The following is a 61,205-nucleotide window of genomic DNA, read 5'->3' as shown; positions in this document are numbered from 1 at the left end:
TAATCATAAATTAAAAGCAAAATATGTTTATTTTGGAGATATTAAAATTGCGATATTAAATCATGATATTAAAACCATAAGTTTAAATAATATATTTAGACCCAAATTGTAATATCCTACTTTTTATAACCTTTTATTTCCATAATTTATTCTGGAAAATAAAGAGGATATCTAAAAATTCTGATATATATCACTTAAATCAAAATTTTGAGTTATTTAATCATAATTTTCAATAATTATAATAGGCTGAGTCCGAATAACACTTAATATATCACATACCCTAGATTGTCTGTTGAAATGTTAGGAGTTAATTTGTCATTGCATTTTTAAAAGAAGGGAGGATAAAAAAAATTCAATATTAATGACTTAACCCATTATAAAACATACTATGAGATATAGAGTAATTTATCTACACATAGGAATTGCCAAGTAAGGAGGAGACCACATGTTGGGAAATGAGATCACATGTTATGTAGGGAGATGAGACCACATGTTATATAGGAAGAAACATTAACATTAGCCCAGAAGAGTTAATAATACGACCAATTTACTGTGTTTGTTTCACTTTCGATAATTAAATTTAAATTTTTTATCTTTTAAAATTAAAATGTTAATACTTAACACATCCGTAAACCAAAATAAATATTTATACAAAACTTTAAAATATTCCAACAAATTTTGATTCTTTAGACTAATTATTAGATTAATCTTTAATGCAAATGTTAGTAAGTGATATTTGAAGTTTTTCATTCCTCTTCCTCATGAATCCAAAGATTATTACGTGGGAATAAACCCAATCCTCCCTTATCATTTTCTTTCAACCATAACAAACATTTAAAGGCATAACGTCTTGATCGACAAATGCAATAAAAAGGGAAAATATATTAATTTGATTTTGTTTAGGTCCGTTTCTTCCCTCCCTTCTATCTCTTAACCCATTCATTCATTCTGTATGTGAGTTTTTTTTTTCATGGAATCTCTACATTTCACACCACAGTTCCGTCAACTCCAATTCCATTTCATGAACAAACGATTTCCCAAACTCAAATTCACAATTTCCTCCATTCACTTCAGGGCCTTTTGTGCTTCTTCTTCTTCTACTACTACTACCCTCACCCAAACCCAGAATCTGAGTGACCCTCAAATCATAGTCCCTGGCAAAAAGCGTAGGGTCAAGGCTTCTGATACTCAATTCAAAGAGAATTGGTTGGCTTCACTCTCTAACCCTTTTCCAGAAAAAACACATCTTTTGAATGGAGAGCATGAACCGACCCACCAAAATGACGGCTCCAAATGGGTCCTTGGAATTGACCCAGATGTCTCTGGCGCTGTTGCACTGTTGAAAACACACGGTTCTGTTTGTTCGGCTCAGGTACCATGCTTCTTTTTGTCTCTGTTGGATTAAGTTTTTTCATATTTGTCATTTGTTACATGGTTTGATAGCTAGCGTTAGTTGAGGTTTTAAATTGCTGTTGCGGTCACATTCTTGTTGTGATCCTTGATATTATGGGAAATTATAGACAAATATGGCCAATGTGGCTGCAATTGTGGTTGTGGTGACCCCAAAACTTTGATGTTGAGGCTGGAATTGTGGTCGCAGACCATTTTTAAAACCTTGACTACTTTATCAGTAGTGAGAAACTTTAGGTGAAAAAAAAAATGAAATTTTTGAAGTGCTACATGTGATTGTGATCATGGTTTTGCTGCAATCCTTGATATTGTGGAAAATTGACAACAAATGCGGTCAATGCGGCTGCAATTGTGCCTCAGTGACAACAAAAACCTTGATGTTAGTCATGGACCTTATTTTGAAACCCTGGTGTTACTTTATCAGTAGTGAGAAACTTTAGGTGGGAAAAAAAATGAAATTTGAAGTGATACATGTGTGCTGCACAATGGTTTTTGCCTAAAGAATTTGTTGGGGTTGGATGTGGTTTAGGATGTGCTGAGATGGGTTTTGCATGGTTTTGAATGCATGGATTTTAGTGAGCATGGATGGGCTGTATTTCACGGATGAGGTTAGGCTCTGAATGTGTCTATTTTGGTATAGAAGGATTGTGGCCTGGTCAAATTTGGTTAACTATGGGTATTATGTTTATGTCAGTGAATGGGATGTTGTGGAGTAAAAGGAGTGTTAATGGATATCAATAATGTCATCTATAACCTATATGCAGTGTTTTTCTTGTTGTGCTGGTAGATACTGTAGCATATTGACTAGTAGAGGATTGGATTTAAATGGAATTAGTCTTCTTGTAGATGATTGTGCCTTCATGTTTTTGGTGTTTGTAACATGTGTCTTGTTATGCTATTTACTTGTTTAATTGTATGTTCCATTGAGGAAGGAGATATTCATCTAAAAGGAATAAGTGAGTTCCAATGGGGGTAGTACACTAGATTTTTATTAGCACATTTTAGCTAAAATGTTTGCAGAAGGATCCTAGATGTTTTTTTTTTTTTTTTGCTCTGCAAAAATATATAATATATATTAATTTAGTACCAGAGGTACTTAATTACAAATATTGGGATGCCCAACACAGAATTGGTTCCAAAACTGACTAAAATGGAGTTAGGAGAGGAACCGCAGTTGGCTACCCCAACTAGAACAAACTAGATTAGATACAAACTGTTACATGAACCCTGCAGAAATGTTACTAGACCATTGGTTAAAATGCATAGGAAAATCCTTCTCTAGATTCCTCATCCATGTCCAAAGCAAAAAAACTGCGTCATCCATGACTTTGTTGCTGTCAAAGTCCTCATTGGAGAATATTATCTTATTTCTCTGCTTCCAAATGGTCCATGTGACAGCTATCCACCACCACTTCCATCTTCTGGCCCGCGAACCACTGGTCGTAGTTAGAGCATGTTGTAGGAAATGCATCTTTGGGTCTTTCGGGAAAACATGAGATTGACTCACCCATGACAGTGATTCCCACCATAAGGGGGTAACTTTTCTGCAGTGAAAAAACAAATGGCCTGCATCTTCCACCTCATTCCTACATAGAGGGCAGCTAGTATCCGAGATTGCTACTTGTCTTCTGTGTAAGTTAATTTTGGTAGGTAACCTGTCCCTAATTAGCCTCCAACCAAATATTGCATACTTGAGTGGTACCTTCAGTTTCCACAATTCATGATATGCAGTATCGTGTATCCCTTCGGCTGACGCTTCTCTCAACAACTTGTATGCTGATTGCGCGGTGTAATGGCCACTTGGATCTCCCCTCCACAACCACCCATCTCTTCTGTGCATCTGAATAGGCTGTCTTTCAATATCATTTAGAAAATTGGCAGCCATGAGTACCTCGTTATCGAACAGCGGCCTTCTCCAAGCAAGCTTCCACTCCCATCCCGCTTCCTTGTAGTCTCCCATGTGCTGGATTAACTGATTTTGTTGGCATGAAATTAGTGACAGTCGTGGGTATTTTGCTCCCAATGCTGCCTCTCCTTCAATCCATTCATCCTCCCAGAATTTTATCCTATCCCCACATCCAATTCTCCACTTTATACCCCTTTTTAATTCCTCCCCTTGCTGTGATGTGTGAAAAACTGATTTTAGATCCCTCCACCACAAAGACTGTTTTTTATCATTAGTTGCTACATCCAATCCCCTCCATCCTCCATATTTAGACTCCAGTATTCTTACCCACAGCTGGCCTTCATTGTGAAACATGTTCCATCTCCATTTGCCTAGGAGTGCAAGGTTGAACATGTTTATATCCTTAATACCCAGACCACCTTTTTCTTTTGGAAGGCAAACGGTCTCCCATTTGATCCAAGCAATTTTATTGTTGTCCGATCCTCCTCCCCACAAGAATCTTCTTTGCACACGTACTAATTTATCCATCACCTTCTTTGGAATCCTGAAAAAAGACAAATAATAGATAGGAATAGAGGTTAAAACTGATTGGATTAGGGTCACTCTCCCCCCGAATGAAAGATGTCTTTGCTTCCACTTAGCTAAAGCTCTCTCACACTTGTTGATAATAGGTTCCCACATGTGGTCTCTCCTCGGGTTGGCACCAATAGGAATTCCTAAATAGACAAAAGGGAAGGATAGCTGACTACAATTCAAACATCTAGCTGCCTCGGAAGTCCACCTCTCCGACATGCCAATTGCGCCAAAACAGCTCTTAGCAAAATTAATTTTTAAGCCTGATGCCAGCTCAAAAATCCTCAAAATGGCTTTGATTGCTCTTATGTTCTCCATGGATGCCTCTCCAAATAATATAGTATCATCCACATATTGGAGAATACTAATATCCACATTATTTGAGCCAACAGTGAAACCCCTGTACAAGGATTTGTTGACAGCCTCTCTCACCAAACCATTCAATGCTTCCGCCACAATGTTAAAAAGAAAAGGTGCTAATGGGTCACCTTGCCTGAGGCCTCGCTGTGGTGAGAACTCAAGCGAAGGACTACCATTGATCAACACGGAGATGGATGCAGATTTCAGGCAACCCTCTATCCACTGAATCCATTTGGAGGAAAAACCCAATCTGTTGAGCATATATATCAGGAAGTCCCAGGAGACCGAATCGTAGGCCTTCTCATAATCGACCTTAAAGACAATACATGGCTTCTGACCTCTTCTAGCCTCTTCCACCACTTCATTTGCTATAAGTGCAGATTGAAGCAGATGTCTACCTTCTATGAAAGCTGCTTGTCTCTCGTCTATAACGACTGACATGATTTTCTTCATCCTATTAGCCAATAATTTAGCCACGATCTTGTACATGCATCCAATGAGTGAAATTGGTCTATACTCCTCCAAATGTTGTGGATTTTTCACCTTTGGGATAAGGACTATGAACGAAGCATTGCTGCCCCTCGGGAAAATACCGTTAACATAGAACTCATCCAAAAATCTCAAAATATCCGGTTTTAAAATGGACCAAAAACTTTTGATAAATTTAAAGTTAATACCATCCGGTCCCGGACTTTTCTCACTCCCGCAGCCCCAGACTGCCTCCTTTATTTCATCCTCCTCAAATCTGCCCGTTAGCATGGCATTGTGATGCTGATTGATAGACCGAAAAGGAATGCCATCAAGACGGGGTCTTTGCTGGTTCTCTTCTCAGAATCTGTTATAGAAGTATGATCTAGCAGCCTCCTTCACCTTCTTTGGTTCCTCAATCCATGCTCCATCAATCCAAACACCACTCACTGTGTTATTTTTGCGACTTGCATTGATCAATAGGTGAAAGTATCGAGAATTGCAATCGCCTTCTTTTAACCATCTCACTCTAGCTTTCTGCCTTAGAAGGGATTCGTGATGTTGAGCAGCTAACCACACCTCTTCTTGGAGCTGGTTCCTTTTGAGAACCTCTTGAGGAGAGAGCTGTTTGTTGATTGTGCTTTCTTCAAATTGGTTTAACTCTCCCTCCACCTTCTTGAATTTCTTGAAAGTGTCACCGAATTGCTCTTTGTTCCATTCCTTCAACCGCTGTTTGAGTCTTTTAAGCTTTTCTTTAAGCATAAAACCTCCCCAACCCCCTTGGTTATGTGACTGCCAGCATTCCTGCACTACAGATGCAAATGACTTGTCCAAGAGCCAACAATCGAGGATGCGGAACGGTTTAGGACCCCAATCAACAATCTTTGACCTTAGTACAACCGGGCAATGATCTGAAAAATTTCTATCTAGTGGCTGTTGCAAGCTTCCTGGCCATTTTGCGAGCCATTCTGGGGATATTAGGGATCTATCCAGCTTACTTTTTGCAGTTCCATTGGGCCTGAACCAGGTAAATTTTTTACCTATCCATGGAGCTTCTTCCACTTCTAATTCACCTATCCACTCATTGAATTCTTGTATACTTCCTTCAGCCAATCCTCTCTGGCTGACTCCGACTCTCTCCGAAGGATGTCTAATGTTATTGAAATCCCCCAAAATGCACCATAGCCCGCCTTGGATTGATGATTTCAGCTGTTTAATGGTATTCCACAAGATTCTTTTGTTTTGCACATCACATGGAGAGTATACAGCTACAATATGCACCTGCACTGCTTCCTTTAACCACTGCCCTGTCAGCCAAATGAATCCTTCACCAATGACTTTCCTCTCAAGCTTGAACGATTTTTCGCTCCACATACATAAGATACCCCCCGCTAAGTTATTTGCCGGCTGCATCGCCCATGATACATCAGGATCTCCCCACATTGTCTGACACCACGAATTTTCTATTGTGTTCCTCTTGATTTCCTGTAAACATATCATATCTGCATTTTCTTTTTTAATTAGTCGCCTTATTGCTGCCCACTTGACCCCCCTCCCTAGTCCTCTGACGTTGTATGTGATAATATTCATGATATATAGCTTTGATTCCCCCCTTTCTCTGCTACCTTGCTGTCTCTAACCTCCATGTTCATGAATTTCTCCACCATTTCCTCCTGATTTTTCATTCCAGATACCCCCAGCTGTTTTGCTAACTCCCATAATTCTTTTGCTTCCTGTTGCTTGTTTTCTGCTGACCCTGTCTCCTCCACTGTATGTTGTTCCAGTGAATCTCCTCTGTGGTCATTGTTAAGCTGACCTTGGTCTCCTTCCTCCTCTTGATCCAATTGCCTCTGTTCCCGTGGGCTTGAGATCTGCTGTTGCTGTTGGGTGTTTGGCTGTTGCAGTTGTGGGCCTGAATTTTGGGCTTTGGAATGTTGGCAGCATTCTGTATGGAGCTTTCTGCCCCTTCTCGTACGTGAGAACACCTTCCAAGGAGTAGGTGGACGAGGAAGGGTAATATGTGGGCTTAAAGTGGTGTGTTTAGGTGTTGTGGGAGGGGTGTGGCTAGTAAAGCCCACTGTGTTTGAAATTTGGCTTTCCACAATATCCTCACGTGATGTTTCCTTCAAGATTAAGTCTTTGCATGCTGTCTGTCCAGACTCTGTACCCATGGCATTTTCTCTCTCCTTTTCCTTTTCCGTGCTTAACCTTCTTTCTGGTTCCCCTCTCTCCTTGCTGCCGACTTGTCTCCATTCCGCAAAAGGAATGTCACAAGCTGTTTCATTCGAGAATCCCGCTGCCCGTTCTGCATGCATCACCGCGTCACCTTCCTCTGCGCTACCTTTCAGATTTGACTCCTTTAACTGCCAGATTTTTCTATTATCCGACGGTCCTTGCGCATAGGAGTGACTATCGGGTAACGCCGGTGACCGGACTGCAGCGTCTCCTGCTGCGTCTCCACCTGCTGAGTAGTTGCCGTGCAATCGCAGCTCCCCCACTGGGTTCCGTTCTCCGTTCTCGATCGCCGGCAGTCCTGAGCCCTTGGTGGTTGGTGACGCCGACGACCTTGAGGTCTTTGATGTCGGTGATGCCATAAAGCTGCCGTCAGAATCTATTTCTTCCGACGACGTGGCCTCGCTGCAGCTTTTGCCCAAGCACCTCGCGTCATCGATACCCCTTTCCTCCAATATACGGACCTCAAACATCTCTGTTCCCAGGTAGGCATGTACAGTATGCTGAATGGCGGGTTTCCATGGTGTCTTGATGAGTACCCGCGCTCTGTCCATCCGCCGTCGATTCTCAACATCCTCATCAAACTCCACCAGCTCCCCCATCACCCCCACTATCTTCTTAATAGATGATTGGTCCCATGCAATGATCGGGATTCCCCAACATTGTACCCACATCAACCTGTGTCCCGAGCGTAGGGCCGGCGTCCACTTCTGCAACGAGTAGAACATGGGAGTGTTGTCCTCCCCGTGAACCAACTCGTCAGCTCTGTCAGCATTCAAGCCAAGTACCAGAACCATATCATCCCCTAAATATTTTACTGTGACATCCATTCCGTAATCCCACCTAAGTTCATCTTCGACATTGTGAAATCTCCCTGGGTTCGTCATCCTCCCCACCCACCCCTCTTTCAGCCATTTTTCCATTTCTGTAGATGGCTCGAGATGTACTGACGACAAACCATCTTCATGGGTGTGAGTTCCATTCCTCCTGCCTGCTACTGCCTCCGCATAGGACAAGTGGTATGTTCTTCTATTCCTCTGTGTATGATGGGCTACCTCATGCTTGTTCCAAATGGGGGGATTGTGTGGTTGAGGCTGTAACACCTCCGTAGTCTTCTTTTCTCCCCTCTGTCTCCCGTATCGTGGAAGATTAACATATAGTTTCAGTCCTCCTATAACCATATTGTCCAATTGACTCTCCAGTTTTCGTTCGTCCTCAACTCCCTTGAATCTAACAAAACCATACCTTCTCCCGTTCTTGTTACGTTGTTTTGAGATAAATATCTCCCGGACGTCTCCCCATTTTTTGAAATGTTGCCATAACTCCTTCTCAGTGCATTCGTCGGAGAATCGCGTGAAGTAGAATGACGTTATCTCGGTCCGATCTCGCCAGTTTGTTTGATTGCAGTGTCGCTGATTCCTATCCTTGAGTCTGTTTTGCGTATATTGGTGCCTCTCTCTCAGCCTCACTCTGTCTCTCTCGAAAGCCTTACCTCTCTCTCTCACTCTCTCCCACCCTCTGTTTCTCTCTCCTCTCATTCTCTCTCCTTCTCTATGCATATATAATCCTACTGACTGCAAACTTTGCATGAAGAAATCCTGCACACAAGTGGTGTAGGTATAAAGCATGGATGGGATTAAGGCTTTGTGCTCAAGTATTTGAGGCTTGCACAGTTTTAAGCAATGCACAAGCACCTATGCATATCTGGTAATCTAGATAGCAAGAAGAAATGGAAGTGATATATGGGTATATGAAGAAGGGACAATGCTGATAGTAGTTGAACTGTTGTTTGGTATTAAAATTATGAGAGGTTGCTCTGCATTAAGGTGGTAAGTGCAATAGTGCGTGAAAACTTGTATCCTTTTTTGTGGATGTAAATCATATTTTCACTACCATAGTAGGAGCCAAAACGAGTGATCTTTTGTAATCATCATAATGAAAAAGAATCAGGCAGGAAATTGTAGTCTACCCATTCCTTATAAAAGCATCTTATGAATATGAATTATGGGGAGTAATTGATAAATTACAATGTTGACTGATGACTGATGGCGTATACAGTATTACTCTACTCTTAGGTTTCTTCATAATGAAGAGGCAACAGAATCTGGATGAGGATTGATCTCAACAGTAAATTGTATTCCTTTCCACTTTTGTGAAATGATTCTGCATTAGATCCTCTAGGCCCCTTGATTCTTATTTTAAAATCTGCTACTAGATTATGTTCATAATATTGTCTCAATATTTCAAAATGATGTTATTATATCATTACTCCAACATATGCAGGTATTTGACTCTCCTCATGTCAAAATACTTGTTGGCAAGAACAAGACAACCCGAAGACGCTTAGATGCCAAGTCTGTTGTTGAGTTGGTTTGTGGTTTTCGTGCTCCAATTGGTATACTATATTTCTCTATTTTTATCTCTACATAAATGTGCAGATCTTTTTTCTAAACTTCCTCTTTTGGACTATGTGCTTCAACTAACTATTTGCTTCTATTTATACAAATGGTGGAAAATTAATCATTGTAGAATTTGATTCAATTATCTGTTTTGTCATTTTGTAATACTACCCCGTCCCTAAATATAAGACTCTCTTAACTAATTCATTTCACACTCATTAAGAAAGTTAGTTAATTTAGTTAGTAACATTAAATATGTTAGCAATTTGTGTTATTTTTTCAAAATTATCCTTAAAAGTATTGAGACTCATCATCTCACTCCTTTTCCACTTAATTACTTTCTACCTAATTAATTAATGTGTGCTAGTCTTCTTCTCCAATTCTTATAAGAGAGAGAATGAAATTATCTTATTAATTTATAGTGTTTATTGTAAAGTAACTAAAGTTATTTTAGTAAAAAAAAATAATGCAACAAGTTGAAAATAATCTTATAAAAGGGGACAAACAAATTTAAAGAGAGTCTTATATTTAGGGACAGGGGTAGTAGTTGTTAGTCTTGATGGTAAAGTTATTGATTTCTTATCTTTTCTATTTTCTTATTATTTAAGATTATTATGATATGTTGACTGTTGAGACTTATATTATGATCTCGTACGAATCTTATTATGCTCTGTTGAGATTGTGACTATGATATGCTGAGTCCAGGCTACTGTTAGGCCCATTTCACAAGTATATAGGAGAAATGGAAAGAAAAATACTGAAGGGAGAGTGGGAGAGGAAAATGGGCCCAGAGGCAATGTGGGTTTGATTATGGCAGCTGAGGTGGAGTTTGAAAACCGGAAAGATAGAGTTGTAACAGAATGTACAGATGGCAAGCAAGGAGAGGGGGATCAGGGATGTAGGTGCGGAAATCATGGAAGGAATATAAGTTGGAAATTAACAGAATGCAGGGGAGGAATTGAAGGGTGGTGGGTGTTTGGGTGAGCTGAGGGATAAGTCTCTCTCAGTCTCAAGGTTATTTGGGGTTTTCCTATTTTCAGTCATTTCTCTTTTCAAGGAGCTTAACTCCATTCCATCACGGTTCTTTTCAGATTTCACTCTGGTTTCTATACTTCATTTCGAAAATATATATCAATACACTATTCAGTTTCCTATTCCATTGTTCAATCTTAACAGCTAGTCCGCTACATCCTTGATTTACTGTAAGAATCTTTATCTACTTGTGTGTGTGATTAATATTTTATTGATCAATTTCTATAATGCAAAATGTGGATTTAAAGGAAACTGTGGATGGACAAAATAGTTAATAAATAAAAAAAATTAGGTAAATCAATAGTATTTAGAATTTCTAATCTTAGTGTTCTAAAGCGTTAATGTTGTATTTACTACTCTCCACTTGACTGTCATTAGTTTTGAGAAGAGTTGTTGATGTTGAGATTGAGATTGTGAAAGATTGTTGTAGATTATGTTCTGATTATATTTGTTTGTTATTATGGCTATAAAGATTTATATTTTAGGAAGGATTACTGTATCATAGGAAATCTGATTGATTTCTACTAGATTTAGGATAATCCTTTCCTCTTTCTCCTGTTCCTTATTTATACATGTGTCATTGTTTTGCATCAAGTCAATAACAATCACAGAATATTCAATTTACCTCTCTGTTTTTCTCTAATTTCAAGTAGATCTAATGTAAAAAGTCATAAGTTTATCTTTTACATTTGAAAAGTTAAATTGATATTGCGATTTCTCATGTGTATCATCTGAAAATACTCTTGGATGAAGTATCAATTGATGGTATTTCATTCTCCCTGTCCCCTATCACATTTGTGAATCTTCTGGTTTGTTAGTTAGCATTTCTGAGATAATGATGCTTACTTACTCTTTTCTATCCTTATAGACTCAGTACCAATTCTTCAGTTTGCTACAGTAATTTTGAATTCTTGTTTTGCCCTTTTCATATTTCTTTTGAAGGTTGACACTGTTTATGGCTGACTATTAGCAAATTGATTCTTGATTTCATCAGGAACCACTGCGTATATAGAGCAGTCACTCCCTTATCCACAAGATGGGAAGCAGGTCGGTATGCTTGCTTAAAGTAGAACGTAATTTGTAGTTTTCTAAAGACTTCAATATGTGTTAAAACCCCTTATGTCCTTTTGGCTGTCATAATTGTTATTTAATTATATACTACTATTGCATATTATTAGAGACTACTCTGTCTTTTAGGCTGTCATTACTATTTAATTGGATGTTGCAATTTTATAGAGAAAATCTTAGGAGTTTATTTCCTTTCCTGTTAATCTGCTGTAAATATCTGTAACATCTCCTGAAATTTCTATGCTGTAAAGATCCTGATTAGCTATTTAATGAGGATGGCCCCAGGGGGGCAGAGCAGAACAGTTTTTTTTTTCCAAACAGTATTTCTAATTATTTCTGATATGGTTTTTGTGATTTTCTGACCGACATAATTAACATGATTCTATATCAACTTCTCAGTCCTCACTGTTAGGAAGAAAACTCTGCCTAAAGAGTCTGCAAGTATAAATTGCTTTTCCTTCCGAGCTTGACCAAATCATTTTCCTTGAGTAGCAACAGAATTAATTGCTCAATTTTTCACTGTAATCAATTTAGAATGAGATGCTTGTGTCATTAGGGTGATGTGTACATTCAGTGTATGTTGGGAGTGGTGGGATATTGGCCGTTGTCAAGTATTAGTTGCTGGCACTACCTACTTATTAAGATGAGTAGTCTAATTTCTAATAGTCTATTGTTTTTCTTATAGAAACCCATTTTTAACAGGGAAGGAAGAACAGCCTTTTCCTAGTTAACATATTTGTGGGGACTTCTGAAGTTTAGCACGATTGGTGCTAATCAAGTTTAAGTGAAGTTCATATGCTTGCTAATAATAATGACTGAAAGTGCGATCCGGAAATTGGCAATAGTTTTTAATGTTAAAACTTTCTAGTTTAGCTGATTTTTCTTCAACGAAATGCATGTAGTTTGCTTTGTTCTATTGTCTATTTTTCATTTTTGAGTTTTGATCTTTTGATAATAGTTTTAGTTTTTTTTGTATTAATATTTTGAAAAGTGTGTTTTAATTTTATTTATCTAAAATTAATATTTTGCCCCTCCATCTTTTGCATTCAAGGGCTGGTGGAGTGGAGGATTTGGGTATGGGCTGTGGATTGGCATCTTAGTTGCTTCAGGGTTTTCTGTTATTCCAGTGCCATCTTTTACTTGGAAAGCAAAATTCAAACTCTCTGGAAACGGGACTACAAAGGTTGGTTTGGTCCTAACTGTACAGATTAGAGCGGATGTTAACCAATTATCATGCACAGTTTTTCTTTCAGTTTCAAAGTTTCTTTATTTATTTCTCAAAAATGTGATGTTAGTTTTTCATGAAAAAGAAAAGACAGTTAGCTGAAACTGATAACATTTAAGCTAGTACTTAACATTTTGCATACTATTTTTCTTAGAATTTGGACTTAGGGCATAACTCAAGCCCAAAAATTGGCATGTAAGGTGAGAACTGCTCAAGCCTTAAAAGGACTACATTGGCCAAATCCCTAATCGATATGGGATCTCAACAATCTTTTTGGCATTCCTTTAATTTTAGTCACTAGCCCTGCTGTTTGCAGCTTTTCCATCCACCATTCGCTCACATCTTATCCACCGAGTCATGATCCGATCTGACTTACTATGTAGTCCATGGCCCATCCCTCCAAGTTTCACCTTTCATGGTCATCGGAGTCTTCACAAGCCTACACACACTATTTGCCAGTGGTTGCTCTTGCCAGTGCATGTGCTTCACGCACTGCCTTCTCAATATCTGTTGGGTTGTCTCTGCCTCCGGTCCTGTTGAGTATGCCAGCCTCCCCTGGTCTGTTTTGGATGAAAACTTTTAATTTTTGAGTTCCTTGTTTGATTCATCTCTTGGATAGTTTTTATTACTGTTCTCACTAATGTTGCCTTGATGTCACCTCTTTTGTGCTGCTGGTTTTGTTGTTCGGTTGTGGGCAAATGCTGCTGTTTGGTTCTTATGGGAGCCTTGTTTTTTTGGCAGCATGTCAGAGGTCCTTTGTAGTCATTGTCACAATTTCCTAACTCACTTCTTTGTCCTTTTTAAGATAGGTGAATCTAATATTGAGGGGGAGAAAGGAGGAAGGTGCTAGCCTTGTTTTTTGTCCCATACACCATTTGATCCTAGTCTATCTCAAAGCACTTTTGGCCCATGGCAGTCCCTGTGAATCATCATTGGCCCTGCATTCTAGAGATTCAGACCTGAAGTCCCTGAAAATTGTCTTGGCCCCATTGGTCAGTGTCTCAATCGATCTGACCTCGGCATTTGTTCAAGTTTTTATCTTAGATGTGATCTTGCCCCAACTTTAGTTTGACCCAAATCTCTCTGACGGCTTTGTCTCAAAGCTTCCTTGTCTTTTTGATGGGGTCCATATCATTGGAAAAAAAGAAAAGAAAAGGGGTTTCTTTGTAATAAATAAGCTTAAAACTTAGTAAGCTTTAATTTGAGGGGGAGTGTTAAATCTTATGAAAATATCTTGGAATATCATAGATTATTCTCTAAGATTAGTTTCCCTATTTCCTTATTATGATTTGTTTCTCAAGTTAGCTAGGATTATTTTATTATTAATAATATAAATAAGGGTTGGTGCTCTGGGTTTTATGAACATATCAAAGAATAGATCAACACATCATCATACATCTCAGTTATATAAATTCAATGTTTCATGAGGAGTGCTAGCAACACGTTATCTTTTTTTTTAGCTGAATACTAGCAACACATTCTCTTTTTTCTTTTTTCCTGAATGCTAGCAACACATTCTCTAACACACTTTATTATTGATTAAAAATTACTGAAAACTACACAATCATGAGAGACTCATTGAATAAGAAGTGGGTGGGTCTCACAAAGGTTTATAATTTTCAATAAATTTTAGCAATAGTAGAGACTGTTAAAAAAGAGTGTTAGATTCACATTTCTCATGTTTGATTATCTTTTAATATCCCTTCCTCCCCCTCTACCTAAAACCTAAAAATTTCAACATATACTCCTACCTCCGTTCCTAAATATAAGAAACAAATGAACATTTTTTTGTTCCTAAATATAAAAAACATATGACCACTTTCAAATACATTAATCGCTAATTTCCTTCTATACCCTTATTTATTGTAAAAACTATTAATGAGATAAGTCATGCTCATTGGTGGAGAATGTTATTCTTTAAAGAATGAGTAATGTCATTAAATGCAACCACCACTTAAATCATTTAATTCAATGGGTATTTTTGAAATAAAATTCAAATTTATGATATTATTAATTAAAGTTAACCAAATTAACTACTTTTTTTGGTCTTGATGAATTAGGTATTTGTTTCTTATATATAGGAACGGAGTAGTATCTCTCAACATCCTTAAAGGAACTTTGAGCAACACCATGTTGACATTTATCCATTCACTGTATATTCTGGAATGCTTGTTCTTCATGGATATTTCCTTAATATTGTTGACTCTTCCTTGTTTTTAATGGCTTTTGGATATTTTATACTGCAGGATGATAGCAGGAGACTTGCGTCCACATTATTTCCTTCAATGACTTCCATGTTAAGTAGGAAAAAAGATCATGGTACTTGTCTTATTTTGTCCTATATTTAATTGACTACCATGTTGCTTGATCATAAATTATCTTTAAAATTTATTAGAATGGCAATGCTAACCAAACTAACCAAAATGCTAGAAATCATAAGGTGCTTTTACACATTTTAAGATTTCACTGTTAAAATTTTAAAAATAATACAATTTATCAAAGGACCTTGTCATCCAGTTCTATATGATGTGTTACATCACTAGAAAGGTCTTTCCAGTGTCATGTTATTGTAAGGAATTTCTGGTCCTTTATAGCGAATATGGATCATAGATATTTGTAATCACAATCATTCTTGAGTGGATCATATTGCAGCTCTTGATTGGATTCCTTTTTTTTTTTTTGTGGGGAGGGCATCCACAAATTTATTTTTATAGGTAGATTGTGTTAATCAGGAACCCAGAAAAGCTATAGTTTGTTGTAGAAACTATTAATGTTAGTAGTCACTCCCTGTCCATGAACAAATGACCTTTGATCCTTGCTAGCATTAACTTCTAATTTCTTTTCTACTACAAAGTTGTAAAATTCCCACTTATCCAAAAGCTTAATGGAATGAATGAATGATTTCCGTGCTTGTGCCTGCATATATAGTCATATTCTTCATTTGAGAAATGATAGGAAAACACTTTGACATTTTCTTTTGAACACTATAATAAGCTAACATTTTATGTTGACCCTACTATTAAACAGTGAACCAGCCTGGGTTATTTAGTCCCCAATATGATATGCCACCCAATACTGTAAAGTGTTGAAAGGTGTATCAGAATGTGTTTTAGGCATTTCTCTTATGCATTATTGAACTTAAAGAGTTTTTCTACGCATACTTTACTACCCAATTCAAGGATCCGTTAATCTGTAACCCCTTGATTTCATATAATTTAAGCCAACACATGGTTCTGTTATGTATACAGATTACTCATGGCTTATAAAATTTCAAACATTCTTTGAGCCCTAGTTGTATGTATTTCTATTTCTGAAAATTTGCTGAAAAAGATAGTGTGTTCGTGGTGATTGGTTCCTGTTTGTTGCTATACTCCTTTTGAATGTGCTTTGGTTTTAATGAATTTGTAATGTTTCAGGAAGGGCAGAAGCTTTACTAATTGCAGCATATGGACAAGACCAAAACAAATTCTTGGAACCTTCTTGTTGTGACACTATCCTCGAAAATTTAGAAAATTGAAAAATGGTATATTTAAGAGCTTCAGCCCCTCTTTCTATCTCTCTCTTCTCCCTTCTCTTTCCATGTAATTTGGCTACCATTTGTAATTGTTCTAAATAGTAAATGGTGTTGTAAACTTTATTTTAGTTATTTTTTGGTAAGAGTTAAATTTCGGGTGGGGGAGGTAACATCGTCCAAGGCAAGGGTGTCCGGACTCAGAATGCTCAAGGGTTAATTTATTTCAATGCTAATATTTTTTTCTTCAAAAATTAATTCTATCTCAGAATTAGCTTCCTTGCAATTCAGTCTAACAATAGCAAATATCACAATTAGCAAGGGATAACCAATAATTAAGAGTTCAATACTTAAGAACTGGCTTGAATGAACTTTTTATTTTTATTTTTCTCTTTTATAATTGATTTAATTGAATAGCTAAGGGAAGGGGAAAAAAATGAGAAAGGAGAATAGGGAGATGGAGTTTTCTTCCATTTGATGAAGAGAAAACCCGTGTAAAGAAAATCTGTTGTGGTTTCATGCCATTTTTATTTTTCACCCCTCCCTTGCATGGAAATGCAGTAAAAGAAAACACATTTCTCATTTCACTCCCTGCTTCATGCCTTACCCGTAAGGAAGGTTTTTTTCTCCTCAAATCAATTTTGAAACACCAACCCTACAAAGAAACCAGTTTTTCAGTGTGCATCCCAAGCTGACTAAAGTATAAGCATTTTTAGTGTTGAATTTTGTTTGTTCTACTAAAAGTTTGTTCCTACTGAATCTTGTGTTCTTTGTGGTTTGTGTTTTCGTCAAAAGAAATTAACAATGTGTGCAATGATTTCACCAATTTTCTCTTTCCCCTACGTGGTGCTTGAGGTACAAAGATTGCATCCTATGTTAATTTCATATTGTGTGATGGACCTGTTTTTATTGAAGTATACATATTCACATATGTTGTAAATTTATTTTCGCTTACTATAATTCTTTCTTTGCATTAATACTTTCTCGCACTCTGATCAAATATAATTATTTTATAATATAAAATCACCAAAGTTATAATATAAATCCATTTATTTTATTTAATACAAATATTTAAAAATGAGATAAAATAAAATTATTATTCTAATTTTGATTCTAATTTTTAAGATGATAAATTAAAATATGATAAGTGAATTATTTGAAAATACACTATTTCAAGTTATTGTCAAGTAATTAAACATGCCATTTTTTTCTTCAATCACTTTACACTTAACCCAAAAATATTGGGATAAGAGTAACGCTCACACTTAAGTAATCAAATATTGAGACACATGATCTCATGTTCTCACATGTGAAACATAACGAACTTAACAACTTTTCTCGTCAAATGTATTATAGATTCTCAATCTGTAACAGTCACTGCCCCTGGGAAATCCTCACTGCGATGAAGAGGAAGATGGTGAGAAGGAGTGAGTTGGGACGGCGAGGAGCCTAGTTGCTGGAAGCACGTTGACAAGGCTGAGGTGGTGTGAGAGAGGAAGCTTGTAAGAAGAAGGGTAAAATTGGAATATTAGAAGATCTGGAGGTGCATCAAGCAAAAAATGGGGTTTGCTAAGTAATTGCCTAAATCTTATGGACTTTGTTTTGGTCCATTGATGAAGTTGATAACTGGCAAGGTAAGAGACATATCAAAGAATGAGTTTTTTTTTTTTTTTTTTTATCAGTAGTAATTGAATATATGTATAAAGAGATTTATCATAAATCACGCATTTTACTCAACTAATTGAGTTAAACTCGATTTTGTAGAGAAAAGTTTCTTAAAGTAATAAAGTAGCATTTACAAGATTGTAAAAATATAAATAGCACCGGAAAGTTGTAAAGTGACATGCAAGTGTTAAAAATATGTGGAGGAATTGTTAACATTGGTACAGTAATCTTCACTGGGAAATTATGACAAGTATCACTGTTTTCGAATCTAGAATCCCGAGCTCATATATTAAAGCTAAAACCTCCTAAGGATATGCTGCAACTTGAAGGTGTACGTTTCAAAACCTAATCAACACAATGGGGAATTTTATCTGCTGATGCTATACCTATACGTTACTGCTCATTCATAACAATTATATATACTTGATCACCATGAAGCTTCAGGGATCTTGCCAACTATGCTGTGTTGACCATTAGTAAAAATTCTGTAACATAAACTCCTCAAGAAAAAAAAAGAAAAGAAAAGATAGATGAATTGAAGTTTCTGAGAGTTTTGAGGACAGGCTAAGTGCCCAAAAGTCTTTAATTTGTTGATGCTGTCCTTTATCTAGGGTTTTACTTATATATATATATATATATACCTTTCTCTATGGTTTGAACTTTGAACAATGACAATACTTTTTTTTTTTTTTTGTGTTTAAAAGAGTGACAATATTTATATAGAACTACTTTTCCTGAATTATTATTTAAATTAAGAAACTGAGTCCAAGACCTTTTTTTGCTCCCTTGATCTAGCTATATCCAGGTACCAATGTAATATTCTACTTTTTATTTATTTAGTTAATGAATTTTTTGATATTGAAAATGGAAAGATTGAATATATATACATCAATTTTCTCCTTCCAATTTTATATTGATTAATTCCCTCAATATCTAAATTTCACTTCATGAAATCCTATTATGAAATAAAATAAAGAATTCTTTTTTAGTACTTTTGAGGATTGTGTCTTAATTCAAAATTGAAGAATGATATGGTATAGTGGATTTATATGAATTAATGTAAATAAATATCATCACAAAGTTTCAATTTATTCTTTATAATTTTTTTATAAGAAAGTGTTTTCTTTCTGTAATTTTCCTCTTCTGGAAACCGCACTGCTACATGAATTTTCAACCACAGAAACCCATTTGACATTTTGCTCAAGTTCCAGTTGCACATCGCACACCCTATTCCAAGTTTAAATTGGACAGTCCTGTTCAATCAGGAAAATATTAAGTCTAAAAGTAATTGCCACTGTTTAATTAAGGATTTTTACTTTAGCACCTTCAATTGATCTCCATCACTTTATTTTCTAAGAAATTTTGGCTCAGTTGTGTTGAATATGGAATAATTTATTTACAATGTTAGGTCAGGTTGTGTGTATAAGAATTTATCAAATTGCAGCAACATTAAGAATATTCTCTCCTTTCACACAAAATCAAAGAATAAGGACCCCCTACCATTAGTATTGTGCAGAGGTAATGTATGGCCCCATTGCCGCAACACCACCCAATCGTAGTAATGCTTGTTCTTTAAGCTTCTTAACTTCTTAAAAGGGGTCAATCTCTGGATTTCCGGGATATGCCTATTTATCTTTAAGGGCAGAAGTGTTATTTAGGTGTCGGTAACTAAATTCTTCAACTCGTGACAGAAAATGCATTCCCATTTATTAGTTTGATATTTTGAATAGTATTTTTGTGAATACCTGCATGCTAATAATAGACACCAGGAGAAAAAAAAGAGATACAAGAAAGAAAATTGTATAAATTATATAAGTGATATTTTTTTATCCGTAAATAATTTATATGCCATTCTCATTCAATTGAACTAGACCCCTATATATATATATGATGTGATAAAAAAAAAATCAGAGATGTCAATTGTCAAGTAGGTTTTTATATTTTTAAAGTCTCCATGTATCATTGTTGTATCAGTTTCTACATATCTTACATATAATTATGATTTATTTTGTTGTCCTATTCTATAGTTTGAGTTATATATAATGGACTGTGAAGCAGATATTCATATTTGTTTTTACATATCTTACATATAATTATGAGTTATTAATTTCCTTCTCTGATCACAGTTATGTGCTGACTCCACACCTTGATAACAAAGTTATCAAATTGACCTTGTAGTGAATGGAAGATGTCCATATTGCCTTTGCACTAGTGCTTTTATTTCAAGGTTCATTTTCTGCCAAACTTTGCATGGGATAGTCGTTCAAGAAAGTTGATATCTGCTTTCAGATGGATAATAGAAGTCATGCCCATGCCTACACTTTTTTGGGACTTGCACAGATGAAAAAATTGAACAATTTTGGTTTGCCATACATCCAATATAGGAAATAAGTTATCTTTTCTTTAATGCTCTCCATCTATCTCATCTGATAAATTTGTTGGAAAACCTATCATAGGCCTGAAGCAACTTTATTTATTAGACTGTATTATGAAAAATCATAGAAGACTAGAACGTTCAAATGGTGACAGATCCAAGGACCGAGTAAAGCCGTAAAGGTAATATGTGACATCTAAAAAATTTAAGTTGTTGGGACATATATATAAATTTGAGGGCAACAATATGTTATGAATTAACTTTCTTTACCGTATTTTAAAATATGAAGACAATTTGTAATTATAGTAGCAAGACATACATGAAATCAGTTATGAGAAAATAGGCTATTAATACTCCCATGTTGTAGGTCTCCTATGAGCATGGTCATCTACATGTTTGTTCCAATCAAATCTTGCTGGGACATTCCTAACTTCTTGACAATGGAGAAAGACATTACGTTTAGGAAAACACCATTGTCAATGAAGACTCAACTAATTGGCCTTCCATTTATCACTGCCTTCACGTACAATGACTTCAAATGTCATGCCCAATCTACATGGGGCTTTTATAGCTTAGCAATTCCCTTTTTAGCATTAGGATCTTCCACCAAACTTGGCCATCAGTTGATCCTGATTGACAAATTCCACAAGGAGAATGTCAATAACTGCAATAGAAACATAGGCATCATCTGATAGCAATCCATCCAGCTCAAAGTCTTCCAACTGTAAAGGTGGCCATCAGTTGATCCTGATTGGCAAATTCCACAGGGAGAATGCCAATAGCTGCAATAGAAATATGGGCATCATCTGATAGCAATCCATCCAGCTCAAAGTCTTCCAACTGTAAAGGTGGGCTAATCACATCATCAAACAATTCTGACTTTTTCTTCTCATCTAACATCTCAAACAAAAAGTCCATTCGAGGTGGTGATGCTACATTTGTTTTGTCTATCTTTTGACTTTCCTCCAACATCTGAAACATCCCCCTCAACTTGTGCATGAGTCTCTTCCTTTGTTGATGTCACTTTTTGGCTTCTAGTCTAAGACTTGACCTCTATCGGCTAACCCTTTACTATGTTATTTAGGAACCACTACTCCTTTTCCATTGTCGATCTGGACCTTCATGTCCTTGCGTCTTCTATATCCCCCTGATTCACCACTGTTATCTTTAAGGTAGTAATGCCTTCTTTGATGTTGACTTTGGCTACCTGCCTCTCACCAAGTGACCTCCCTTGCTCTATGTCATGTCCCCTTTCAGGTAATGTATGACATCCAAATGACTTCTTGTTTCTTTGGTGATAGTGGCCTAAGCGTTGGAACACATATCTCTTGGACGATTGGTGTTCCTCTTTCATTTTACCTTCTAGTTCTTTGTTTGGTCTCCACTATTAGTAGGGTTGCCCCCCAACATTTGGTTTGAACTTGGAAGGCAACCTACCTGTAGATAACATGCTAATATCAACCAATGGAAAAAGGGTGGACATCCACCTACATCTCATTCCTCTTTTCGACTAACCTTAGTCGTCATTCCTTCAGATCCCTCTTCGTTAACACCAAACAATTAGCCGTTGAATGACTGTAAGCATTACACCTATCAGAGATATCAAAAGATTTGATTTGAAGGAGGAATTTTCTGACCCTTGTGTAGTCGAATTTGTTGATCTTTAACTAAGTAGTCAAAGATTTGTTCCACCTTGAAAATATTGAAAAGGTAAGGCTTCTTTCCTTCAACTTCTTTCCCTTTAAAGGGTTGTAAGGCAGGACAAGAATAAGGTTTCTCTTTGATCAACTCAGTCGCCATTTGATCAGTAGACAAGTCATCACCAAAGTCTTCCTCATCCTTTTCCAATACCATGTATTTGGTCTGAGGATTTCTCCTACCTCTAAGATTTTCTCTTATCCTTCCTATTTATGAACTACTCAACTCTAGCAGCCTTAATAACTAACTATGCCAAATCCACACAGTCTTGTGTAAGCAGTCATTCTTGCAGTTGTGCAATCATATTCCTAATTGTGATGGTTGCATATTCTAATTCCAGAAATTGCATATTGCATTTACTCCTGATTCGCTCGAATCATTCCAAGAAATTAGCGATTAACTCATTATCCGATTATTTGGTATTTATCAAATTGACTATTGAAATATCTAGTTAAGGATTGTAAAACCTGTCATGAAAACACCGTTCCATGTTAGCCCAACTATTGATCGAATTTGCCTACAAACTTGAATATCAAGTAAATTTCATGCTAAGTGACAAGGGAAACAACTGTAGCCAATAATAATCATTATGACTAGTTTCCCTACATTGAGTCGTGAAACAGCTAACGTGCTCCATGGCGGAGTTCCCATCTTTGTCCAAGAAGGTCACAAAATTTGGGATTTTGTATCCTCTCAGCAAAGGGGTTATCTTGTCAATCCACTCTAGATAGGGCTCGTGTGCACTGGCCTGTCGACTGGTTTCAATTGCACCCTAAAATGTTTATGAATTGCATTTGCTATCATATTAGGATCTATGGTTTGAGGGATAGTTGTTCTCATCTTAATCCAAGTAGGTATGAGATTCTCTATCATAGTAAAATGTTGTCTACCAGCCATTTACGATGCCGTTATGGTCTGGGGTGGCCTATAGAATGGCATCTGAGTAGTTTGCCCCCCAGTCATTGGCTAGTGATACCCTATATATTGATGATTTGGATCCCCACATGTTTGATCTCCGCTCATATACCCTTATGACAGTTGATACGTTGGTATGGGAGCCTTTGAAGGTAATGGCGACAATCCAATGACACCCAAGACATTAGTTGGACGCCTAGCCATTTGTATTGTACCAAATTGCATTGGAGGAATTTTGAGTGTTTAAACACCTATCATAGGTCCAGTGACCAAGGCTAACAAGGTTGAATTCTGGGTGCAAATTAGTCGTTGCCTTTGATTGACTATGGCAACATTCCTCCTCTCGAGCCTTTTGGATTTCATGCAAGATCATAGGTTTTACAATATCACCCAACTTCTTAGAGAGATGTTGCATGATATCATGGATCCTCATTTTCATTTGTTGATGCACGGAAGATGGAACAAGTGGTACCATCTCTAGCACTGGCGCTATAGTACTAAGACATCTCCTTCACTATCTATGTAGTCCTCATAGGTCCAGTGACCAAGGCTGACAAGGTTAAATTCTGGGTGCAAATTAGTCGTTGCCTTTGATTGACTATGGCAACATTCCTCCTCTCGAGCCTTTTGGATTTCATTCAAGATCATAGGTTTTACAATATCACCCAACTTCTTAGAGAGATGTTGCATGATATCATGGATCCTCATTTTCATTTGTTGATGCACGAAAGATGGAACAAGTGGTACCATCTCTAGCACTGGCGCTATAGTACTAGGACATCTCCTTCACTATCTATGTAGTCCTCATAGGTCCAGTGACCAAGGCTGACAAGGCTGAATTCTGGGAGCAAATTAGTCGTTGCCTTTGATTGACTATGGCAATATTCCTCCTCTCGAACCTTTTGGATTTCATTCAAGATCATAGGTTTTACAATATCACCCAACTTCTTAGAGAGATGTTGCATGATATCATGGATCCTCATTTTCATTTGCTGATGCACGACAGATGGAACAGGTGGTACCATCTCTAGCACTGGCGCTATAGTACTAGGACATCTCCTTCACTATCTATGTAGTCCTCTAGTATATAATCTGGATGACTGGTAGGTGTTATCATGAATACCGTAGGGGTATTAGTGACTACGGATGTGGGAGTCGTCGATGTAGCCCCAATGCCTGCTTGAATAGCAGTGCAATGGCTGGAGGATTTCTTAGCAGGTTGTTCCATTTTTTGTTTCTCAAATTGTAGTTGCATACACCAAGGATGGTCTACTGGAAGAGTTGGAAACCTCAGTCGTGTTGCTGGGGTCCCACCAAGCGTGCCTATTTTATGTTGGTGTAATATTCCTTTAGTCGTGATGATGACTAAGTACCAAATGATGATTCCCTTTTTAGGCGATTGACCTAAGGTTGGGTTCCCAGTCCACTCTAAAGAGCTTCCCAGCAGTCAATGAATTGAAGTTTCTAAGTTGAACTACTCTTATGAAATTTGCAGTAAAGGGAAGTAATAAATGACTAAAAGCAATAAATGACTTAAATGAATTAAGAAAAATGAGGCAAGTAATTGACAGAAAAATAATTGGGTTTTGTATATTTGTATTTGTGCATATACTACAATGTGATAAAATCCTATTTATAATGATTAACTTACGGTTGTATTAGCTAAAGCACTACTGCCAAATCCCTATAATCTAGAAGATCATGTTTAACTCCCCACTAAATGCTTCCTTGCTCCTCACTCTGACTTCCATGTCTTTTGAGGCGGCTTACATATTATCTAAAGCAGTTTTTTCCAATAATTTTACTAATTTATCCTAACTTAGCCACCTTAGTCATCCCAATTGGCTTTCATATCCTTGCCATATCCAATCGACTGCTTTTGTTTCAACGACTATCTTTTTAGGGGTTAAGAAATTCTAATTTATAATTGTTATTAAAGGACTCATGTTATACAAAGGAGAGAAGAGAGATTCTCTTAAATCCAGAGATATTAAAAGGTTATATAAATGAGTTTAGTTTTCTTTTACATAACAAATTCTCCTTCTTATAATGTCATTTCTTTCATAATTTCTAATTTACCCTAGCTCATAAAATAAACTTTTCATGTAGTTGTCATTTTTGATGTTTAATATGCATGACAATGCTTCTAATCCAACAATAAGGATGGATTTGGCCACTTCAATGTTCTAATCCCATTTGACATATAACAAATTAATTAATTGTAGATATATTAATTGTCATCTTTTTTGACATATAAAAAACATATAGATTAAAGATATATACAATTAAAGTTAAAACTCAAAAGAATTTTCATTATGTACCTAATGCTGAAAAAATGTTTTTAAAACTCAGTTAGAGCCAATAATTAAAATTGGTATTAGGGTCACTTAATTATAAAAGCCATAAAATCATTAATAAAGCAATAATAAGGGTAATTAGTATGTTAAAAATAGTAATTATCAAAGTTATGTCATGTAATATTTAGTTTTAAGTTTATCAAACAATCATTCTTCCTAATATATGGTACAAGAGAAATTGAACCTAAATTTCTTAAATAAGATCTCAAATTTAAGAATGTGAATAAAAAAAAAAATAGTGATGAAAAAATCCAAATCCATATTCTTTTGCAAATATTAATTATTGTCCGTGAATATTTATACAAATAACATTGTGATTACTCGTGGAGTGAAACTTTGAAACACACCTTTAATTGTGGGATACTGGGATATGTATCATAGGACATCTTAGCATGTAATGATTTAGTAAAATACATTAGCTATCAAAAATCATAAATGACCTTATATTAATCTTTAAATATTTGTATCTATCAATATTTTTATATTCTTAAGAATTGATGTGTAATTAGGTGTTTACTCCTGTGTAAAATTAGGGATTGCACAGACCCGAAAAATAAGACCCTATTCGATTTTCTTCTTATATTTTGTTTCAAAAACTGTGCTGTTAAAACAATTCCATACTACTTAATTATCAATTTTTGATATAAAATCTATTAAGTTTTGAAACAAAAAAAAAAAGTGTTCTAAAACTCAAAATATAAACGATTGGTGATGATGTTTTCTCTTGAAAAAATAGAAAAGTATTTTTATAAACAATAAACAAACAACACCCAAATAATCACTGTCTTTGACCAAGTAAATAATCATTTGTACGCACTATAATTGAACAGAAGTCTTGAACAATTAGAAACCAATTAACATTGGTGGACTATTTCAACAGGACAGATTTACATTACCTTAGGTAATAAATTAATAATAATGAGGACAATTTTTTCTGTTTCTCCATCCACGTATATAGTAGCTTTCAAGCAAGCTAGCACGAAATTTAATTTCCTTGAAGCTTCTGATGATGTTGAGACTTGAAATAGGGTAAAGACAAGCCATTATTGAAAGAGAAGCTCATCCATCGTTCATTTCCTCACGCCATTACTTTAACTTAAAGAGCATAGCCGCACAAAAAAAACAATAGAACAATATAATATATATTTTAACACTGTCAAGAGAATCATGACGTTTTATGAATACTAATCTCCAATCATGGTTCCGTTGATATCCCCATGCAATGTTCTTCATACGTCAACGTCACATGAACCCACATACACTTATGGCCAGTTTTTGATACAACGAGTTTTCTGCAGTCTTCACTGCCCCTCCAAATGTTCCATCGCTTTCCCTGCATATTAAGGGGGACGGAGCAAACTAAAGCTAGAGACAATGTATTTTTTTCTTTTTGGTTCTCTTGTTATTTTCTTTTTTTGTATTTTTTGGTAAATAAATGCGACGTTGTTTTTTTTTTTTTTTTAAAGAATATTAAGTTTTTGTTCGAGCCACATTAAATAGAATTATCTCCTTTGAAGAAACCATTGGTTCGATTCAAATTACAGTTGACATTTGCGGAACCCAATCAAATGAACCAAACAAATATTTATTTGTATTTATTATTTGCATATATAGAATTGAATTATAATTGATTCTTAAGTATAATTCATTTTGTTATTTTGTTTATATATATATATATATATATATATATAAAAGATTGAACTATAATTCATTCCAAGTGTAATTTGAGTTTAATTATACTTGTGTGTGTTAATTAGAGCATTAGGTTTTAGTTTCCACTTCATATAATTTACATACAAGAAGTAAAACACATCAAATTCTTAAATGTATATGAACCTAAGGTAATGTTGGACTATAATGTCGAAATAAGATTTTGAATGTTTAACCGTATTAGTGTCAAATTTTTTTGTTAGTTAAATTAAATATTTTTAAAATCATATAAAAATAAAATTAAAAATATTAAAAACACGCAAAAATTTATTCAAAACAAACCATAAAAAAATGGTTTGGTTTGATTTGAATTCGATATTATATTCAAACCAAACCAAATCATATATAATTTTTATATTTGATTCTGATGTTTTTTTAACTAGAACTCTATCCAAACCGCATCACCAACCCCCTTACTTATACGTACTCCTTTTTTGATACAAAATTCAGCAACTTTTTCTTTTGAATTGAAGTGCCTAGATATATATTTTTGAATTTAACTGAAGTACACCAGCAATTCCTGAGGAACTGAGAGAAACTTGAGGGTATAGCAGCAGGAATATAGCATCTTGTACACAGCCAACATTTTCGGCTCAAAACGATATTGCGTCTATTCATAATGATGGTATCCTTAAAAACTTCAGGAGTAGTTTCTGGGATTGCTAATTCACTTGTGCTGGGCATGCAAATCCATTTATCCATACATGCGTGTCTAAGTAACATATTTATTGAATGTTAGTATGTGTTGTAATTCAATATAAAACATCTATTTTTATATTGTTTAAGAAATAACCAGTCTTATGTAGAAAATAAAATAAAATAGTCTTACAAATAAAACTATGTTGTAGCCTCATCTGTCATCTAGAAAAGAAAAGCTCTATGAGTTTGGATTCACAGAAAGAATATATATAGAAGTGGCCGAATATTCCATGTGGATACAGCTGAACAAAGTTTTAATTTTTGGATACATTCATGGAAAAAGATTGGAGGGTACCAAACTCTAATAAACACCTAAAAAGATATAGAGAAAAGAGAAATATAAATATTATAAATAATATGTATATCACAGAAGAAGAGAAATAGAGAAAAATAATATGTATTGTTGCAATATTTAATATATATAGAAGTTTTTTTATATCATCCTCACTATATACATCTATGAATTTTTAAGGCATTTCACATGTCATGAAACACAACATCAAAATGGTTTGTTTGAAAATCATATTTTATTATTGATTTAAATATATTTTTCGTCTCTTTTGAGACTTCTTTTTATATATTTTGGTCACTCAATTATTAAAAATATGTTCTTTTTAATCCCTTAATTTTGCAGAAAATCAATTTCACTTTAAGGAAATTAAAAAGAGACTAAAAATTTACTGTTGTTAGTCCCTCAAATTCACTTTAGGCTGGGAACTAAAAAACAACATTTCATACATATCTGAGAGACTAAAAAGAATAAATTTTAGTTGGAGGACTAAAATTAGAAAAAACATGTCTCACATTTAAGGAAGTACGGATATATTTAAGCCCAAGGGTGTATGGATGGAGGACTAGCAAGGCCAGGGCCCATATTTATCTAATTTATTTCTTTTCTCACATATTACTTTTATTCATATACATAAGAAATAAATAACTAATTTATCAAATCCATAAAACATAATTAATTTAGTTAATTTTAATTAATAATGTCATAGAATTAAATAGTTAAAGCAGCAGTTATATTTAATAAAATTATTCGTAGTTCAAAAAATAATTTTTCACTAATGTAAGTGTCACTTAAAATTAATGTTAATAGATTAATGAATGTATCAATTTGTGAAATAGTTGAGTGTCTCACTTATAAATTTCATAGTAAAGGATAATTTTTAACCTTTTAAATAAAATAAAAGAACAAAATGGTTATTTAGTATAAATTAAAGGTATAAAAGATAATATGTAATTAATATATTTAAAAATGAACCTATATTTCTATAACTAGAGCTAGAAAAATGTATCTATTGTTTTTTACATAAAGAATTAAAGATAGTATTATTTTTATACTCAATGTAGTTATATTTTTTATTTATAAAAGTATTAGATACATATAATATTAAATTCTTTAAATATTTAAGTATGTAAAAATTTAAATTCTATTTATTAATTTTGTTTCCCTCCTCGAGTCAAATTTCTGGCTCCACCCATGGTTAGGTGTGTAAATGACTGTACACCTGTCGCGAGTATTGTCAATCCTAACTAACTAAATATTAAAGTCTTTTGAAGATTTATAATAGACGGGAATCCGTTAATGACTGTATATCTGTCGCCAGCATTGCCAACCCTAATTAACTAAATAACAAATGTAGTTTGGGTGTGAAGATGTACATCAAATAATCTGCAATAATAAGTAAATAACAAATTTAAAATTCTTTAGCATTTTTCTAAAAAAACTGAATATATAGCAAATATAGTGTATAATGCGTATGGACAATATTTTTAGTAAAATGTAAAACGGATAAATAAAATTATATATACTTACTTTATTGCTTAAAGTAATATACATTGTCCATAAATTTTTTTCCTCAAAATGAAAAATTAAAATTTAAAATCAATTACATGATTGATTAGAATCACTATTAATTATTAATTTAACTTAATAGTACCTTCAAATTTAAATATATGCAAAATTACGTAACTTTATGTTAATTAAGAAAGTTGGTTAATGCTATTTAATTCTTGTAATCACATTTAATTTTTTTTAATTAAAGTGTCATTCATTGAAACTTGATATCAATAAATTTTTTTGCTGAATGGGCATGGACCAGACAACCCCCGACCCCAATTTATTAAGCTTGATTGGGAAAAGTCAAACAAACAAGATCACTCCCAAGGGTAGTAATAATTGTTTTTCACAATATATTTTGTGAGCCATTATCTTAGTTTTTCTTTAGAATTTTTGTTCATATTTGTTGTTTTTGTTAATAAATTGTATAAAACAATTTTAGAAACTAAAAAAGAGTTTTTTATGTTTTGTGCAAATTTGAATATTACCAAAGCAAATTTTGATCATCAATGAATGAGAAGTTACAAACATGATCTCGTTAGACATGTTGAAGACTCTCCACAGAGAAGCTACACCTCTCCACAATGAATTTGCAAAGCTATACACCTTGGAGTTAACAAAAACTTGCCACATCAACTCATCTTTTTGCTCTAGCCAACAAGGTTTAGAAGCATGAAGATCAAGTGTAGAAGTCGTTAGTGTTTAAGTTTAATTTCGTTGATATAGTGAGCATTAATGGTGGGCGATGGGTCATTTCGCCTTGGTGAGACCTAGTCTTGCCATGGCGAAATTGACCCTCAAAACACATTTAAGCTTTTGGAAATGCATTCGCCATTGCGAATTAGATCCTTTTAGCTAAAATAACCCCTGGAACTGGTTTCACTTTGGCGAAGGCTAGACTCACTATAGCGAAAAAGGACCCTGAAAGCAAAAAAAGTCTTTGGAATTCATCTTGCCATGAGGAAATTCACCCCTGAAGATTTCTTAGCCTCCATGGTTCATTTTGCCTAGGCATAAGCATAGGTCGCCATAACGACCCCAAACTTAGGATCGGATTTAGGAACTGATAGGTTCGCTATAGCAAGCCTAATGTTTGCTGCAACGAATGCATACATTATGCCTAACTAAGAAGTGGTAGTGTAGGGCATGGGAAGAAGGAAAGTTGAAGGAATATGTTATTGTATTCTCTCATATTCACAACCTTATCCTACCTTTATTACAACTCAAAGCAAACACTACAAGTACATTATATACAAGCAGCACCTACCAAAGCTTTCTAAACTTGCCTGCATGTAATTCTAGGGTTTAAGACCCCTAATTCCTACCCTAATGTGCAGAAGAGGGAAAACAATAAAACCTAATTCTAAGCAATTGAATCACATTTTATTTATAATGTTGTTTTTGGAAATTCTATCAGATATTCATGATCTACGATTAAAAGAAATGTAAACTATTCAAAAGCATATAAAGGGACTTACTTGGAATAGGAAATGTGAAAAATTGCATAAGATAAATGGAGATGAGATGCCAAACACAATGAAAATGAAGTTAGCATGAAGAACAACTATGTTTTTGAATGATTTTAGTTAGAAAATGAGAAGAGATGAGGGTTAGGGTTTGCTCTTGAGAAGTCCTCTGGGCGAAATAGTGTGAATGGGAGAAATGAAAAGAAAAGAGAAGTTAAAAAGAAAAAAAATGTTTCAATTACCCTCACTTTTTGAATTTTCACCATGGCGAGGTGTCAATTCACCACGACGATTGTGTTACATCCACTAATACAATGAACTAATGCCCATTTCACTACAACGGATTGTCAATTCGTTATGACGAGAATGGGTGCACAAATCCAATTAAACTAGATGTGATCCAATTGGCCAAATAGATTTCATATCATTTTTGCTACAACGAGTTGTCAGTTTGTTGTGGCAAAAATAGGTAGAAATACTTAGCTCAAATAACACTTATTTAAAAGTATAAATTTTTATATTTATGTATATTTTTTAAGTTTTGCCATCACAATGCTCTCGTTATGGCTAGATTCCTCTCTTCCATTGTGAGCTTAGAGGCAAAAAGTGCCTTGCCTGTGAGTCCATTTTGCTATGGTGAGATCCCTTTCCGCCAAAGTGAACTGATTTATAGTGCTTATCTTGAATTTTGAGAGACCCATTCACCAAGGCGAGATCCCTCTCCACCAAGGCAAATGTGAAAAATATCAAAACATTAAGGTAAAGGAGGGAAAGTCGCTGCAACAAATTGTCAATTCACTAGGGTGATTTTTCCTCCTACACTCTTACCTCAAATTATGCAAATGTTAGAGGTAGGTTAGATGCAAGAAAATAAATAAAAATAAAAAATAAAAAACAAATCAATTCCTTAGGTTTCCTCCCAAGTAGCGCTTTTTTAACGCTACTAGCTTAACGTGTGGTAGGAGATTTAAGGATCTCCTTCTTTGATGCCCTCTAGATTTTCTTTAGTTACAAGTGAGAATGTCTTGTTGTTCTTCTCATCTAGTTATTTTTCCAATTGGCCTACTTGGAACTCCAAGCTTTTAATGAAGACTTCAGTACTCTCATGGTTGGAAAGAGATACGTATATGAATTGAGTGAGGGTCTCCTCTAGCTTGCTTGTCTTTTCATAAAGGTTTTGCCTAGGCATGGCATTGGAACTACTCCCTTGATTGTGACCTTGTCCTATGTTGGGATGTGGTATGTATCCTTGATTGTTGAAGTTGTTGTAGTTCCCTTGCCTTTGGTAGTTAATGTATTGAACTTCTTATTGAATCATGATGCACTCATTTGTTGCATGGCCTAAGGCCTTGTAACACACTGATTAGGTATCTTGAACTCATTTTTTCTATTTCATTTTGTAAATAGTAAGATCTTATCCACGTTCTATCTCACTCTCTCCCATCATTCATTCATGGATTCCACTATAATGTTCAACTAAATCATTTGTTGCTAGAATAAACAAAGCATTCTTAAGAGTATGTGATTGGGATTCTTCTTCTCTTTTCAATTCACAATTCTTTTCTAGGTTTGTGCATTGCTAAGATTCTCTAAATGTTTTCTAATTTCTAGGTTAGGTTACCTATGTGATTAGGAATTTAATCTAGGGATTAAGGTCAATTACCTAAGGAATTAGGATTAGATTACATGAGAATGAGTCTTGGTTGCTTAAATTCGAGATTAAGATTGAGAAATTCGGTCATAAACAATGAATTTTTTGGAGTTTAGATGCAACAACATCATTCTCCATTATTTTCCCTTGTTTTCATGCTCATTCTATTTTGAAAATCCAAAAATAGTTTAATTTCGCCATAACAATTTGCGGTTTTGCTACAGCGAAAACTTTCTTTTTAAAATTAAAAATATTGTTATTTCACCACAGCGAATTGATAACTCACTTCAAAAAATTTGAAAAACTTGTAAACTTTTTTATTCTATTTCTCTTTTATTAATTTTAGATAACATTCATTTTTCATTTATTGAAATAATATACAAGTCTATGAGGACAATACTCTTTTATACTTATTATTTCATTCTACAACTTAGAGTAGGCACACTTGCCTATATGTTGAGATTTTGTAAAATAATAAAATTCAAATAAATAATAAACAACACAAAATATCGCAACAAGAAATGGGCGTCATTGCTGGGAATCAAACTTGGGTCATCCACGTGACAGGCAGAAATACTTACCACTATTCTATTTCAATTCTAAGTTTAGATGCATGTTAAGAGTGATCAACCTAGCTTTTAGTGATTTGGATTGTGTGGAAACAAGTTCTAATCCTAGATATGAATTGAGAATGTGCAAGGATTTGATGTTAGGAATGAATCGAATCTTGCATTTGTAGAGATTCACTAATCAAGCTCTGAGTTTTTAGGGTAAATCATCTAAGAAATTATGGATTTTTCTTGAGACTCAAAGATTGATCACTAAGTAATTAGGATTAGTCATTATAGTTTGGATCGTGGTTGCATTGAACTAGGAGATTGATTGGAAATGAATTTCATATGAAGAATTCTATGAGTTTTACCTCAGCAACACTTCTCTCTGTTTGAATTCGTTTTCGCTCCAAAAATTCAAAAAACAATTTATTTTTGCCTTAGTGAATTAGCCTTTCGCTAGAATGAAATCTCTTATTTTCAAAAAGTTAAAACTCAAGCATTCACCATAGCAAATTGACAACTCATTGCTGTGAATGCTTCTAAAAATTGTTTGTTGGATTTTCTTTATGTTGCACAGAGTCTCTATGGATACAATAACTCTTTTACTTATTCTTTTTTTCCAATTAGATTAAATTCACTTACTTATTATGTCTAAAGGATAACAGGATTTGACAAAACAGTTACAAGTAACTTTTAGTAAAGGTGTTTTTAAATTCTCATCAATTCAAAATATTTGATGATGTCAGATTAATTGATGAAGGATTTAAAAATAGAATTTCTTAAAAAAAAACTACATGTGACTAGTTTGTCAGCCTCCTTAAATAGTTAACATTGTCACTTGACAACATACACTAAAACAAATATATATATATATATATATATATTAAATTTTACCAAAACTAAAATACAAAGCAAAGTAAAAGACTAAAATGAAAATCAAAATAAGGAACAAAAATCATATTTAAGTTTTAGAAAATTACCTCCTTATAAAGCATATTAATAACAGAAGTATAAAGATCATAACTAAGTGTTAATTTTTTTTTTATTTTCAATGTAATAAGTAGTTTTTTACGTAAAAAGTACTTAGTTTAACTCTTAACATGTACAAGGCAATTACTTTCAACACCTCTCAAATTGTTTCCTACACCTAATTCAAAATTTAAAATTACATTCTGAAAATGCCTTTTCGGAATGAAAAAATTTACATTCTAAAAAAGTCTTTCTGGATTGTAATTTACATTTTGGAATAATAGCTGTTTCGGATGCATGCTTAAAAGAGAGAAGGAAGCAAAATTAAAAGTGCACGAAGCAACTGCCCATGTAGGAGATGTACCCACATATATAGATAAATATTAAAATAACAGAAATTCCAAAATATTAATGAAATACATTGCAAGAAAAAAATAGTACTTGAGCAGGAACAGGAGCAGCAAATGAAAATGAACCATGGTAAGACTTGGAATAAACAAAATGGAATTAGTGATTTATATTTTGTTGACTGATCAGACAAAACGCCAGAAACTGAGAATGGTAGAATGAACAGTGGATATGAGTATGCGTGCAAATGTAAGAAACACTAAACACGCCCAACCAAGCAAATGCTGGACGTAGCTAGGTAAGTATATAAAACAAGATCTATCTATCCGTTTATTGAGGCAAGAGAAAAAGCAAAAAGTTAAAAAATAACAGAATGTTCTCTCTCTCTCTCTCCTTTCTTTTGTGTAGATGTGTATGTATGTGTACGTGGTAGTGGTGCAACATCTCTATCTATCTCTTGGGGAAACAACCAGCTGCAATTGTCTAATCAATGATTCTATCTTTGGCTTTCCCTGAAGCTTTTAACTTCTCTTATTGGTTTGCAGGGGGGTAATTTCTTGAGTATGTGCTTCCACACACAAATTTGCTTCCGTTTTTAATTTTTTTACCTTAAATTTACCCATATGGTTCAAAACACTTTTACTTGATCTGACAGATACAGACTTGATTTGATTGTTTATGTGTACTAATTTAAGTGCATACTATAAAAAGTGAAAAAAGAAAAAGAGTTTAAGATCACTGATTGAATTGAAATAGTCATACACCAATTAATTCATGCTGAGTGGTATAATTCTTAAATTTCTAAAAATACTATAAAATTTCTCTTAAGAAAATTAGTTTATGATAGTTAGAGGACTGAAATTATTTAATGCAGCAATCTGCTTTTCTTTTCTATTTTTTCCTGTCTCACAATTAAATTAAAATATTATGTTAGCTAAAAAAATCTAGCAAAGTGATAATCAATAAAGAAAATGTTACTACTTTTTAATTAAGAGAACAAAGAGACGACCAGGACAAAATACTAGAACAAGGTGATTTCAATATTCCTCCCCCTTTCTCTTTCTCTCTTCACATGCTCACATTATATTTATACACCACTCTATAACTACTGGCCAAAGATCGATCCAAAACCTTCCAATTAAGTCTTCAATATGACAGATCCTAAGTCCAATGTATACACTGAAACATTCAACTTCATGCCCCTCTATTCTCATCACTCTTCTTTTACTTCTCAATCAAGCCTACTCTCTTCTTACCCTCTTTCATATTCAAACACCAACACCAACACCTTTTCCAATCAATCGGATACCTCTTCTTCCTCTTGTGCAGCCCCTCCTCCTTCTTCTCCTCTCAGAGAAGCCCTTCCTCTCATAAACAACATAAAACAGAAGAAAAATGAACCCTCAAACGGTGGTGAAGAAGTTGAAGAGGAAGGACAAAAGAAAAGGGACATAGATGAGACCCTTTTGACTAGTATTACTGAAGAGGGTGATGATGATGAAACTGTGACAGTAGCACTGCAAATAGGCCTTCCTAGCGTGGCTACTTCTGATCTTAATGGATCAAGAAAGATCTTTGAAGCTTGTGCAAAAATGGATGTAAAGGAGGATGTGAGGGTTATTTCTGGACACCCGTTGGATAGATTGAACAACATTCAGTATTGGATTCCCACCCCTTCTCAGATTCTCATTGGTCCTACTCAGTTTTTGTGTCATGTGTGCTCTAAGAGTTTCAACAGATATAATAATCTTCAGGTATGCAATTTGTTATTGTTTTCCTTCTACTCTTTATTATATATAAAAATTGAAATAATAAAATAAAATCATGGCTACTTTACATACATGTACAATATTTTTGTTTCCTTTGTGTTCTCGTTGATGTAAAGTCATTAAACTTCTATCTTCTTCTTCTTCTTCTTTCTTCTTCTTCACAATGCTATAGGTGAATCCTTCTGTGATTTTGTTTGCTATCCATCCCTTCTGCATGGTGTTCTCGATCTTATCTACACACATATATAAATGAACATAATTAATTAGCTATATATTTGGTATTAGACAAACAGGCTCAATTAAATTTGTTTTCTCAAAAAATAAAGTATTTTCGAAATGAATTTATAATAGTACTATAGGACTGAAAATGAATGAAAATTAAAAACAAATTATGAAATTATTAATACCAGTGCTTCTTTCTTGATTTTAATGTTATTTATCAACTGCTGACCTCACTACTCCAGTTGTATAAAACACAGTAAAAATGTTCAGAGCCATGTTTATGATAAGATTCATGCGTGGAATCACATTTGACGTGGCTCTCATGATTGAATCCAGTCCCACTACTACCCATACGATGTAATTTATGAAGAATTGAGAAAAACATGTTATGTTTATGTTTATGTCTATGTCAATAACTATTTTCTGCAAATTGTAATCACGGCGCTATTAGCCATCTTACTGTGGAAACAAATACTATTATTTGAGTTTTCTATTTGCCTTGCTTATGCTTTTTGATATACTAGTATTGTAGCTTGTGATTTTTAAGGCAGTTTGAAAGTTCACAATAATTCAAATGGCAGTTATATAAGTTAATTGTAGAAAATGTCTATGAATTTGTGACTTGAACAATATGTTTTTCTTTATTGACAAAGGTTAATGGTTGGTTTTCATTACTAGGAAGGATCGAATATGAGATCTTTCTTTGGGTGATCTATAAATTTATTTACACCCCTCTCTTATTGTATATTTCTTTCAATGACAAAACTAAAATACACCCTTCACCTTGCATATATCATAGTTACTTAATTTTCTTCCAAACTTTTCTCTTAATTTTATGGTAGGAAGGGGTAGCATCTTTTAAATTTGTAGTTGTTTTACTACCTCTTTACATGCAAATTAGTTAAATTTCACAACTTAGCAGCATATATTATTGTCAAGTCAGAAGGTGAAAGAGCTTCAAATTTGGTTATCTCTTTATATTATAATATATATATATATATATATATATATATATATATATATATATATATATATTATGTTCTTATTATTGTTTTGCAGATGCATATGTGGGGACATGGATCTCAATATAGAAAGGGCCCTGATTCTCTAAAAGGAACACAACCATCAGCAATGCTAAGGCTTCCATGCTTTTGTTGTGCACCAGGTTGCAAGCACAACATTGACCACCCAAGAACAAGGCCTCTCAAGGACTTCAGAACCCTTCAAACACACTACAAGAGAAAACACGGCATTAAACCCTACATGTGCAGAAAATGTGACAAAACATTTGCAGTCAAAGGTGATTGGAGGACACATGAGAAGAACTGTGGCATAACATGGTACTGTTTATGTGGGTCTGATTTTAAACACAAAAGATCTCTAAAAGATCACATAAAGGCCTTTGGCCATGACCACGGTGTAGTTGACATTGATTGCATGCAAGAAGATGAAGCAGCCTCTGAAATTGAACATGATGGAGGATAGCTCAATGCGAAATAATAAGTTGGAAAACGAAAATTTAAGTGACGTTTAATGTAATTAATTAATTTCACATCCAAGCTTAATTAATGTAATAGATTGTATAAGGTGTATTTTATATACCTTCTTTAGTGTCTTTTTCTTCTTCTTTTTAAACAAGTGTCATATATCCAAGAAATATTTTAAGAAATGAGATATGAAAGTAAAAGTAAAAATATTTAGAAAACTTAAAATACAACTAATATTTTATAAAGTAATCTATTGAAGTTATTCATTTATTTAATATTATTATTGGATCATGAAACGCTTAAAAATAACTAAGACGGTGGCCATATATAGTTGGATTTTAAATCATCATTACTTATTCAAATTTGGAGGCCTATCTTCAACCATACACGAAACACCTAAGGACGTGACAAAGACTGGCGTTTGAGGTAGGAGGAATAAAACTTTCATGTTAAATTTTTCTTGTACATAAAAATATTGTAATTATCACTATCTTAGTACATGTTTAGGAATTTTGCAGCGTGTTAATTTTTTTTCCTTTCTTATGTTAACCCCAAAGTTTGATGATGGAAGGGAGGTGGGCCTAGGTCCGTGCTTGTTCTCTCTAAATCCGTCCCTAAGTATGGATGAGAATGACTAATGCTATAACATAATAAACTATGTTCGATATCTTTCAAATATTATACTCTCTCTAGTACTATATATAAAAAATAATTAGCTGGATTGGTAAGAGCTAAGTTTGTGATTCAACGAAAATTACCTAATTCATTAAAACCAATAAAATTGGTTAATTTATCATAAATTTTAATTTTATTCTAAAACTATCCATCATATTAAATAGTTTAAAATGTGATTATTTTTCAAAAGATAACATTTTAACGAATGAGTGTATCTTATTTTATCGATAGTTTAATAAATATATTCACTTTTATGGAGAAATGAGTGTATGTTATTAATAGAGATCACAATTAATTAAAGATAAAAAGAAAATTTAACAATAAAGTCCTATGTTTCTTATATTAGGATAAGAAAATATAGTCTTTTGTTTCTTATATATACACTCTTTCTCTTATCACAAATATAAAAAAGTATTTTTTCTTGGTCTTGAAAATAAGAAAATTTCAACTAATTTTACTTCATTTAATGTTACTATCTCCAAAATACCTTTCACTGAATTAAGGTTTTAGTTCCAATAACTCCTTTTTATTTTTGTAACACTGTGTATTTCATAATTTCTGATTAAGTGGTTTTAATTAAATTACAAGAGTAATTAAATTTAATTTAAGTACTTATAATTAATTTATTAATTATGAGATGATAATTTTTTGTGGTTATATCTATGTTTATGTTTATTGTTATGCTTAAACCATGTTATATGTTTGATTAGTAGGTTTTTAGAGTGTTTGGACCTAGGTGTGAGTGGGTCTTGCATTATGGGAATGTGATGAGTGAATTTAGGAAGTTGTGAGGTGCAAAGAAAGGGAATGAAAAGAGTCATAAACCTTCCCAAAACCCTTGCATAATTTAAACCAACCTCCTAAACACACCTTCTTGCTTCCTTCTTCTTCAAGAGAGCTCTCTCTTTGGAAGCTTGAATCCTTATTTTATCTTGTTTAAGACAACACATTTCTTACTTCTTTTGTTGTTTGTGGTTGTGTACAATGGTAAGAATCCTCTTTCCCTCCCATTTGATGTTCCATTTTTGTTTTCCTTCACAGAGCACCCATGGTAGTTCATGAAAGTGCACATTTTTTGGGTTCTAATGTTTTTGTTTATTAATGGATTTTATGTGTGTTGTGACTGAGTGGTAGTGGAAAAGCTCTCATGTTGGACTCAAAGACCTCTCTTTTTCTCATTTTTCCTCTCAAAGATGGCTTTCTGGTCTATAGAGGTAAGGGAAGTTTATTCTTTTCTTAACTTCTAATGTGTTTATGCTATGAGAATGAATACTAATTGAGTGTACTAATGAATTTGTTGTCATAATTTGAATGTTGGTGATTTGTGGATCAAACCCTTGAACCTTTGATGTGATTATATTGGTTTGATGATTTGATTTGTTATAGATGCAATTTATTGCTTAGAAATATCTCAAAGGTATTTTGAATTTGAAATTGAAGCTTTTTGGGTTGAAAGGAATGATTTTGGTTTTGGATGAAGGATGAGATTTTGGTGTAAAATTCATGTGTTTTTGTAGTTTAGAATCATTTTAATCAATTACACTATGTGGAAATTGATTAAAATTAAGCTACAAAGACTGATTTTGTAGTTCTAATTTTTTTAATCAGTTATATATATTTGTAATTGATTAAATCAAGCCAATGACTTTTTTGTTGACTCGAGCTCTATTGTAATCAATTACAAAATGGTCGAAACTCAGCTATAGAGTATGAATTTGGAGATGTGGTCTGCATGAAAGTTGTATCCCTAGATGTTAGCTAAATAATAGCTTTGGTTTCACTTACAATTTTGGGTATAACTCTAGAAAGATCAAATTAGTGAACAAAGGTCAAGTTGTTAGTAATAAGTAAAAGTTTCATATAGATTGTAATTTAATACAAAGTATGCTTCCAAATTAGGTCTTTAGGTAAACATAAAAGTTGGATATAATCTTCTTAGATTTCAAATAAGACAAGAATCAACTTAATTGAGTTAGTATAGCTTTATTTATCATGTCTATAAGTTACGAAGATATAGGTGCATAGTAGAAAATGAAGGAGATAGTAACTCAAAACTTATGAGATGTTTTCATAACCTTAAACATGAGGTATAGAGTTGTTACCATGGTAGAGTGATGCATATTTATGATGTGTGGTTTGGTTTGTGATTTTATTGTTGAGAATATTATATTGATGATGAGATAATTATGTTATGAATGTCTTTAGTTGTATTTGTTTATTTCTTGATAATGATATGAAATGTAGTCGAGATGATATTATTTTATTATTAGAGTTTACTTCATTTTGAGATCATGAGATTCACATTCATATCAATTTTTGGAGATTTGTTTGCAAGAATCAAGGTGTTGGAATGTCTGACTATGTTTATTGAAATAGGCGGGTTCATGAGCATGATGAACATATGAATGGTGAATCTATTATATTATAAACTCTTATGATATTAAGATTGGTGAATGAATTTTTAATGATGCATGATATTGATTTGAATGATCATAGCATGCATGCATTGATGAATGATATTTCATGTGAGTAGACACCTAAATTGGGGGTGCTAAGAAGGCTTTCAACCTAGTGTTAGAGGTTGTCAGTGTGGGCTAACAATGAAAAGGCCTATAGAATGGATGAGTGGACAAATCCTTAAATTGTGACTTGAGAATGATGTTTTACTTAAAGAGTCATGAAAATTCTTTGATTTTTGATGATTGTTGGATTGATGATGATGATGGTGTATGATGATTGAACCTTTAAGTAATGGTTGAAGAATTGATGATTATTATGAGATGCCATGTTATTAGAATTCTAAGACTTATGTTTTATGTATGATTTCTACATGTTATGTTATATTTGGGATGATAGTGAATCATGATTTAACTATTAAGTCCTATACTATTTAGTATGCTTGTTTTTAGTAAGCCTACCCTCGCATTGTTGCATGTGTGATTAGTGCTTGTGATGATCTTGCATATGTTGTACGTGTGGAGCAGATGGATAGGAGGTGGTCTAATGTCTTTGGAGACTTCATGGATATGTGTATCTAGATATGAAGATGTGTTATTTGTTTTTGTTTCCTTTTTAAAGTTATGTATGTTGTTCACTAGCTTGGAGTTTAGTTTATCCTTATAGTGTGGTTTATGTAAATATGAATGTTCTAAGGAGATTTGAGTTACTATGATAGTGTATATATATCATGTGATGTTTTATTTTGGTGTTGTGCATTTTAGCCTTTGACCTTTGAGACATAAAAAGTTTACAAATACTTTCATCAATACATTAATTGAAGATTTTTAAGTGGATTAAAATAAAGTCTTTTGCTTAAATCAGTTCTTAGTTCCATGTAATATCAATGGGTTGTTACATTCATGGTATCAAAGTTGGTTGTGTCTTTTGGGAACAAAACTATGGGAAATAGGTCTACTGTGTCTTCTATTGTGTAACTTTAGTTGTTTGTTTTGTTGTGGGTACCTTTCCAATAGTCGACTATGATATTTTGGGTTCCCAATTATGTGTTGGATCTCTAACTTGAGTTAGAAAATCCTTTGATTTTGTTGTTTAGTCCATTATAAGTGGATACAATGAGATTGTGAGACTGATCACCTCAAAATCAAGTTTGGGCAACTAAAGGTGGGAGACGACGTTGTATGACAAACTTATTGAAAAATAAGTCTTTAGTCTTCTATGTTGTGTGTTATGAAATAATTTCTATGAGAGAATAATTGTTGGTTATTGAACCATATGTAGTTGATTCTCTACATAGATCATTGATACGGTGTTTGTTGTATGTTAAGTACAACTGTTCCCAGGGGAGAGAATAATAGTAGTTTACGAGTATGCTAGTGCGATCTCACTATGAGCTGTCATAGTTCTTCACTTTGATAAAGGACTATTCAAGGGGAAAGAGTTTGGCTTGGGTGAGTTCAACATGAGTGAATCAATCACTTGAGCAAGGAGTAAGAGATTTCAAGAAGAGCTTGACGAGAGACTAAATTCTCTCACGAAGGAAAGAGAAGAAGAAACGAAGTTTATAAATTTTAGTCAACTTTTAGAATATGATTTATTTTTGTTTTTAATTGTATTTTAGGCCTATTTTGGACTTGTAATGGGCCGCAACCTTTTATTGTTATTTTTAAGTCTTTTAATTATTAGAATAGTTATTGGACCTTGGGTCTAATTTAGGGTTAGTAGTAAGAGTTATAAATAGACTCCTTAAAAATTTTGTAGGTAGTTTTTGATGAAATTTCATATTAAACATAGTTAAGAGAATGTCTCTTGGTTCTTGTGTGAAACTTTAGGTTCTTATCAAAGAATTCTATTCTTTGTGACAAATTATCCTCAACTTATTAATCTTTCAAGTTTGCAGCATTGTTCTTTTCATCTCCTTTTCTAGTTCCGCTTTTTCCTCTTTATTTTCCCCAATTTCAAAGAGTCATAAATAAGTTCCTCAGTTTGTTGATGTTAAAAATTGGATCCGCAAATTAGGGTTCCATCACACTTCTAGCTACAACAAGTATTCTAAAGGTTATTTTTAGCACAATACCAATCTCCCTCTCAGATTGATACACCCAAGTATTCTTGAACCACAAAGTCACTCCTAGCCTTCACAAAAAATATAGGTTTGAAAGAATAAAAGAAATCAACTCACTAAGTAAGGTTATCAAATTACAAAACAAATCAAAAACTTTACAAGGTAAATAATTCATCTTTGTATCACAAATTGTTTCCTCCGATTTGTATCAGAGTGTTATTATTTTATTACTTTTCAAAATATTTACATGTTTCCTTGATAATCGGACTACTCTTAAAAGTTTGAATCTTGTAATTTATATTCTTCATCTGAGAGGTTAGACATGAATTTTAATTTCTGATCTGTCATTTTACCCTGATGATCTCACCCACAACTAATTAGATATGAAAATCAAATCTCTTTGCCCTTATTAAACATTATAATATTGATTGAAATGTCTCATTCACACTATCATTTTTCTAGAAAAAATTATTCACCATCATTTCATCATCACCCTAATCAATCCTTAAACCTGTCCATATCTGATGTTCGTCATCAATTAATGCATTGCAACAATTTATCCTTTGAAACTCAAGCTCAACCATGGTGAACAAATAATTGAATTCAAGCCAAACAACAATACCAAATAGAAAAATTCCAATTCCTTCTAGCATTGCTCAAATAACACCAACTAATTATATTCTCCTTTATTTTTGGCAAATATTCTCAAAATAGAAGATACATTGCTTTTTAATTCATTCGTTATGTATACGAAGGAAATTGAGAAAATGGGTTGTGTACTTAATTGCAACAATATCAAATAAGGCACACATTATGAAATAGTGTCCATTTGTGAATTCTTCAAACAAGGCACACATTATGGCAATGCGAGCTTTTGAGTTTAGCAAGTGTTTGTGCTTGTGCTCGTTATTACATTTTCTATGAGGCATCTTATTCTATTCTACATTATATGATTTTTTGTTACCATTCTCTACTACATCCATACGTCAATGTGACATGATTCAAAGAAAGTAATCATCCTTTTTTCAAGTAGCTATACTAGATACCTTTGAAGAGAATTGGCATGTTCACAACTTGCACTTCGTTTTCCATACTTTGTTCATTTGTGTTGTTAAGTACTCAATCCCAAATAGCTGAACTCCAATAATAATTGAAATAAATGGAACAAATTAGAAGGTGAGTTGAATAGTGTGTTTGTGGATTAGAAAACTTTTTCAATTTTTTTTTTTTTTTTTTTGCAAAGACAAGCTTCTAAACTTAGTTTAAAAGTTGTTACACACAAAGATGAAAACATGAAGGATAAAACAACATTAGAACCCAAAGCGTAAATGCATAAATTGGTGCAACTCAACTATAGATTCAAGTTGCCCTATCAATTCACCTACTATGTTCTCTCAAGGCGTGCCAATTTTGTTGTCACGTGGAATCAAACTGATGATATTGGCTTAAATCTTCAACACCATTCCAAAATAATGTTAAAGTGATTGACATTAGAAAGGGAAATATGATTTCTAACAATGGATTTCCAGGTCACTTCAAAGAAGCATTTGGTGTAGGTGAGGCAGTTAACTTAGAAATGAAATTGAAAACAATAAGAATACAAAAATCACTAAAGAGATTCTTAAAGAACTAGAAGTAACAGAAAGGCCAGTAAATCACAAAAAGATAATAACTAAAAATAAGATAAATTGATTTGATTTTTTGTTAAAGATATTTTTCTTGTCCACTCAGCTTTGCCTCCATCAATACCTATCTTCAGCGGCTAACAGTCTTTTCTTAATCAATTGAGCTTCCATCAATAAAAGCCCACTAGTTATCCCCAATCGACATTCAATATCAGCAACTCTTATGTCATTGGCTAGCAATCGATTTCTCAAAAGTACTCTTTTACACAACTTTCGCTAAGTTAAAGATTTTTTAAATTTGGTTACCATATATGTGTGTCATGTTCCATGTCCAAGTCCATGCTTCATAAAGTATATGTTGTTAGAGAAGTCTACAAGCTGGAGTTGCTTAATAGAGGAAGCGTGGAAGATGCAAAATTCATTGACCTCTTGTGGAAGTTACCGGTGCCCTCAAAGATCAAAGACTTGGTGTGGAGATTGGTGCATAATCGGCTTCAAACCATGGATAATTTGAAGAAGACAAATATAATTCCGAATGCCACGGATTTAAATTGTGTTCTATTGTAAATCTTGTGTGGAACATCTATTCTTTGGCTGCAGGTATGGGCAAGGTGCTACCAATGGTGGCTTAGGGCCTATTTGTTTTACACTATAAATTAATTCCAACACCAGGCACATATTATAATGAGAAATTTGTAATGAAGATTAATTTGGGTACACGTTCAAAATGAGGATTCAAAGTGAAAAAGTTTTAATTAAAAAAATCTCATTGATTCCTAATACATTCTCTAAATGATTTTCAATAAAAGCTTTCTATTGTTGATCTCTTAACTTGTATATTAGGACATTGGTCAAGACTCTTACATTTAACAATTCAAAACCAATTTTACCCAACTTTAAAATAAATAAATACTTAATCAAGTATTAAGGTGAATATCTTCCCAAGTTACGTGAACTTCCTTTGTATATTTTGTATCATAAGCAATAATGGAGTTTAACTTTATTCTTAAGGAGATTTTCTTTTGATTTCATCTTTCTTCTGCTTTAGCTCCTTCCGATTTTGCAGTCCACAGTAATACTATATTTGATGACAAAGTATTAGTGTTCAAGTTTAAACTGGTTGGTTGGTAAAGCCACATCCAATATGAATCTAACAACATCAAGGTCATTTACCAGAAATCAAGCTTTATCTCAAATAAATGCATCCAACTTCAAGTGGATTTTGTTAATAACCAAAAAATCTTACCTACTGAGTAGCCAGCCATATTGCTTTGAGATTTGAATTCGGATTATAAACATTAGTGATCAAAAGGACCAGGGACCATGGAAATGAATCCCTCAAGAGGTCACTGACCCAGAGGAATTTTTCTAGTCCCTGATATTTCATCATCCTACCCCAAATTTCATTGATCACAATCCCAATGTAGAAATCAGAAATTGAATTTTCCATGAAAGTATCTCCAAAAAAAAAACTTGAAACTGCCACAATTCATCCCAAGAGTTTTCAAATTTCAAGCTCAACAAGTATTAGATATTTAGATTCAACCACAAACCAACAGAATTTAGAACTGCAACCGCTAGTCTCTGATTTCTACAGCATAAATTTCACACGAGGGATTCCTGAAAATTTCAAAGAGAAGCCAATTGAACTAGGAACACAATTATGCTGACATGTAGAAAACTTTCTAACCCATTGCAGGACACCATGCTCGGCATAGAACATATAATCATTACCTAATTACAGAGGAATATTTCTAATTTAAGCCTTTTCCTCAGCCTCCCCGAAATTTCACTAGTCATAATTCCAATTTAGAAATCAGAAATTTAATTTTCCATGAAAAAAGTCCAAAAACATCAGAAATTGAATTTCTAAGCAACAAACAACCAGAATAATGCTCACAGATTCAACCATGAACCACATAAAACTTAGACTTGTAAATGCTAAACTCTATTTTCTCAATTAACCACATCTGAAATTGAAAGTTTCAAATTGAAGCCAGCTATACCAAAAATTGAAGCAGTAAAAATCCCAAATTTATCAAAAGAAGCCATCCCAAGGGCACCATCCTCTGCATAGAACAGATAATCATTACCTAACTCCAGAGGAATATTTCTAATTTCAGCCTTTTCATCTCCTAAACGGAATTTCATTACTTGGACTTCTAATTTAGAATCAGAAATTAAATTTTCCATGCCAAAATATTTTGAAAACCCCAAAATTAGAATTTTCTATGGAAATTCCAACATCATTCAGTTTTTCAAGCTACGAACAACCACAAGAACACTCACAAATTCAACCACAACTTAGACATGCAAGTTGCAACAGCTACACTCTATTTAAACCACATCAGAAACCTGACAGTTCCAAATTGAAGCCAACTATACCAAAACTTAAATCAAGCAGACAAGTAGTAAAAATTTAAAATATAACAAAAGAAACCATCCTCATCCTCATAATAGATAATCAACCATTACCTCTACAAAATATAAAACACCAGAAGCCAACTAAAAAGACCCCACAGTCTTAAAAGACTCATGAACATGCCTCAACATGTCCTTGTCTCTATTCCACTCAGGAGTGGGGGCATTGACAAAATGTGCATAGAGCTTGTTCTTAGCACAAGTAACTGAGATCAAGCTATGAGTACCAACTCCATCAATCTCATACACATAGTACAGCTGCCCCTTATCATCCTTCACCTCATCAGAGGTCACGCTGTCAGCATTAGCAATCAGGTCCTGCAGGTCCACATCAGATAGTGCCAAGTTGTTCAAAATCACATCCTTTGGTGCAAGTTGGCGAAATCCAGCGAGAAAAGTGAGGTACTCTTTCTCTGCCTTCTTCTTTGGGTTGTAGAACTCACTGTCTGTTCCATTGGTACCTATCATGCACAGATACAATACGTGTATCAGATACATATCTAGATATGTATAAAGATTCATAAAACATAATCAATATATATTTGCAATGCAACAAATATAAATTATAAACATAGTTAGTTTTCATATCAGACATATCTTCGTCATCATAAATTAATTCCTATTAAATTTACAAATAAGAATAATACTACCAACTTCATTCCTTCTTGAAGTCATCCATAAAATATAAAAAATAAATAAAAATCAATTTTGGTTCATCAATGAACAATGCTTTCATTTTTCTACATTATACATGTCTATATATCTCATGTAGTCATATTGAATTTTCCATAATTATTTTCATAAGCTTGGATACTTCGAAGATACGTATTAGTGAAGTATCAGTGCATGATCAATAGATTGGTACCCTTCTCGACTTTAGACACCAACCGTTCCTTCCAGCCAGCAGGCACGTCGTAGACATACTCAGCAGAGTCCTTCTTGCTGGAGTTGCCACCATACCCGCCGTAGTTTGCGGCGCTGGCGGCGGTGCCGTAGTAGACTTGGTAGGGAGACTCTTGTGCTAAGGAGGGTGCTGGTGCGGTGGTTAAAATGGTGGCGATGGCGGCGGCGGCAGTTAAGGTTGTTAAGGGTTGTTTGAAGGGTAGAAGAGGTTTGCATGATGGGGAGGGTGGTGCTGAAGATGATGGTTTTGGTGTGGTGGTTGAGGATAAAATGGCTGATGGTGATGAGAACATGGTGGTGGTGGCCATGGTGTGGTGGATATGTAGGTGTGGAATTGATTTTGTGTGTTATTATTGTCCATTGAAACATTGGAAGTGTTTAGATCTTTTTCTTATCCACCAGAAGATTGAGGAAGTTGAGGATTGGGCTTATGTGGAGGCTGACTTATTGTAATCTTTTTGGGGCTACCAATATGAGTTTGACAAGCGAGACATGTAAATGATAGAGTATTATTTTGAATAGTAATAGGTGGCCTGTGTACATACAACTTTATGCCAATTGTCCCCACAAGTAATTTTTTTATTTAGACATCTTTAATAAAAAATTTAATCCCATTAAAAATTAGGTGTTGTTTTAATAAGATAATTATTTTTTTAAAATGAAAGTAAAAAGTTATAAGAGATGAAAGAGAAAATACATAGATAGATGTAAAGGACACTTGTAATTTATAAAAACTTGGATATTTTAGAAATTTTGTCATAATATGTATTTTATAAAAAAAATTATAATGTTTTTTTATGAAAATATTTTAAACTATTGTTTGTCTCCATTAAATAATTTTTTTGGATCCGCTACTGATAGTAACTATACAAAAAATAATACGTTAAGACATTCATGATACCTGATTGAAACATATGCATGTGGAAAAGGAAGAGTACCTAAAAGGAGCCATATATATGTTAACTCATTGGTAAGTGTATTAAATTGTCACAAGTAGTAAAGTATTCTGAAGTTCAAGTGTCGAATTCACAAAGATTTTGTTTGTAGTTATATTGATGCAAACCCATTATATATGTATATATATATATATATATATACAAAGCAATCGCAAACGATCCAGCTCACTAAACTGACAAAAAGACAAAACAAACTTATATTAACATTGTTGCTATATGAGCCTTATACTTGGCATAATGCCACCCTTTATGCACTATTGTATCAATGATACTTTTAGCTATACTCATATTTACACTAAAATTTTCAAAAACAACTCTATTTCTATAGATCCATGTGCCATAAACAACCTTTGAAAAAGCTAATTTCAGAATTTCCTTTTTCCATCCTTTTCCTTTCGTATATTGCATAACCCATCTAACTTCATCCCTCCACATTTGAGGTGTGTGATCAATATCCATCCATTTGAGGACCTCCAACCAAATAGCTTTTGTGACTCTACAGCTAAACATCAAGTGATCCAAGTCCTCATCTTGTTCTTTACAAAGACTGCACAAACTACATTGAATCAGATTCATGTTTTTCAATCTAGTCTTCGTGGCCAACCGGTTCTGACAAGCAAGCCACAAAGTGACATTGGCTCTTGGTCTAGCTCTGTTATATCTCAACAACCTAAACCAGTCAGCCCTGTTATGATCCTCCACCAATTCCATATAAACTTGCTTCATTGAGAATTTCCTTTTACGCAACATTTCAATCCAAATCTGCTGCAGATTATTAACTTGAGGCCTCTGTTTCATAATACTCTTCAGTATCCATGTGCTATTACTTTTAACAGTTGCACTCATGACATTGTTTCCCTTTAAGAAATAAGCATGGATCCACTTTACCTAAAGATTTTCATCCTTAGAACAGATATTCCATAAACATTTAAGCATAGCAGTTAAATTCCACAACTCAAGATTAATCAAATTTAGACCATCACATCTAGCAGGTTTACAAACCTGCTTCCAAGCCACAGGGCTTTTCCTCTTCACCTCTGCACTGCCAGACCAAATAAACGATCGACAAATACTATCAATTTTCTGAATAACCTTTTTTGGCATAGGAAAAACACTCATCCAATACTGAGCTATAGCAGTGATAATACTTCTCACAAGCTGAATTCGACCTGCTATGCTTAACAGCTTAGAAGACCAATGTCTGATTCTCCCCACTATCTTCTCCACAATGTGAATGTATGTATACATGATTTTGATGATGTCAAAAGAAGAATCAAACAAGGCTCATTTTGCTTCAAGATTAATACAAGATTGTTTCAACAAACAAAGCCTTGATTTAAGATTTCTTCAAGATCAAGCCTTGCTTCACAATGAAAGGTTTCAAGTCATTCAAGGCACATGTAATCGATTACCAATACATGTAATCGATTACCAATGGTTTGAAAGTGTGTAATCGATTACACATCATATGTAATCGATTACCAGAGTCTCTGAACGTTGAGAATTCAAATTTTAAATGAAGGGTCACAACTGTTCAAGAAAAATAATTGTGTAATCGATTACACTAATTTTGTAATCGATTACCAGAGCGGATTTTCAAGGAATATCGCCAACAGTCACATCTTTTCATTAGATTTGTGAATGGCCATCAAAGGCCTATAAATAGGTGACTTGGGCACAAATTTTATGCAGAGAGTTTTGCTTGGCAAAAATGTCTTATCCTCTCAAAAGACAATGAGAGAGATTCCAAAAGAACTTCATTGTCAAATGCTCTCTCAAAAGAAATCCTTGGCCAAACACTTGCAGAATCTATAAGGATTCCTACATGATCTTTATTGTAATATTCTTCTCTTGAAGAGAGAATTCTTCTTCCATTCTTCTTATTCAATGAGATTGGTTAAGAGACTGTGAGTCTCTTGTTGTAAAGGATTCCTGAACACAAGGGATGGGTTGTCCCTGTGTGGTTCAGACTTTGTAATGGATTTTACAAAGATAGTGGAAATCTCAAGTGGGTTGCTTGAGTACTGGACGTAGGCACGGGTTGTGGCCGAACCAGTATAAAACTGTGTTTGCATTCTCTCTTCCCTTATCTCATTTATGTTATTGCAATCAATTTTGCCTTGCATGTTTATAGAACATTATTAAATTGATTATTGTTGCTTCTTCTGCATTCTAAGCCTATCCCTCTTAAGATTATTGAGGCCACAAGGTCCAACACACAAGAGGCAGGTAATGATGGACATTGAGTTTTTTCCATGACAAAGGAACCCCCAAATATCTGACAGACTGAGTTCCCTCTTCAAACCCTATGATATTCTTCACAACTTGTATGTTGTCATAATTCAAGCCACCACAAAACACCTTACACTTTGCTGGATTATTCTGTAGTCCTGTAGACTTAGAAAAGAAACTGAAGGCCTTTAGAATCATCTCTATAGACTTCTCATCACCTCTACAAAGAAGAAGAACATCATCTGCAAAGGACAGATGAATAATCCCTAATCGCTCACATTGGCTGTGATGATTAAAGTTAGGATCTCTTTGCATTTTGACCATAAATGTTGAACAAATAGGACAAACAACAAAGGGGAAATAAGGTCCCCTTGCCTAATGTCTCTTTTAGCCTCTAGCACATTAGACAACTCTCCATTAATGTTGAACCTGTAATTCACAGTAGTAATGACTTTCATGACCCACCCAATAAACTTCTTTGGCAATCCAAATTCCGTAAGAACCCCCTCCAATGCATCCCAGTCAACCATATCATAAGCTTTTTGGAGGTCTATTTGCATAATACACCTAGGGGTCCCACCCTTTCTAGTATACCCCTTCATCAACTCAGTTGCAAGGAGAATATGATTGTGAATGACTTGACCGGGCACAAAAGCTGCTTGGCTAGTATGAACAATATCCTGAATCACACTCCCTAGCCTCCTAGTAAAAATTTTTTAGATCACTTTATAAAAAGTAGAGCAACCTGCAATAGGCCTGTAATCCTTGACAGTCTTAGCAGTAATAGATTTAGGAATGAGTGTCACAAGAGTACTATTAAAAACCTTTAATAAAGTTCCTTTCTCGAAAAATTCATTCATTGCAGCAATAAAATCTTTCTTTACTATATGCCAGCTATTTTTGAAGAATTTTGCCCCATAACCATCTATGCCAGGTGCTTTCAAATCACCAATTCCCTGCAGAGCTTTAACAATCTCAACTTCTGTAACTGATGCAGTAAGAAAAGCTCCTTGGTCAAAAGTAATTTGCTTACCATCCCTCATAGCTTGGATATCAATATGCCTCAAATTACTAGCAGTACTTCCCATTAACTTTCTATAAAACTCCATCACTTCATTATGGATGTCACTTTGCTCAGTAAGAATAGTCCCATCACCTTTCTGTAGAATACTCATGCTTATATTGTGATGCTTGGCCTTGATGATAGAATGAAAAAAAGCATTATTTTCATCTCCCATTCTAAGCCAATCCACCTTAGCTCTTTGTCTTAACATATTACCCTCCATTTCATTCCAATTAATCACCCTCTCAGTACACTTTTTCACAATATCAATCAAGTTGCCATCCATCCTATTATGAGTGATAGCATTTTGGGCTAAGTCTAAATCTCTTCTGGCTTTAACCAATTCCTGTCTGGCATTGGTCATGCTTTTACCAAGTTGAACCAATTCAGGTTTAAGTCTTTGGAGTTTCTGCCACAGAACATGCATAGGAGTACCTTTTATAGGCCTATTCCAACTATTCTGAACCACTTCCTCATAACCTATCATATCAACCATACAATTATAAAACTTGAATCTTCTGGTTTTATTCTTGGGAGAAGAGAGAGGAAGGATGGGAGATTTAAAATAGAAGATTAGGAGATAAGATAAAAATGAAAGAGATAAGATATTAAAGTACAAGATAAGACATGTATAAGATAAAATAGATAAGATAAGAAAAGTAAAAGATAAAGATAATGAAAAAAATGATTTCAAAATGTGATAATGCTGGGACCTAACATGCCTTAGCCTAAGATGTATTATTTTAGATTTTTTTTTCTATCGATTAGGTGAATTTTTCCTATTCACATATATTGGAATACTTGTCCTTAATGTCTCACTATGACAAACATATATTATTTATCTATCTCCCAACTGTTTTTGTAAAGACTCAATAGATAAAATTCATATCCATGAAGTTCTAATCCTAGATGTTTGTTTTGATGCATGTGTATAATGCAATCACTCTATGTCAAACAATGATTTTATTAAGATACCCCGTCCTTTGAGTTTTATTAGAAATTACCCTCCTTCAGCGACTAATCCCTAAAACTGATGCATATAAGACCTTCCTTGTATTTCTACTAAGGATTATCCTCTATTGAGCGCCTAATCCCTAAAGATAATCTAAGGATGAATGATACATGAAATTAAAATAAGAAAGAAAACACTTGTTTGTATCGATAGATATAAAGCATAGAATATATCTTTTGACTTTTTTAGGCTTGTCAGACCCAAACTAAGGGGGTTCGGCCTCTCATTGCTATAAGAGGCTCTATACTTTAGGGGCTAATGTGGATAAAAGAAAAGAAATGAATAAAGGAAGAAAAAGGGATAATAGACATAAAAATAGGATTTTCCCTATTCGAGATACTGAGAGTTAGGATGTATTAATTAGAGAACTCTGAGTCTCCGGGGTGGTGTAGGAATTGGTATCCCGGTATGTATTTCTCCTTTGCTTCATACTCCTTCTATAGGTCTAAGGTAGTTTATTTTTCACACGACTTCATACTGAGTGCAGACTTTAGCGCTAAGTGTGCCTTTGTACTTCTTTATGAACCTTCTTTGAACTAAGCATGAGTTTTTCCACTTAGCGAGGGTGCGAGCTATTGTGCGCTAAGTGAGCTATCTAATTCTTTTCATTTTTGCATCAATTTCCCTTTAAAATACTTAAAATTTCCCTTTAAAGCACTTAATTCTTCTTCTTTTGATTTCTACTCATAAGAAATTGCAAAGATATTAATTTTTTTATTGTTTCCTTAAAAACAACAGTAAAATAAAAAAATTATAATAATTCTTAATTAAAATTGACTATCAAATTAACTCAAATTTCGTAGTTATCAATACCCTGGTTGTTATGGTAATTCCAATATGATTCAAAGTTTGAAGGTACTTTGTAGAAAAACAAGAAAGGGTTAAAAGAAATATAAGTATAGTAAATAATATAATATGATAAAATTAAGGGATCTGACTCAGTTAACTAAGCAGGATATGTGAGTTGTTATAAATATTTTATTATTTATATTTAACTCCTCTAGATAAAAAAAATATATGATATAATAAAACACATAAAAATAAAATAATAATAATAAGTGTTAAAAAATATTTAAATACCCAAATTATATTTACCTACTCACTTTTTTCTTTTTGTTTATGCTTCATATTTTTCTCTTTTTTATTATTTATTATTTCTTTCTTTTTTTCCTTTTTTCCTTTTTTCTTTCTATATTTCTCTTCTATTTTCTACATATGTCACAAAACATTGTGTATCCTGTAACACCTTGAAAATTATACCTCAACTTATAGAAGAATAGTTTGTGTCTATGTGATATGTGAAAATATAATTGATATTAAAAGTAATTATAATGAAGATTTAATTTAAGTAATTAATGAAAACTTGAGTTATATGCATGCTATTTTATGTGATAATTTTAATAGAAATTTGGATTTCTTAGAACATGATTTCAACACTATGTAAAATTATAATGTGCAAGATTAAACTGTAAATTTACAATGTGTAGATTTAATTTGAGCATGATTAATTAGGATTACTCTATGATCTATGAAATTAGCACAACGATCCATGATAATTAACTAGAGATTAACTAATTATGGTAAATGCATATTTATTATTTATACGCACTTTAACCAAGAAGTTAATGATGAACATATCTTGAAACACATTGTCACAAGTATAATATTTTTATTTAAGAGATGAAGCAATGTGATATTAACATCTCTAGGTGAAGAGTGTAATTTAATCTATACAAAATTAAGGTTAAACAAAAGTGTCAAATTATTTTAAGATATACTTGGATTGAATACCTTAAACATATTTTTGGAATCCTAAACTTAGTTTGATATATATTTGAATTCTCTATTAGTTAATTCAACAACTTATGTAAGCAATAAAATTTTGTTATTTTTAAAGTAAAAGTAGTTTTGAATTGCACATTTACAAATTATAATAAAAATACAAAGTAAAAATATTTTTGATTGGCATTATCCAAACAAATTTTATTTTATTAATATACTTTTGAATAAAAAATATTCAAACTTAAATCGTATTAGAGTATAGGTAAACCTAAATATACATCATATCTTTTTATTTAAACTTATGTTTGGAAACTTCTCTAATCCTAAACAGTTGGTTGGAATTAGAGTTTTGGTATTTGGGTTTAGACCTGAGACACACCTATGTACTCACGTGAGGGCGAGGAACTAGTGCATTAGTGCAATAGCAATAGCATGTTGTCAATGAACAAAACATCTCCAAGGTTTTGGTACATCAATTTCCTCCCACATAGTATTCTCCAACGTCTCTACTTCCCATTCAAACGCGCCACTCTACAAACTGCTTCTCTAGCCACAGTAAAAGATTCACAAACCACGTTCACAAAACCCCCCATATCCTATTCCAAGCTCTTATCACAATGTGTTGCTTCAAAGTCCCTAACTTCAGGTATGGAACTCCATGCACACTTGATCAAGTTTGGGTTTTCCCGCGACCCAAGTCTCAGGAACCACTTGGTAACTCTGTATTCCAAGTGTCGTCGTTTTGGGTATGCCCGCAAGCTGGTTGATGAAAGTTCTGAACTAGATGTGGTTTCTTGGTCTTCTTTGCTATCTGGGTATGTGCAAAATGGGTTTGTAGAGGAGGCACTGTTGGTTTTTAATGAGATGTGCTTGCTGGGTGTTAAGTGCAATGAGTTTACCTTCCCCAGTGTGCTTAAGGCATGTTCAATGAAGAGGGATTTGAACATGGGGAGGAAGGTTCATGGTATGGCTGTTGTCACAGGGTTCGAGTCTGATGGGTTTGTTGCTAACACATTGGTTGTTATGTACGCCAAGTGCGGCCTGCTGGATGATTCTAGGAGGTTGTTTGGTGGAATTGTGGAGCGAAATGTTGTTTCATGGAATGCCTTGTTCTCTTGTTACGTGCAAAGTGAGTTGTGTGGTGAGGCTGTGGGTTTGTTTAAGGAAATGGTGAGGAGTGGAATAATGCCTAATGAATTCAGCATTTCCATCATATTGAATGCCTGTGCAGGCTTGCAGGAAGGCGACCTGGGAAGGAAGATTCATGGGCTTATGCTAAAGATGGGACTTGATTTGGATCAGTTTTCTGCGAATGCGTTGGTTGACATGTATTCTAAAGCAGGGGAGATTGAAGGTGCGGTTGCTGTTTTTCAGGACATTGCACACCCTGATGTTGTTTCTTGGAATGCAATTATTGCTGGTTGTGTTCTTCACGATTGTAATGATTTGGCTTTGATGTTGTTGGATGAGATGAAAGGCTCTGGAACTCGTCCGAATATGTTTACGCTGTCAAGTGCTTTAAAGGCCTGTGCTGCTATGGGGTTCAAGGAGTTGGGTAGACAGTTGCATTCTAGTTTGATAAAGATGGATGCTCACTCAGATTTGTTTGCTGCTGTTGGACTTGTAGATATGTATTCTAAGTGTGAAATGATGGATGATGCGAGAAGAGCTTACGATTCGATGCCAAAGAAGGACATTATTGCATGGAATGCTTTGATCTCCGGTTACTCACAGTGTGGTGATCACTTAGATGCAGTCTCACTTTTTTCTAAAATGTTCAGTGAAGATATAGATTTCAACCAAACTACTTTGTCAACGGTTCTCAAATCTGTGGCCAGCTTGCAGGCAATTAAGGTGTGTAAGCAGATTCATACAATTTCCATCAAATCTGGAATTTATTCAGATTTCTATGTAATAAACAGTCTTCTTGACACATATGGAAAATGTAACCATATAGATGAAGCTTCGAAAATATTTGAAGAGCGCACTTGGGAAGATTTGGTGGCTTACACATCCATGATAACAGCATATTCTCAATATGGGGATGGGGAGGAGGCTTTAAAGCTATATTTACAAATGCAAGATGCAGATATCAAGCCCGATCCATTTATCTGCAGTTCCCTTTTAAATGCTTGTGCAAATTTGTCAGCCTATGAGCAAGGGAAACAATTACATGTCCATGCCATCAAGTTTGGATTTATGTGTGATATTTTTGCCAGCAATTCTCTGGTTAATATGTATGCGAAATGTGGAAGCATAGAGGATGCTGATCGTGCCTTTTCTGAGATACCTAACAGAGGAATAGTCTCCTGGTCTGCAATGATTGGAGGATATGCTCAGCATGGCCATGGTAAAGAGGCTCTTCGGTTGTTCAATCAAATGCTTAGAGATGGTGTGCCACCCAACCATATTACTTTAGTTAGTGTTCTTTGTGCATGCAATCATGCTGGTTTGGTAAATGAGGGAAAACAATATTTTGAGAAAATGGAGGTAATGTTTGGGATTAAACCCACACAGGAGCATTATGCTTGCATGATTGATCTCCTTGGACGATCAGGGAAATTAAATGAAGCAGTGGAGCTAGTAAACTCAATTCCATTTGAGGCTGATGGCTTTGTTTGGGGGGCACTTCTTGGAGCTGCGAGAATCCATAAAAATATAGAGCTCGGTCAGAAAGCTGCCAAGATGCTTTTTGATCTTGAGCCAGAGAAATCTGGTACCCATGTTCTCCTTGCAAACATCTATGCCTCCGCAGGGATGTGGGAAAATGTTGCTAAGGTTAGAAAGTTCATGAAAGACAGCAAGGTGAAGAAGGAGCCTGGAATGAGTTGGATTGAGATCAAAGACAAGGTATACACTTTCATTGTTGGAGACAGAAGTCATTCTAGAAGTGATGAAATATATGCTAAACTGGATCAGTTGGGTGACCTTCTAAGTAAAGCTGGATATAGTTCCATTGTAGAGATCGATATACATAATGTGGACAAAAGTGAAAAGGAGAAGCTCTTATATCACCATAGTGAGAAACTTGCTGTAGCCTTTGGATTAATTGCTACGCCACCCGGGGGCCCTATAAGGGTGAAGAAGAATCTACGAATTTGTGTTGACTGCCACACCTTTTTCAAATTCGTATGTAAAATTGTTTCAAGGGAAATTATTGTCAGAGATATTAATAGATTCCATCATTTTAAAGATGGATCATGTTCCTGTGGTGATTATTGGTAATAACATCAAGATAGTACATTCTTTCAGATTGACAAGATATGTAGATTCTTTACCTTTACTACTGCAACTGTTTCATGACTGAAGTGGGTATGTCGATTGAAACACGCAGTGATGGTATAATTACTTAGAAAAATAGTAGTCAAAATATCATTTCCCTATATTTCTACTGAATTCATGTGTGAGAAATTTAAGGAAAAGGGAAGAATGAAGAAGAGATTGGTTAATATGTGTGAACTCAGATGTTACCCTAAAATTGTGATCATCAGTTCATGCCAGGGTAACCACTAGATTTATGCCTTCAAATTGTTGATTCCTTTATTGATTAAAAGGCTGGAGTTTGACATTTAATTTCTTGTCTGACATGAAGGCTACTCAGTCATGGTTTCAGTTTCTGCTGAACTTATTATTTATCTCATTCAAATTACTTGACATTTGGTGTTTAATGCGCCTTCTGATCCGATTTTCAAACTAGAGATGTTTGGTGCGTGTTTGGGTGCCTATAGTGGCTGAATTTATAATTCAGTATTTGCTTATGGACATGTTTCTTCCCATTTTTCTCAGCATGTTTGTGTTGCTGCTGTGTTACAATATGCTTATGTAATTTTCAAACATATTGGATAGGGAATGAAAAGATGTATGATGTGTTTGTCCTGCCGAATCTTTGTTGGAAGAAAATATAACAAATGATCAACAATGCCTTAAACTGGATGTGTTTGAGCAGCTATTTTCCCTAATAAATGAAGTAAGTGTTGAATTTTATTCCTTGTTAAAATTTTCAAAGTTAAATTACAGTGACTCTTGAAGTTTGCTGTTGTATTTCTGCCAGGAGCAAAACAAACATTCCGACTAATACCTTGAGTATTATGTCATCCAGCCCCTTTTTTCTTTAGGCTGAATGGCTCTGAATAATTTCATATTCCATTTCCTAACCTGTTTATCCTTGTTTACTCCTTTTGATGCAAAACTGGTTTTTCTTTGCAGATGTATTATGAGCAGATCATGAATCTGTTAAATCTGAATCAAAGAAACCTGCAGGTAAAATCTACAAGATTATAGTTTTTGTATCATACCTTTGTATTAATTCGTTGTGGTTTCTTTCTTTTGTGAGCTAACTTTGAGTATCCTCTTAAACTGATATGTCGAACAACAAAATTAGCCTTTGTGAAACTAATCATGCCCTAAAATATAATTAACGGAAAATATTTATGTATTTATTTTTTATCAGAAAAGTGAATGATCTTGTCATATATGAATGCATGTAGCTTTTAAAATTTAATTGACATGCTTTCTCTCCTGAAGTTTTGGAACAATAAGTATTCTCAAAACTATTTTTTATATATGTAATGCTTATTCTTGTTTTTGTTTCAATGTTGACCTGGCAGAATGCATTTATTTATATATAAGAATACCTATGAAATGCTTATTCTCATTATTTTCAATTAATAGCTCCTATCTTTTTTTTTTTTTTTTACTTTAGGGTGGGGGCATATGTCAAATCATTATGCAGGGGTTGTTAAAGATGTGAATAGGTGCAAGTGCAATCAGTACAATTCTGAGAGTTCCTCCTCACATAATATTTTTACTTGCATTGTTGATCTCTAGAAGGTGATGCACTCTTCTAATTGTCTAGACATTGTGGAGTAATATACAACAACAAAAACATTATCCCACTAGTTGACATCAGCTACTTGGATCATACCAGGGATGGATCTAAGGGGGGCTAGCAGGGGCCTTGCACCCCCTTCTCCCTTAGGATTCTTTATGTATATATATGAGAAAAAAAAGAAAATTAAAAAAATACTAATTAAAGAAAATATATAAAAAAATTGGTTTTTGAGATGATATTTGCTTAATTTTCTTCTAGTGGTGGATTATATATATATATTTTTTGCTTATGTGGAAAAGGCTAAAAGGGCTACTGTAAACCATCCTTATAAAGGAGGATGGTCAGAGCAGGATAAGGCTGGTCCAAAATACAAAAACTGTTGATGTTGATGAAAGCCGCGGCTGGCCTTACAAAATTAGCATTCCTATCTATACAATTGATAGAAATAACCTAATCTCTTTGAAGAAATCCAAGAGCTGATAGGAGGAGAGCAACATGAGGGTGATTGTCAGGGCAATTCTAACACCAAATACGTCTGATACCTTTGTCCGAAGCAAGAGAGATAGACCGTGATAAGAGTTGAGATTTCAATTTTAGTGCAATCACCAGATTTCAATTTTAGTGTAATCACCAGAGCAGGATAAGGCTGGTCCAAAATACAAAAACTGTTGATGTTGATGAAAGCCGCGGCTGGCCTTACAAAATTAGCATTCCTATCTATACAATTGATAGAAATAACCTAATCTCTTTGAAGAAATCCAAGAGCTGATAGGAGGAGAGCAACATGAAGGTGATTGTCAGGGCAATTCTAACACCAAATACGTCTGATACCTTTGTCCGAAGCAAGAGAGATAGACCGTGATAAGAGTTGAGATTTCAATTTTAGTGTAATCACCAGAGTTCTCAAAAGAGAAAAACCCTGCAATCCATCCACTGTTATGATCTCTTATAACTCCTCCAGACCCTATTATAGCTTGATCAGGTAAGCAGTTACCATCCACATTTAATTTATGTCAATCCACAGGAGGGGGTTGCCATCTAGCCATGAAGAGAGGAGATTGACTGGCCAAAGCACAATCAGAGTTGGTAGAGACAAGATCATCATGATAGAAGCATATACTCTGCACTACTCTCTGAATATCCCACTTCTCATCGTCAAAAATACAATTATTACCCCACTTTCAAACCCACCAAACAATAGTTGTAAAAAGGAATACTTTACTACCGTTGAGTTGGGATTTTAAACCACTTTACATTAGGGGTAGGGAACTA

General features: G+C 34.2%; 4 protein-coding genes across 9 annotated transcripts in view; 3 read left to right on the top strand and 1 right to left on the bottom strand.

Moving 5' to 3' along the window:
* Positions 1 to 769: 769 nt before the first annotated feature.
* On the top strand, positions 770 to 16,310 carry LOC100790125 (Holliday junction resolvase MOC1, chloroplastic). Its single transcript, XM_003545927.5, has 6 exons — positions 770 to 1,372; positions 9,233 to 9,344; positions 11,375 to 11,427; positions 12,500 to 12,631; positions 14,920 to 14,992; positions 16,090 to 16,310. The coding sequence occupies exons 1-6, from the start codon at positions 971 to 973 to the stop codon at positions 16,188 to 16,190; spliced, it is 873 nt and encodes a 290-aa protein (XP_003545975.1). The 5' UTR covers positions 770 to 970; the 3' UTR covers positions 16,191 to 16,310.
* A 19,159-nt stretch (positions 16,311 to 35,469) lies between these two features.
* On the top strand, positions 35,470 to 37,991 carry LOC100789060 (zinc finger protein WIP2). Its single transcript, XM_003545925.5, has 2 exons — positions 35,470 to 36,187; positions 37,484 to 37,991. The coding sequence occupies exons 1-2, from the start codon at positions 35,585 to 35,587 to the stop codon at positions 37,907 to 37,909; spliced, it is 1,029 nt and encodes a 342-aa protein (XP_003545973.1). The 5' UTR covers positions 35,470 to 35,584; the 3' UTR covers positions 37,910 to 37,991.
* Positions 37,992 to 45,845: 7,854 nt separating this feature from the next.
* Positions 45,846 to 48,577, bottom strand: LOC100789413 (thylakoid lumenal 19 kDa protein, chloroplastic). Of its 3 annotated transcripts, none has more exons than XM_041009553.1 (3): positions 48,020 to 48,452; positions 47,209 to 47,615; positions 45,846 to 46,353 (listed from the first exon to the last, which is right to left on the bottom strand). In XM_041009553.1, exons 1-2 carry the CDS (start codon positions 48,363 to 48,365, stop codon positions 47,239 to 47,241), a joined length of 723 nt encoding a protein of 240 aa, XP_040865487.1. In that variant the 5' UTR covers positions 48,366 to 48,452; the 3' UTR covers positions 45,846 to 46,353; positions 47,209 to 47,238. The 3 variants fall into 3 exon arrangements, with proteins under 3 accessions (XP_040865487.1, XP_040865488.1, XP_003546881.1); XM_041009554.1 differs by lacking the exon at positions 45,846 to 46,353 and adding an exon at positions 46,467 to 46,525; XM_003546833.5 differs by lacking the exon at positions 45,846 to 46,353 and having other exon boundaries at positions 47,161 to 47,615; positions 48,020 to 48,577.
* Positions 48,578 to 55,454: 6,877 nt separating this feature from the next.
* LOC100788530 (pentatricopeptide repeat-containing protein At5g04780, mitochondrial) overlaps positions 55,455 to 61,205 on the top strand; it is a 6,400-nt gene continuing 649 nt past the window's right edge. Inside the window, exons 1-5 of one of the 4 annotated variants that reach the window (XM_041009551.1) lie at positions 55,455 to 58,604; positions 58,695 to 58,808; positions 58,949 to 59,069; positions 59,309 to 59,362; positions 59,805 to 61,205. The exon at positions 59,805 to 61,205 is cut by the window's right edge and continues 649 nt beyond it. In XM_041009551.1, coding sequence (XP_040865485.1) covers positions 55,535 to 58,327 — 2,793 coding nt within the window. In that variant the 5' untranslated portion in view covers positions 55,455 to 55,534 and the 3' untranslated portion in view covers positions 58,328 to 58,604; positions 58,695 to 58,808; positions 58,949 to 59,069; positions 59,309 to 59,362; positions 59,805 to 61,205. Of the gene's footprint in view, positions 59,070 to 59,308; positions 59,363 to 59,804 lie in introns of all 4 variants that reach the window. The other 3 variants (XM_014768364.3, XM_041009552.1, XM_003545924.5) reach the window with 3 other exon arrangements.

Source organism: Glycine max, chromosome 15, assembly GCF_000004515.6.
Source record: "Glycine max cultivar Williams 82 chromosome 15, Glycine_max_v4.0, whole genome shotgun sequence".
NCBI lineage: Eukaryota > Viridiplantae > Streptophyta > Magnoliopsida > Fabales > Fabaceae > Glycine > Glycine max.
The sequence above is the reverse complement of the archived record's forward strand: the minus strand, read 5'-3'. Positions and strand labels throughout refer to the sequence as shown.

Excerpts from the sequence above, each read along its gene's own strand:
- LOC100790125 (XM_003545927.5), top strand. The coding sequence starts at position 971 with ATGGAATCTCTACATTTCACACCACAGTTCCGTCAACTCCAATTCCAT. Across the intron at positions 1,373-9,232 it reads GTTCTGTTTGTTCGGCTCAG|GTATTTGACTCTCCTCATGT; the intron begins GTACCATGCTTC and ends CAACATATGCAG. Across the intron at positions 12,632-14,919 it reads CTGGAAACGGGACTACAAAG|GATGATAGCAGGAGACTTGC; the intron begins GTTGGTTTGGTC and ends TTTATACTGCAG.
- LOC100789060 (XM_003545925.5), top strand. The coding sequence starts at position 35,585 with ATGACAGATCCTAAGTCCAATGTATACACTGAAACATTCAACTTCATG. Across the intron at positions 36,188-37,483 it reads ACAGATATAATAATCTTCAG|ATGCATATGTGGGGACATGG; the intron begins GTATGCAATTTG and ends ATTGTTTTGCAG.
- LOC100789413 (XM_003546833.5), bottom strand. The coding sequence starts at position 48,365 with ATGGCCACCACCACCATGTTCTCATCACCATCAGCCATTTTATCCTCA. Across the intron at positions 47,616-48,019 it reads GGTGTCTAAAGTCGAGAAGG|GTACCAATGGAACAGACAGT; the intron begins GTACCAATCTAT and ends TGTGCATGATAG.